Source organism: Rhinatrema bivittatum, chromosome 7 (assembly GCF_901001135.1).
Source record: "Rhinatrema bivittatum chromosome 7, aRhiBiv1.1, whole genome shotgun sequence".
NCBI classification, from domain to species: Eukaryota; Metazoa; Chordata; class Amphibia; order Gymnophiona; family Rhinatrematidae; genus Rhinatrema; species Rhinatrema bivittatum.
In genome coordinates this window covers 93,015,096-93,076,043 of record NC_042621.1, presented here as the reverse complement: position 1 = coordinate 93,076,043, position 60,948 = coordinate 93,015,096, and the positions used below count along the sequence as shown (strand labels likewise).

At 42.8% G+C, this 60,948-nt stretch overlaps 1 protein-coding gene across 1 annotated transcript; it reads right to left on the bottom strand.

Moving 5' to 3' along the window:
• Positions 1-401: 401 nt before the first annotated feature.
• Positions 402-49,571, bottom strand: LOC115096167 (guanine nucleotide-binding protein G(o) subunit alpha-like). The gene is made up of 2 exons (XM_029610679.1): positions 49,400-49,571; positions 402-2,347 (listed from the first exon to the last, which is right to left on the bottom strand). The coding sequence occupies exons 1-2, from the start codon at positions 49,569-49,571 to the stop codon at positions 2,160-2,162; spliced, it is 360 nt and encodes a 119-aa protein (XP_029466539.1). The 3' UTR covers positions 402-2,159.
• Between the last annotated feature and the right edge of the window lie 11,377 nt (positions 49,572-60,948).

Here is a 60,948-nt window from a genome sequence, read left to right as displayed (position 1 = left end):
ATGGTGAGAGACCAGGAAATACCGACAAAACATTCTTTTATTGAGAACGGCACATAAATTTTTCCATTATTCAAGGGAAAGAGACTGGCAGTGTTTATAGATCACACAGATCTCATTGATAGTAACAGAAAGGCTTAGAAAGACCGGCTCTTTCATTTTCTATTATTATTTTATTCATTTTCGTTCACTCTATTTGGTTTTTGTAACAGGTGTGACTGGTCAGCTTCATCTTTTTTTTTTTTTCTTTTGTTTTTTTTTTTCTTTTTAAAGTGAAACAAAGGAGCGGTTCTGAGTTCTAACCAAAGTAGAAATGACAAACGATTGGTCATGAAAACTGTGGCTTTAATGTAAACACTACATTTGATTGAATTTACATATTTTGCTTTTCTTTTTTTTTCTTCTTTTTTTTTTTTTTTTTTTTTGGAGGGGGGTATTTTTTTTTGCAGCACAAACATCCCACATGAGAGGGGGAAAAAAAAACAAACCCACTATTCACTAGAAGGAAGGCGAGGAGGGAGGAAACGAGGCAGCACAAAAAAAAAAAAAAAAGAAAAGAAGCATTCGTTGAAAAATTAAAAAGCAAAAAAGCAATAAAAGGAAGGAACTAAGAAGTCTATATCTGGTATATAATACACAGTATTCATCAGAACTTGAAAGTTTTAAAGGGAAATATTACGCAGCTATTGGCCAGCGAGAGCTGTGCTTGTTCTATACAAACCTGGACAGTGAAAGAGACTAAGGGGAGCAGAGAAAAAACAATGGGTTCTGTACACTTGAGCTGCATTAGGAAACAGCTGTGGTCTCTGCACTGCAATGGTCTTAAGAACTCCAGGCTAGAAAAGACCTTCCTTTATTAGAACCAGGGCGTTAAATCCGAAGAAAAGAAAAAGTAAATCAATTATCAATTTCTCCTCCCACAAATCAACTACAATTTGTATTAAAATAAAATAGGACGCAAGAACAGTAGAATGCCTTTTATAACCACTGGAAAGATATGATAAAAAAAGGAAAGACGTGTTGTTGGGTTTTTTTTCTTTACGCTATGAATCACATGGAAAACCCCTTTTTCAGTTGTATTTTTCTGATAGCTTGTAAGTGTAAAGGTTCAGCTATAACCAGCATTCTACGGAAACCCACAGCCACCGGTTCCATGGTCAGAATATTATACGTTGACCTGTTAAGGAAGGCGGTGTCCTACAAAGGCCAAAAGGTCATGCTACTGGTAGAACGTCAACAGGAGAGTCCATGAAGCAAATGTAGAGAGAAAGAAGGGCCCAGAATGGACATTTATAAAATAAAAGCACTGTACCGTAATGTTGGAAGGATTCCTCACAGTAAGACGTATTACAAGTAGGATTTCTGTCTTTCTTCCTTTCTCTTACCTCCTTCCCCCCACCCCTCATCCCCTGCATAAGTGAGGTTGGCACTGATATGGTTAAATTTCAGATAGTAAACAGACTCACTCCTTTCTCTCTCTGATTTCAGTGTTTTGAGTTGGAGGCAGGACGCAAGACGCCCTGTTTCTCACAAGACCCATGTAAACGCTTCATCGCTCCAGCGCTGTGCTTTAACTTGGAGGAAAGCCGCATTCCACAAGTGAGGAGTTAAATGGTGCAGTCCTGTGCGTCCTTTTTTAAAAAAAAAAAATAAATAAAGTTCCTAAATTTTATCAAAGAGCTGAAGAGAACAGATATAGGCGCTGAAGGCTCAGCCCTTCTTTTCCTCCTGCCAGTGTTAAGCCATGCACACGGTAGTGGTATCAAGATGGCTCCCTTACTTTATACCATACATAGAAATATATAAACAGAAGGGAACAAAAGACCCAAAGGATTAAAAAAATAATCTAACTTCTATTTCTTTTATGAAAGCGACTTCTTGAAAGCCCTGTTGGGGTACCAGGATTCAAAATTTTGGATAGAAAGTTACAAAACTTTACCTCTCTCCTATTTGTTTCACAAAGGGTTAAACTCTTCTCGGGGGGGAACCTGTTCTATTCAAAGCTCTTTGAGTTAAACTAAAAAGATTTTTGTGTGTGTTTTTATATATATATATATATATAATCATATATATATGTTTTTCATTAAGCCTTCTTTTTTTTTATTACCAACTTGCATTTTGTTTGACATAATCATTACCAAGTAAGTTGCTATACAGAACGGTCAGTATAAGCCACAGCCTCGGAGATTGTTGGCAATGATGATGTCAGTGACGGCATCAAATACCACCTGGATGTTATTTGTATCTGTGGCGCATGTCATGTGACAATAGATCTCCTTGTTGGGGGAGCGGTTCTTGCTTTCAAATTGTGCCTGGATATATGCGGCTGCATCTTCATAGGTGTTGGGTCCTGCACAAAAGCAAAGAACTCAGATGAGAATCATTTCTCACAAGAATATAACATGTGCTCAATCAAGGTGATTTGCAAGTACATGCTCCTATTTTTCTGCATTTTTTTTAGTATCTTTTATCATTTTAGTTGTGACCCTGTGAGACCACAGAAGTTTAAGTGAGTGAAACCTGGTGAATACATGGATATGAAACATTCAAGGAATACCGGGTGCTCCAGAAAGTGATATCGGTAGTTCAACAGGGAATTCTCTTCCTGTGTTGTATTAGATAATTAGAGGGTATTTCTGTGGACTCTTGAATGCTATTTTTCAAATTATTTTAAGAGAACAAAGTGTTTCACAGAGTGGAAGAAACTAATAAGAACCTCTTAATAAGTAATTGATAAGAGCCAAGAGTACCTTGATAAGAAACTGTTAGTTCATTCCTGCACTCCACCCTCTGCATCAGCACTGCATCCAGTGCCCAGCAAGGAGCTGGAAGTCACTCTTCCCCTGAATCACCACTGAACTACTGACTCACTGTGGTATTTTATGGACGATCTTCCTTATGATTCAGCATTTGAGCAATACTCCAGCAAGAGGTCAGGGGGCCTTTTTCTCTCTAAGGCCTGGATTTTCTAAGGTTGCAGACCTTAGAAAATCCAGTGGTAACGGGGGCGGGCCTGTGAAAGCTGGCAGCCATCGCACCGCTGCCGGCTTTTGCACCAAATAACTACACCATGGCCTGGATTTATCAAAATGCACTAAATATTGCATGTGATAGGAAAAGGGGTGTGTTTTATGGTAATAGGCAGTTTATGCTACTACCTATGTGAAGCTCTTAGTACAAATTGCAATAAGTGCCAGAATTAATGTGAGAGAGAGAGAGAGAGAGAGAGAGAGAGAGAGACTGAGACTAGCCATAATGCTCTCACACTAGAAAGGTATTTATATCTCTATGGGAGGCCCACCTAGTCACTCGAGGTGAGGTTTAGGTATTAGTGTAGGGGTTAGGGGCCACTTTGACATTCAAAGTGAGACATACAAACAGAACAGTGCTCTCTTGTGAAGATTTGATGACGTTTGGAGTGAGGAAACTCACCCAAAGATGAGATTTGTGCAATGTTCTCAAAAAGTCCATCAAGCTAGGTTGAGAGAACATTGCACAAATCTCATCTTTGAGTGAGTTTCCTCACTCCGAAGGTCATCAAATCTTCACAAGAGAGCACTGTTCTGTTTGTATGTCTCACTTTGAATGTCAAAGTGGCCCCTAACCCCTACACTAATACCTAAACCTCACCTCGAGTGAATGTCAAATTGAATGTCAAATTCAAATTTGAATGTCAAAGTGGCCCCTAACCCCTATACTAATACCTAAACTTCATCATTTCGCATGTGTTAAAGGCATTTTTTGCATGCAAAAACGCCATATAGACTTTGAGGTGTAGTTATTTGGCACGAAACTGGCAGCGATAAGGGTCCTTACCTTTCGCCACCAGCGATGTCTCTGCAGAGTCAGCCCCAGTGCCGCCCAGACACCTCCTCTTCCAGGGCCGACTCCACCCCCATTTAGGGATCACACGCGAAAAGAGACTTTTCGCGTGCAATCGCTTTTGAAAATGACCCCCTAAGCTAGAACTGCAACTTTCTTCCAGAAAGTTACTTAGAGGTGTTCATCCCTATGATGCAACATTTAAAAAATGTCTCAACTTAGCATTAGGGGGCATGAGCCTGCTGAACATATCAGCTCTATGTTGAGTTGTTGAGCTTCTTAAAATGAACTTGCATTTATATAGAGAATATCACACATTTAGAAAAGCTGCTATACAATATGACTCATTCTGGGATCATTGCTTTTTCATTCCTCTTCTTTAAGGATTATTTTTTATTAAGTTAACAGATTTTTAGCAATGCTATGTTGTATAACTATCTTGTATTAATTACAATTCCTCATTTTAGTTTAAAAAAAGACATTTTTGAACTACCCTGCTAAAAAGTATTCATTTTAATTAGAATCTATGGCAATTTCCTGATATGCAGCACATTTTAGGGATACACATTCATTTTAAATAAATGGGTAAAATGTGATAAAAGAGCCAATTTCTGGTTCATTATGAATGAAATGAACCAAAACTTGACTTATTCAGAAAATTTGTAAAATTTCTTGGGTTATTCATTTCCAGCAGCTTGCGCACACAAATTGCAGTTTTTGTCAAAACCAAATAACTTGAAAAATCCGAAGGAATAAAATGAAATAAAATTTGGACACACGATGTAATGAAAACAAAAGAAACTAACTGAACTGAATTTTTTTCCATGCAAGTTAACTCATTTATTCTAAAGGTACAAAAGATCTCAGACATGGAAAGATGAGGAGAATGTTTGGAAAGACTAAGAAAAGCAAGGGAAAAGTAATCGGTATAGTAAAGACAATGTGACAAGACATTTTTAGATATGTTAAAAAAAAAAAAAGAGGAAGTGAAAAGGAAGACTGGTGTGAAGGATGACAAGGAAAAAGAAGAAATACTAAAATTCATTAGTTCAGAATTCACCAATAAAAGGGGTTGGAGAAGGACAACAGAAAAATGGCGAGAATGCACGTGGTCGAGGGGTAGATGCTATTCCATTTACAAAGGAGAGAATTTGAAAGGAACTAGCAAAAGTGAAAATGGACAAGGCAATAAAGCCAGATGGGATTCATTTAATAGAATACTAAAAGCTGTTACGATTTCACCTGCTATGCATCCTTATTGTACCCTGACTATGATGCCTCCCCATCAGCTCCACTCCATGCTATCCACATCAGCTCTTCCCAGCTCTTTCAACTCAGCCTGTGGTGCAGCCTCCTATCCACCAGGAGTCCTTGGCGAACCATATCTCCAGCCTTGCCAAGCTCCTTCTCCATGCCTGCTCCATACCCAAGCCTCAACCATAAATAACTCTGCCTGTTCCCTGCCTCGATGTCTTCACATCAAGTCTGCCTTGGCTCCTTGCCCTGATCCCTTGCATTGCCTTGTGGCCATCTGGCCTTCTTACTCCTTACCTTGCGACCATCTGCCCTTCTTGCTCCTTGCCTTGTCTTGTGGCCATTTGGCCTTAGCATTCCTTGCCTTGCCTTGTGGCCATTTGGCCTTAGCATTCCTTGCCTTGCCTTGTGGCCTATCTAGGCCTTTTCTAGCTCTGTGGGCTATTTAGACCTTCCCTGCTCTATGGCCTATCTAAGCCTCCTTAGCACAGTGTGCCTTTGGGCCTTTATGTTCAGTGTTCCTTGTTCTGTGTGTCCTCTCTTGCTTGCACTCTAGTCTCATTTCCAGCCCTTGACTGCATTCCAGCCTCAGTTTCAGTCCTTGCCTACACGTCAGCCTCAGTTCCAGTCCTTGTCTGCACATAAGCCTCAGTTCCAGTCCTTGTCTGCACTCAAGATCCAGTTCCAGTCCTTGCCTGCACTCAAGATCCAGTTCCAGTCCTTACAGCACTCTGTTCCAGTATCAGCTCCTGCCTTTGACCAGCACTAACGAAGATGTACTGGTGCCTCAGCCAAGCCATACTGGCCCCAGATTCCAAGGGCTCAACCTGCGTGAGAGGTTGCTGGCTAGGGGGAAGACTGGCTCTAGTCCTGATCTGCCATCTTGTGGCACTCCCCGGATAGTGTTTCCTCTGACCAAGCCAGCCAACTGCAACAAAAGCTTACTCAAGAGGCAGCTCTGTTCAATCATACTTTGGAGACAGAGTGTTTCCACAGAATGGAGACAGTCAAATGTTGACCCTCTTCATAAAAGTGAAAACCATGAGGAAGCTGGTAATGACAGCTTGATTAGACTGACTTAAGTGGTTGGGAAGGTAATGGAGTCATTTCTAAAAGCAAAGATAGTGAAGTATTCTGGAGGTGGCAGGAGGTGGCCAGTGAAATTGGAATGTCATCCCCAAGCAATACAGGAAGTGGGAAGAGAAAGTAACAGAATCAATCAATTACAAAAAAAAACAGAAAAGGCAACTAGGAAGAGCAGCTGGAAAGTTATGACCACAAATACTCGTAGTTTGAGTAATAAAATCCCAGACCTGCAGGCCCTAATGGTAGAAGTAGAACTGGATATTGTTGCTGTTACAGAGACATGGTTCACTGAGTCTCATGTTTGGGATGCGGCCATCCCAGGCTACAACTTGTTAAGAAAGGACAAAGAGGACAGAAAAGGGGAGGAGTATCTCTTTATGTGAAAAACAGTATACAAGCAACTGAATTGGTGTGATCTCCAACCCAAACAGATGAACTGGATAGAGACCTGATCAAGGACATCCATAAGGTGGGAAAGAAGGGAGAAGTGTTGCTCGTTGTAGATTTTAATCTTCCGGATGTGGATTGGCGCATCCCTTCTGTGGAATTTACAAAAAGTAGAAAGATAGTGGATGCCCTTCAAGGTCTTCTGCTCAAACAAATGGTAGTAAAACCCATGAGGGTGGGTGTGATCCTTGATCTAGTGCTCACTAATGGGGATGTCTCTGATGTTCGGGTAGGAGCTCACCTGAACACTAGTGATCATCAGACGGTATGATTCGATATCTCAAATAGGATACAGAGAAGTCACATAATTTCCCGAGTTTTGAATTTCACAAATACGGACTTTGTCAAAATGGGGATGTTCCTGGAGGAAGAACTGGAAGACTGGGAGAAAATGAGTGAGGTGGAACAACAGTGGGCCAAATTAAAAGGAGCTATTACAAAGGCAATAAATCCATATGTTAGGAAAGTAAAGAAGAGTAAGAGGAAAAAGCAACCAATCTGGTTCTCTAAGGAGGTGATTAAAAAATGAAGGCAAAAAGAACAGCATTCAAGAAGTGTAAAGGATCCCAAAAAAAGGAACACAAGGAAGAATATCTGTTAAAAGTGAGGGAGACGAAGAAAGAAATCAGGAAAGCAAAACATCAAGTGGAAGAAAGAATTGCCAAAGAGGTAAAGAGAGGAGACAAAACATTTTTCATATATATTAGAGAAAGAAGGAAGACCTGACGTGGCAAAGTGAAATTGAAAGGTGATAAGGAGCACTGTGTGGAGATAGATGAAGAAATGATGGAAATATTAAGCAAATACTTCAGTTCAGTGTTCACTAAAGAAGACCCTGGAGAAAGACCATTGCTGGTTGATACGACCATAAATGGAGATGTGGGTAGATGAAACTCTGTTTAAAGAAGAGAATGTATGGGAAGAGCTAGGAAAATTGAAAGTGGACAAGGCCATGGGACCGGATGAGGTTCATTGCCAGGATACAGAGGGAGCTCAGAGATGTGCTGACGGATCCTCTGCACGACCTGTTCAATAGATTCTTGGAAATGGGAATGGTGCCGATTGATTGGAGAAGAGCGGTGGTGGTCCCGCTTCACAAGAGTGGTAGCAGAGAGGAGGCTGGAAACTACAGGCCAGTTAGTCTCACCTTGGTGGTGGGAAAATTAATGGAGACTCGCTGAAGGAAAGGATAGTGAACTATCTACAGTCAGGAGGATTGCTGGACCCGAGGCAGCATGGATTCCCAGGGGAAGGTCCTGTCAGACAATTGTGATTGATTTTTTTTGATTGGGTGACTAAAGAATTGGATTGAGGAAGAGTACTTGGTGTGATCTACTTGGAAATCAGCAATGCTTTTGATATGGTCCCGTATAGGAGGCTAGTGAATAAAATGAGAAGCTTAGGAGTGAGCTCCAAGGTGGTGGCAAAGTTTGTCTATTTGCGGATGATACTAAGATCTGCAACAGAATGGTTACGTCAGAAGGAGTAGAGAGAATGAGACATGATTTAAGGAAACTTGGTCTGGGATTTAATGCCAAGAAGTGCAGAGTCATGCATCTGGGATGTGGTAATCCAAAAGAGCTGTATGTGATGTGGGATGAAAGGCTGTTGTGCACGGATCAAGAGAGGGGCCTTGAGGTGATGGTGTCTAGCGATCTGAAAACAGTGAAGCAATGTGACAAGGTGTTAGCTAAAGCTGCATAGAGAGAGTAAGAAAAAAAGAACTGATAATCCCATTGTACAGGTCCTTGGTGAGGCCTCATCTGGAGTGTTGTGTTCAGTTCTGGAGACTGTATCTCAAAATGGACAGAGATAGGATGGAGGCGGTCCAGAAAGAGCGAACAAAATGTTATTGACCAGCTCCCCCGAGAGGGAGGAGTTAGCAATCTGTTAATGATCAGCTCCCCTGAGAGGGAGGAGTTAGCAATCTGTTATTGATCACACCGCCAGAGGGGCGGAGTTAACGATCTGTTGTGGATCTCTGTTCGGAGTTAGCAATCTGTTGTATATCTGCTAAGGGGTTAGCAATCGGATATGGATCTCCTCCAGAGGGGAGAAGATAGCAATTTGTTATACTCCGTAAGCGGGGTCGATGATCTGTTGTGGGTTGGCTCCCACGGTGTGGCAGTCTGTATGATACTGCTCTAGTAGTGTAAGGAATAAACACTTAGTGGAAATTGGTGAATCCCTGGGCCGATGGCAGATGACAGCGCCCCCAGGAGGATATCCTGAGAGGGACCACCGGCTAGGCTGGAGTATGGAGACAAATACAGATAGTTCTTTATTAGACAGGAAGTAGAACCACCAGAGGTGGCAGTAGTGAGCTGATGTGCCTGGCAGGGCTGAAGTCCCTCAGATACTGGAACTGCGATCTCTGGGTTGCTGAGCTGTAAAGAGAGACTATAGGTAGTGAGTAGACAGGATATGCTGGATACATAACCAGTAGTAGATGATACACTCACAATTGTGGATATTTGTAATGGCTACTATGCAACAGAGAGTCTTCAGTATATTTAGAAACAGGAGCCGTAGGCGAGTACTGGTTCCTATATGTAGTCTGGAATAAGACCTCACAATATCTGTGTATGAGATGGCTTCTGGAATAGAAGAAAGTCTTTGCAGAGTTGTAGGAACATGGTACCGGTTCCTATCTGTAATCTGTAATAGTAATGTACCAGATATAGGTATGCGATAGCTTCTGAAATAGAAGAGAGTCTATGAAGGGTTTTAGGAACATGGGCCCTCGTGGAGCGAGTACCAGTTCCTAGAGATGTGAATCGGAACTGGAATCGGTTTGGATTCCGGTTCCGATTCACATGTGGGTTTTTTTCCATCGGGCCCGATCGCGGTTTTTTTTATCGGCTGCGCCCGAGCCGATAAACAAAAAACCCACCCCGACCCTTTAAAACTAATGCCTTTGCTTCCCCCACCCTCTCGACCCCCCAAAAACATTTTACAGGTACCTGGTGGTCCAGTGGGGGTCCCGGGAGCGATCTCCCGCTCTCGGGCCATCGGCTGCCACTAATAAAAATGGCGCCGATGGCCTTTGCCCTTACCATTTGACAGGGTATCCGTGCCATTGGCCGGCCCCTGTCACATGGAGGGAGCACTGGATGGCCGGCGCCATCTTTAAAAATGGTGCGGGCCATCCAGTGCTCCTATCATGTGACAGGGGCCGGCCAATGGCATGGATACCCTGTCACATGGTAAGGGCAAAGGGCCATCGGCGCTATTTTGATTAGTGGCAGCCGACGGCCCGGGAGTGGGAGATCGCTCCCGGGACCCCCACTGGACCACCAGGTACCTGTAAAATGTTTTTGTGGGGGGTCGGGAGGGAGGGGGAAGCAAAGGGATTAGTTTTAAAGGGTCAGGGTGGGTTTAGGGGTTATTTTTGTGTGCCGTATTTCCTGCCCTCCCCCAAAACGATAAGAGAACCCTCACGATCAATATCGTGGGGTTTTCCTATCGTTTCGGGGGAGTCCCCGATTTCTAACGATTTTGAAAATATGAACCATATTTTCAATCGTCCGAAGCCCGATTCACATCCCTACCGGTTCCTATCTGCAATCTGCAAGAGTAATGTACCAGATTTAGGTATGCGATAGCTTCTGAAATAGAAGAGAGTCTATGAAGGGTTTTAGGAACATGGGCCCTCGTGGAACGAGTACCGGTTCCTATCTGCTATCTGCAATAGTAACTCACGATCTCCGTACCTGCGATAACGTCTTAGATAGAAAGGAGTCTTCAGAGATTAGGAACATAGGCCCTCGTGGAGCGAGTACTGGATCCTATCTGTAATAGAACTCACAGTGTTCACGTCTGTGATCGCTTCCAGGCAGTAAGGAGTCTTCTGAGCATTCAGAGACGTAGGCCCTCGAGGAGCGAGTACCGGATCCCGTCTTAGCAGTCTGAAATCAAGAAGAGAGAGCGGGGCCCCCGAGGAGCGGGTACCCTTTGGTAAGTTTGTGGTGGCAGAGCAGCAGAGAAGTTTCTTCCTTGCTAACTCGATTCATAGTAGCAAACAAAGATCTTTTAAGTTGAAAGCGGATGACGTCACTACGGGGGACACCCCCGAGGTTTGCGCCCTTGCCCGTACAAACTCTGGAGCGCGCGTGCCTTTACGTCATCAGGAGCATGGCGGATCTGCAGCGTCAGGCCAGCCTGGGGATTCCGGAGAGAAGCGGTGAGGAGAAGTTGTGGCAGCATCTGTCCGTCAGAGCCGAAGGGAGTCACCACAAAGGTAGAGAGGGTGGAGCGAGGGCGAGAATAGGCACGAATGCAATACAAAATGGTGTGTGTGTGTGTGTGTGTGTGTGTGTGTGTGTGAGGAGAGGTTGAATACCCTGGAGTACAGAAGTTGCAGGGCAGATATGATACAGACTTTCAGATACCTGAAAAGTTTTAATGATACACAATCGACAAATCTTTTTCCGTTGGAAAGAAATCAGTAGAACTAGGGGTCATGAAATGAAACTTCAGGGAGGACGACTCAGAACCAATGTCAGGAAATATTTCTTTTCGGAAAGGGTGGTAGATGCCTGGAATGCCCTTCCGGAGGAGATGGTGAAGACAAAACCATGAAAGAATTCAAAGGGGCATGGGATAAACACTGTGGATCCCTAAAGGTTAGATGATGGAAATGAAGAAAGAAGTGCATGGGGGTAACTTGCTGATGCAACTGTTACTATCCTTAACCAATAAGCATGATACTTTTGATGCAACTCCAACATTTTTCTCTGCTTCAACAGCAAGAGATAAAGGGGAATTAGACTCAGACAGCAATAAACAAGGTCCCTGACTTTTACAATCAGAAACTGATAAGTATGGGGGTGACATAAGCTTACTGGGCAGACTGGATGATTCATTTGGTCCTTTTCTGCCATCATTTTCATTTCTATGAATCCAGTGTAGTATAGGATACAAGGCAGTATGATTTTATCAAAGGGAGATCAAATCAAACAAATCTGATTTCTTTGCTGGGCAAGTAATCCAGAAGATTAGCTCATAACAGGGAGTGAGGTACTGATGCACATCAAACAGGAGGAAACTTGGAGTGCTCAGATCTTATATTCGCAAGGTTGCAAAACAGTGTGAGAACGGTTATTTACACTTTCGAATAATAGAAGGACTAGGGGGCATTCCAGGAAGTTAGCAAGTAGCACATTTAAGACTAATCGGAGAAAATTCTTTTTCACTCAACACACAATAAAGCTCTGGAATTTGTTGCCAGAGGATGTGGTTAGTGCAGTTAGTGTAGCTGGGCTCAAAAAAGGTTTGGATAAGTTCTTGGAGGAAAGTCCATTAACAGCTATTAATCAAGTTTACTTAGGGAATAGCCACTGCTATTAATTGCATCAGTAGCATGGGATCTTCTTAGTGTTTGGGTAATTGCCAGGTTCTTGTGGCCTGGTTTGGCCTCTGTTGGAAACAGGATGCTGGGCTTGATGGACCCTTGGTCTGACCCAGCATGGCAAAATCTTATATGCATAATTAAACATTTATATGTGCGAATATGGCACATCTGCATGTAATTTGTATTCTCTAAACATGTAACACATATGATCCTTCCCATGTAAAAGTACGTGTAAAAAAAGAGCATGGTTGAGCATGTAATGAGCTATTTTAAAAGCGACATATTCACGAACATCACCAAAACTATGCAAGTACATTTATTACTGCTCATTTACATACACAACTTAAAACTTTCATGCTGTTTTGCCACTTGGTGTCTGGTGGGCTGGCTTCTCCCAATGAATGGGTGGCAGGCTAAGGGGTGGCAGTGACTGATACTGGGACAGACCAAGCTACATTGGGGGGTGGCAGTGGGAGGTGGAAAATCCATATTCACAATGACTCCAATGGCCTTATGGATACTAATGTCACAACGGCTGAGGAAGGGGAGAAACCATAGGAGAAAGAGAAGTAGGAGGTATCCCTTCAGAGTATATAGGAGTAGAGCACAGTCAGTTCTGTATACTCTGGATCTGTCAGAGGAACAAATCTTGCACAGGTTCAGATTTAACAAGAAAACCATACTGTACCTACCTAAGCAAGCAGTTAGAGCAGGACCTGCACCTTTCTACCTGCAGGGGCCATGCATTGCTCATACACATCAAGGTCACTACTGCCCTTGCATTTTTAGTTACTGACACTTTCCAGATACCTCTAGGGGTCACAGCTGGAATAAGCCAGTCTGCCACCTCCACATGTATCCACAGGTCCTGGCTGCATTGCTCAATAAATCTCACTAATATAAGTCTTTTTCTTGGAGCAGACAGCAACAACAACAAATAGCCAATTTCTACCAAATTGTATACTTCCCTTCTATTTTGAGGGCTATCGATTGCACTCATGTCCCTATAAGGGCACCAGGGGAAGACAAGGCCACCTACTGCAACCACAGAGGCTTCCACACCCTCAATATGCAGATGGTCTCTGATGCCAAAGGCATCATCTACAACTATCTTCTTCTTATGGTCTCTCTCATATCTAGGTGGACTTGCAACATTGGCCCTGGAGGACCACTCCCACCTTGATCAGTGAACCACTTCACTGTCCGTCACTAAATAATATCTAACTCTGTTCTTCTGTGTGTTCTCCCCTATAGGTAATAAAGAATATCCACTCAAAATCTAGCTCATGTTTCCACTAGCTAACTAGGCCACTGCAGAGGCTTGCTATAACATGGCCCACCGGCATATCAGGGCAGTTATTAATGGATCCTTTGGCCTACTCAAAATGCATTTCTACTGCCTGGACAGATCTGGGAGATGCCTTCTCTACAACCCCTCTAGGATCTGTGAGAAGTTTCTAGCCTGCTGCAAGCTTCATAACCTGGCCAAAACCAGAGGTCTGTCTCCTCCAGAGGGATTAGATGATCATCTAGATGAAGAGGAGGAGGAGGAGACACATGACCTGAGCCAGGAAGAATTGCAGAAAATACATTGCCAGACTCAGTAGATTATACAGGAAAGGAACACTCTGATCCAAAGATATTTTAGACATTGAAGGTGCATTTATTTATTATGTGGTACTCAATGTGATACTGAATAAGTTAAAAACAAATTGTGGACTTCTTTGGGCAGCTTCTTTTTGGGGGTGAGGGAAGCTCTGTTGCCTTGGCTTGCCAAGTCTTGTACTCTTCCGCAATGGAGTTCTATTACAGCTTATGCTGTCCTTGGAGAGCCTGGGACCAGGGAGCTGTGGCTCATGAAGGAACTGGAGGGCTCTGAGGCAGCTGGGATGATGGTGGGCCTATTCTCCTTTGACACCTGTGGCTTTGGAGATGGGGGAACATCTCTCACTGCTGGTGGTGGTCAAGTTGGTGGTGGTAGTGATGCTGCTGGCTGCCTCGTGGCAGGTGGTGGTGGCAGAAGTGGTGGGTCAACCACTATGGGTGGTGGTGGTGGAAGAATAGATGGAGTAGCCCAGGCTTGACACTCTGGCTTGTGGAGGCGCCATCCAGGGTGGTGGTGCTGCTACATCAATGGAGGCAACATGTAGTACACGGCTGGTGGGGTTGCAGCTGGCAAAAGGGGCATCCTTTGAAGAATCTCCCTCCACAAAGCTGTCTGGTCTCCATCTATTCGGACTGGGCCTGCCTCTGTTCATAAATGCCTCTCATGACCTTCTGTACACCCTGCATCTCCTGCTGCAGATCTTGCATCTCTTTTTTTTAACCACATCCCGCAGACTCTGCAGGTCATGCCTGAGGCCACAATCTCCTCCACCACTTGAGTATTCACAACCATTACGTGCCTTTCCATTAGAGTGCCTACATCCCTCTCCTTAGCTGATCTGCCCTGCTCCAGCCCTGCTGTAGGCCACTAGAACTCTGGCACGCGTGACTGAGTCAGGGTATGCCGGTTTTCCTCCTCATCCTTCAGGTGTCTACCCAGTGTCACTTGTGGCACGTCTGTTGCTACTTCCTCCTCCTAATTTTTTTCCTCCTGTTGTCTATGCTGTGTTACGTTGCTCTTCTGATGCTCAAAGCTCCTCCTCTTCTGGACTAAAAGGCAGTACCAGAGAGTGCTGCCTTGCCCTTCGGAGGCCACTGGGTCCTGAAGCGTTGGGGTCATCACCTAGCTGGTCCCCTGCAAACGAAGGGTGCACATACTGTAATTATACATGCTAGGTGGCTTTGTTTCTTCACACTCACTGGACATTTTCTTTCTGCCTTATGGAACATATCCATGGGCACTACTCTAGCACCTCCAGCTACTCAACTAACTGAACAGAAAGCATTCGAACGGAAGCAAAATCTACCCTAGATACACTTGTACAATACCAGCAGCCAATGTCAGAGAGATGTCTCAAGATTTCATGTGGCTCTTGATTAGGGTTGACAACTGGCTCATGACTTTCTTCACAGGTAGATTCAGGCCTTCATTTAACCCAACTGCATTCTGGCACATACTGTTCTGACTTTCCTATTGCTGTCCTTTAAAAAAGCTATAATACAGGTTAGTGCATGCTATGTGGTAAATCCTGGACTGGATCAACCTGTTCAGATTTTATGGAGCCACTTGGCTAGCCTACTCTTCAATACTCACTCTGTCTGACTTGTGCACCATGTCGTATTTCTAAGAGTACCATATTTATATCTAAGATGTGTGTGTGTGTGGGGGGGGGGGGAATTTGTGACCCATTATAATGTCCCACCCTTTTACTTACATCCTGTATGTGTCATTAGCAGATCAGAGTGCCCTCAGTATGACAGCAGCATCACTAGACCTATCCTGTCTGATGTCAGCTTAGTGTCAGTAAGCAATGGAGGTGCACCATTTCCCCAGTGAGTGGGGTCTTTTCACAGAATGCCAGCATAGGAATGGTGCCTTCACAGAGAAGGCTCAGAAGAGAATATTTCAAGAAAAGGACATCTTGGAAGTTTAGAAGATGCAAGAAAAAAAGAGATTGCCACTAACTGAGGACTAGTTTACAGAGAGGTGATACAGGCAGGGCTCAAAGCAATTTTCCCTGAAGTCTAATTACTTCCTCATACCCACTAGATACTTCTCCTCCAAAAATGTCTCCAGTTCCTTTTCCAGATTATGGTGTTCTAAACGTTAACAATAAAACGTGCCTTATTTTCTCCATCCTTTGAGCACAAAATCCCTTACATAGAGGGTTGGAAATCTATTTTGCTTTCACTTATGTTTGTTGCTACCTGGGGTAAAATATCTTTCCCCTCTTGAGAGTTAATTGCTAAACCAGCAATGCTATCTATGATATAGTAAACGGAGTAAGGAGCAGTGATCTTCTACTTTGGTTCAGTAATCCTGCCTATTTTAGGGGTGTGCAGTCATTTCATAATGAAATAAAAAACTCAGGGCCGGATTTTCAAAGGATTTACGTGCGCCGGGCCTATTTTATAAAGGCCCGGTAAAGAGCGTAAAGCCCAAGGACGCGTCTAAGTCCCGGGGCTTTACTAAAGGGGCGGTCCGGGGCAGGGCGGGGGAGGGGCCAGAGGCTTCTGGCACAGCGGCCATTTGCCGTTGTGTCAGAGGATGGTGTGCCAGCAGACTGTCGGCAGGCGCAAACGGTATGATAAAAATTTGGGGGGGGGGGAGGTAGAGTAGGGTGAGGGGGGGGGGAAAAGGTTAGGGGAAGGGGTGGGAAGGTTAGGTTAAAGGGAAGGGAAGTTCCCTCCCAGGCCGCTCCGATTTCAGAGTGGCCTGGGAGGGAATGGGGGAAGCCTGCAGGTGTTGGTGTGCGCAAAGTGCACTAGTGTTCTCCCCCTTGCTCGCGCCGACCCCCAATTTTATAACATGTGCGCGTGCAGCAGGAGCAGTTCCAAAAAAGAATTTATGTTGCAGAATTCTGGACCATTTGTACAGCTTTTAATACAGACACCAGTAGTCCAAGATATACAGAATTACAATAGTCGAGTTTTGTCAGGACGAGAGATTGCAAAGTTATCCGAAAATCAGTAAGTCTCAAATATGGCATCAGCCTGCATTGAAGGCGAAGCTTAAAAAAAGACATCTCTTCAAATAGATTTAATCTGGGATCAAAAGAATAGAGCAGAATTGAACATGACTGAGATTTCTGATCTGGGTCACAACAGGAAAAGTATGGCTGTCAAACTGCGGGGCCGCATGTAGTTTGGGTAATGGGAGTCTACTTATTATGATAATTTCTGTTTTAGCAGAATTAGATGCTAACTTATCTGTTAGCCAGCACTTGATCATATTTAAATAGTTTGTTGCAGTAGCAAACATATTTGATACTGTTGGGAAAGATAAATTGAATGTCATCAGCATATATCCTGTAATACAGGCTGAAACCAGCCAAAAGCTTACATAAGAACATAACGTTTGCCATACTGTGTCAGACCAAATGTCCAGCAAACCCACTATCCTGTATCCTCTAGTGGAAAATCCAGATAACCATGTGTCTTATCTCAGGAATAAGCAGTGGAATACCCCAAGTCCACCTTAATAATGGTTTATGGACCTTTCTGGCCAATGAGAAGAGGAAGGACATCAAAGGTTCATAACAATGTCCATAAAGTTCAAGATATTATTGAATTTAGAGGCAAGCAAAAAGTTCAACTTGTCAGCATCAAGCCAAGTCATTCATGTCAGTAATTTCACAGTCCTCTGACATGGGCTGTGTTTCGAAAAGACTGCGTCAGGAGGGAGCCTAACAAAACAGTAAATACTGAAATCTGAAAAACAATTTAAAAAACAAGGACATATATATCCGGGAATATACAAATATATATATATATATATGGTATATATAAACAAGAACCATTGTAAAAGGGAAATATATAATGTCCATTATCAAGCTGTCTATACATGAGCATCCATAAAAAGTGTTTATTTAAAAGGGATAGCTATAATTGTTTCAAAATGTGTTACACAAGGCACCTATAAGTGTAAAGAAATATACAGTAAGATGTTGTACATCATTTGTAATAATGTAAAAATAGACTTAAATGTTCACAAACTTTAGAGCACAAGAACATGCCATACTGGCTCAGACCAAGGGTCCATCAAGCCCAGCATCCTGTCTCCAACAGTGGCCAATCCAGGCCATAAGAACCTGGCAAGTTCCCAAAAACTAAGTCTATCCCATGTTACTGTTGCTAGTAATAGCAGTGGCTATTTTCTAAGTCAACTTAATTAATAGCAGGTAATGGACTTCCACAAATGACAGGGTACTCATCTACAATATGAAAGGTATTGGGATCTGCACATTGAATCTGAAACATCATATGAAATTGTGTGTATTACAATGAAGGAGTGTTGAAGATCAAAAAGACATGAGAAATAGTAAAAAAAAAATAATAAATTAAATTATATAATAGAAATGCAATCAACTTACCCCCCAAACCAAAAGTTAAAAGATCCAGAAAAAATTCTCTCTAAGAAATGCTATTGGATAATGGGTTGAATCTAGAAAAAGAGAGAATCCCAAAAGAGTAATTTTTAAAGTGTATATATACAGATGAGCATATACACTTTTATTGTATTTAGATGCTTGCCTCTAAATACAATAAAATCTTGAACCTTATGGATATTGTTATGAACCTTTGATGTCCTTCCTCTTCTCATTGGCCATTTCTATTTGATAGCTGGACTTTCACCTATTTTCATTTTTGCTTATGGACTTTTCTTCCACAAACTTGTCCAAACCTTTTTTTAAACCAAGTACACTAACCGCTTTTACCACATCCTCCAGCTACGAATTCTAGAATTGAATTATTCATTGAGTGAAAAAATGTTTTCGCCTATTACCTAATAACTTCACTGCATGTCCCCTAGTTTTTGAACATTTTGAGAGTAAACAACTGATTAGGATTTACACATTCACTCCACTCATTATCATATCTCCTCTCAGTTGTCTCTTCTCCAAACTGAAGAGCCCTAACCTCTTTAGCTTTTCCTCATAGGAGAATCATTCTACCCCCTTTATCATTTTGGTTGCCCTTCTCTGTACTTTTTCTAATTCTGCTTTATCTTTTTTGAGATGCGGTGACCAGAATTGCACACAATACTCAAGGTGTGAGCTTACAATGAAGTGCTACAGAGCCATTATGTCACCCTCTGCTTTATTTTCCATTCCTTTCTTAATAATTCCTAGTATTCTATTTGCTTTCTTGTCTACCACTGCACACTAAGCAGAGTATTTCAATATATTATCCACGATGACACTTAGATTCTTCTCTTGCGTGGTGACTTCTAATTTTTAACCTTACATTGTGTAGCTATAATTTGGGTTGCTCTTTCCGACATGCATCACTTTGCACTTGCTGACATTAAATGTCATCTGCTTTTGAATGACCAGTCTGGCAAGGTTCTCTTACAATTTCTCACAATCCTCTTGTGATTTAACAATTTGGAATAATTTTGTATCATCAGCAAATTTTATCACCTCACTCATTGTTCCCATCTCTAGGTCATTTATAAATATGATAAAAAGCAATAGTCCTAGTACAGATTCTTGAGGAACTCCATTATTCATGTTTCTCCATTGAGAAAATTGACCATTTAGCAATACTCTCTGTTTTCTTTCTTTTAACCTATCCCATGACTTTCTAATTTCCTAAGAAGTCTCTCATGAGGGACTTTGTCAAATGCTTTCTGAAAATCCAGATACGCTATATCAACTGACTCATCTTTATCCATATGTTTATTCAAGCCTTCAAAAAAAAATGTAGCAGAACAGTGAGGCAAGACTTCTATGTTGGCTTTTGTCTCATTAAACTATGATTATCTATATATTCAGTAATTTTGTTCTTTATAACAGTTTCAACCATTTTTCCCAGCACTGATGTCATGCTCATTTGTCTGTAGTTTCCTGGGTCACTCCTAAAACCCTTTTAAAAAACTGGGGTTATGTTGGCCACCTTCCAGTCTTCAGGTACTGTAGCTAATTTTAATGACAATTGTCAATTTAAGTTGACAATTTCAATTTTCAGTTCTTTCAGCACTCTGGGATGTACACCATCTGGTCCAGGTGATTTCCTACTCTTTAGTTTGTCAATTTGCCCATTTACATCTTCCAGGTTCACTGAAATTAGTTTCGGTCCCTCTGAATCATCACTTTTAAATATCATTTCTGACATTGGTATCTCCCTTATACCTTTCTCAGTAAAGACAAAATAAATAATTAATTCAGTTTCTTCACTATGATCTAGTGGTCCAACTGACTCCCTCATAGACTTTCTGCTTTAAATGTATCTGAAAAAGTTTTTATTTAAGTTTGTGATTCCACAGCAATCTTCATTTTAAACTCTGCCTTTGCCTTCCTTATCAATGCTTTGTATCTAACTTGCCAGTACTTATGCTGTTTCCTGTTTTCTTCATTGGATCTCTTTTCTATTTTTTTAAGGATGTCCTTTTGACTATCATAGCCTTTCTCATCTCACTTTTTAATCATGCTGACATTCATTTGGCCTTTCTGTCACCTTTTTTAATGTGTGGAATATACCTGAACTGTGCTTCAAAGATTGCATTTTTAAATAATGTCCATGCCTTATATCAACTCTTAACCTTTGCAGTTGCTTCTTTCAGTTTTTCAAAACATTTTTCTCATTTTCTTATAATCTTCCTTTTGAAAGTTTAAAGGTGAGCACAGTAGATTTCTTTAGTGACTTCCCTCCAGTTATTAAGTTAAATTTGATCATGTTATGCTCACTAATGCCAAATGGACTCAACATAGTGGCACGCATGATTTGGCATGAGAAGTAACTAAGGATTAGGTCTAAAATAGCTCCTCCTCTTGTCAATTCTTGTACCAGCTGCTCTATGAAGCAATCATTTATTTAATCTAGAATCTTTACCTATTTAGCATGTCCTGATGTGACATTTATCTAGTCAATACTGGGGTATTTGAAATCACCTATTATTGTGTTGTTAATTTTATTAATTTCCCTAATTTCTGTTAGTATTTCATCATCTGTCTGTTCATTCTTGCCAGGAGATGGTTGTACTCTCCCACTGCTATTCTATTCCCCTTCTCACATAGGGCTAAATTTTTAAACCTATGCGCGAGCATAAATTTGTACGCGCAACCTGGCGCACGCAAATCTATGACCGATTTTATAACATGTGCGCGTAGCCATGCACATGTTATAAAATTTGGGGTCGGCGCACGCAAGGGGGTTCACACTCGTACACCTTGCGCGCGCCGAGCCCTAGGGGAGCCCCGATGACTTTCCCTGTTCCCTCTGTCCCCCCCATCCTCCCCTCCCTTCCCCTACCTAACCTGCCCCACAGCCCTATCTAACCCCCCCCCGACCTTTGTTGGTGAAGTTGCGGATGCCTCTGGGCAGGCGTAGGTTGCGCATGCCAGCCTCGGTCCCATCCCCATCCCCGCCTTGCCCACTCCCCGCCCATTTTTTCAAGCCCCGGGACATACGCGCATCCCGGGGCTTGCGGGTGTCGCCGGGCCTATGCAAAATAGGCTCGGCACGCACAGGAACAGGTTTTCGGGGTTACAGGCGTAATATACGCGATTAACCCTTTGAAAATCTGCCCCATATAATTTCTGTCCATAAAGATTCTACGGTGCATTGTGTTTCCTACAGAACTTTTATTCTGTTTAACTCTATGCCCTCTTTAAGATTTGTAGCACCACCCCTCCACCAATTTGATCCATTCTATCCTTGCAATATAATTTGTACCCTGGTATCATAGTGTCCTCCTTCCACCAGGTCTCTGAGAAGCCAATTATATCTCCCTCTTCATTTAGTGCTCTACATTCTAACTCTCCCGTCTTATTTTTTAGACTTCTAGTATTTGTAAAGAGACATTTCAAAGTATGTATTTCATTTGTATTAACAGCCTGCTTATCAGTTGATTGGGGTAATTTGGAATCTTTCTGTTCTTTACTTAAAGGCATCTGGGTTACTTTGGTATTTATTGCAACTTATCAAGATACCTTCATTTCTCAGTTTTGTACTATCCTTCAAAGAATCATCATTCTGAACCATGCACTTCTGAACGACAGTTGGCCTTCCCCCATCATCTAGTTTAAAAGTTGCTCTATCTCCTTTTTAAAGGTTAGCGCCAGCTGCCTGGCTCCACTCTGGTTAAGGTGGAGCCCATCCTATCGGAATAGGCTCCCTCTTCTCCAGAATGTCTCTTATTTCCTAACTAATCTAAAATCCTCTTTCCTGAACCATTGTCTCATCCATGCAACTATGCATAGAATGGAGAGTATTTCTGAGAATGCAACCCTGGAGGTTCTACATTTCAGTTTCCTAACCAAAAGACTTAATTTAGCCTCCAGAGTCTTCCTCACAACAGTCGGCTTCTCCCCAGCACATTCTAAAATCTTCGCTAGGTGATGTGTGAGGTCCATTAGCTTCGCACCAGTCAGGCAAGTTACCAAGCAATCCTCATGATTTATCTTCTGCCTTTCAGACATTTCAAAGTAAATTACATACAGGTGCAATAGGTATTTCCCTGCCCCAGGCTCACAATCTGTTTGTACCGGAGGCAATGAAGGGTGAAGTGACTTGCTCAAGGTCACAAGGAACGACAGTGGGATTTGAACCCTGGCTTCCCTGGTTCATAGCCTGCAACCCCTCCACTTCTTGACCACCAGCCAGCCAGCTGTTTACATTTCTAATGATCGAATCACCCACTATAACGGCCATCCTACCCTTCCCACCTGGGCACATGGCCCTGGAGACATATCCTTCATTCGAGAGGATAAAATATTACCTGGTGGGTAGGTCTTAGCTATAGGATCATTTCCTGCCACAATAAGGTGATGGTCTCCTCACATGTAACCTTGCTCCTCCAAAGTAGCTCAAGGGCTGCTAGAAAAGAGTTGGGGGTCACTCTACTCTGTCCCTGATGGTCTCATCTATATACCCCTCTTTCTGCCCCAGCTGTTCCAAGTCTCCTGAGGCAGAGAGAGAGGTATATATTGGAGAATGTGGGAAAATATAAAGGGCCAAATGTTTAAAAACGTCATTCCCATCATCCTCAACATCAAAGAAATCCAAAGGGTCAAGTCATGTGCATTCTTATCAATCCAATGAATCATGATAGCTTTCCACCAATAAGCTTAACCAAATCCAAACAAAATAGGGAATCAAATATTGTTTTCAACAAACAAACATACATATAGTAAATGTGGTATTATATAAACAATCAGGCCAATACATTACAGTGCGCTCCAGTGGAGCGCACTGTTAGCCCACGTTTGGACGCGCGTTTTCGACGCGCTAGCTTTACCCCTTATTCAGTAAGGGGTAATAGCGTGTCGAAAACGCGCGTCCAATCCCCCCGAAACTAATAGCGCCCACAACATGCAAATGCATGTTGATGGCCCTATTAGTTATTCCTGCGCGATTCAGAAAGCAAAATGTGCAGCGAAGCCACACATTTTACTTTCAAAAATTAACACCTGCCCAAAGGCTGGCGTTAATTTCTGTTGGCACCGGGGAAGTGTACAGAAAAGCAGAAAAAACTGCTTTTCTGTACACCCTCCAACTTAATACCATAGCGATATTAAGTTGGAGGCCCAAAAATAAAAAAAATTAAAAAATTGAAAATTGGCCGGAGGCCCGTGGGTCAGAAGACGGACGCTCAATTATGCCGGCGTCCTTTTTATGAACCTGTGGCTGTGAGTGGGTTTGAGAACCGATGCCGGCAAAATTGAGCATCGGCTGTCAAACTCGCTGACAGCCGCTGCTCCTGTCTAAAAAGAGGCGCTAGGAATGCGCTAGTGTCCCTAGCACCTCTTTTTACCGCAGGCCCTCATTTGCATACTAAATCGCGCGCACAGGAGAGTGGCCTGTGTGCGCACCGGGAGAGTGGGTACTCGCCCGCTCTACCGTGACTTTTACTGTATCGACCCAAATGCTAGAAAAGTCGCCAATACAGCAACCTAACCTATAAGCACTTTGTTGAAATCATCCATCTACATCCAAAAGTAAATTTTCATAAACAATTTTTAGCTCATAAAGATTCAGGCATAAAAATGCCAAACAAAAATTCAGGCATAAAATGCCTACAAAAACAAACTTATCTGATATACAATGGTACATCCAAAATCTTATGTTTTCTTTTTCAAAAATAATCTCTTTCTAGCAGTCCCTCAGAAGATAGTCCAACATTAACCCAAAGTCCACAGCTGTCCCGACACTAGCATTTTGGCAATTTGTGCTTGTCTATTTTTAGGGGTTTTGGGGGGGGGGGAGGGGGGGTAACCACTGAAATGTGTTGAACCATTCTGTCATACATTTCACCAATAGATAAATCCTGGCATCACGAATGGCTTTGACTTTAAACCAGACTAACCAGGGCCTCCTCCTTCAAAGATTTCTGGGAACAAAACATACGTCTTTGACACTTTAAATCATACATCCTATCTCCTGTTTGGATATAAGCTATATAAAGAAGACCTATTTTTGTCATAAACTGGAATAGGATTTTAAATAACTGTTCATTTGATCTTATGTTCCTTACTGACCATGCAAAAAAAATGTCATAGAACAACCAGGAGGCGTTAAAAGTTAACTATCCTGAAGACTCAAATGATAATAGTTTCCTTCGACTCTCAGTCTGCTTATTTTAAAGATACTTTGAATAATTTTAAAACAAAGATTATTAAGAAGATCAAATTGAATAAATTCCAGTACGATGATCAAGATTATAGAAATGGATCAATATATCCTGGATGATGACTGTTCATTCACAGCCTTGTTTTAAAAAAGTTACATTTGATAGTTCATCAGATGATTCAAATTTGGGCGGGGGATATGAACAGGCCAACTCTGCCCCTTTTTAAGATGGTTGGCATCCTCAGTTATCCAGGTAAGTCAAGTGATCAGGTTATCCTCGAGGAAATCCTCCAGACACAGTCTCACCAATATCGGAATCGCTTATACAACGGAAATTGAGGTGGCTCCCATCTGCTTGTTATGGTTTTGAGGTGTTGAAGTGGATTCTTGGGTACTGCGGTGATGGCCACTCCCACGGGGAGGAGCCCTGTGAGGAACCGCAGTCCTAGGCTAGACTCGAGACAGCAAACACAGAAGATTTGTCTTTATTATACAGCTGAATGATACCACCAGAGGTGGCAGTAGTGAGGTGAACTAGTAGAAGCAGTCCAGGGGCCCTCGGCAGAGGAGACCTGTCTCACAATGGTAGATGTTAGCAGCACACGGTTGTTTAGGGAGTTCCGGATGTGGGTTCCCAGTGCTGAGCTGTTGAGACAGACTGACAAATGTTAGATTACTCACTAATGAATAACCCCGAAGGGCAGAGAGAACTTCCAGCGGCAGCACGGAAGCGGCAGAGTAGCTCAGACCGGAGGCAATCCAATCCAATCTTTGCTAACTCGATTTGTTAGCAAACGAAGGGCAGGCTAAATACCCAGATGGCGTGACATCACTCGAGGGGGACGCCCCCGAGGTTCCTGCCATGATGTGGATAAAGACATGGGTGGCATGCGCATGCACACCCTAGGAGGCCCTCAGGACAAACATGGCGATAGCCTTGCCATAGCTGTTCCGGGGACGCCAGAGAGAGCGGCATGAAGACGCGGCAGTAGCCATCTTCCCAAGGCTAGAGGAGAGAGCAGGAAGAAAGGTGAGGCACAGAGGTCGAAGCCGTCTGAGACCGACGGACACAACACTGGTGTTATGGACTCAGCCTTCTACATTTTATCAACTGATTAAGAAAGATCTAGCCCAGTTAACATTTTGGAAGAAATTTTTAAATTTAGCTTCTTAAGAAAGAAAGGCTGTGCTGACTATACATAATAACATCTCGATTGTCATTAAACCAGTTGATAAGAGTAGTTCTATTGTTGTGATGGATGGATGTTGATGAATATGTCTCTGAAACTATGAGGCAAAGTTATTTGACCTTGTTTTCTACCAGATGTTATTACAGGACCCCACAGTGAGATTAAACATGCTATTGACACTATGATTGAATGAGTTTGGAGTAAAGGTTTTATCACCATGAAAGAACTAAGATTTTAAAGGTAGATTTTCCTGTTACTCCATTTACCTCCTAAAGTACACCAACCAGGATGTCCAATTGTTTCCACTAAAGGTTCTGTTTTGGAACCACTCTGTTTTTGTGGATCTTTTTTAAGGCTGTTTGTTTCTCAAGCTCCATCTTACATTCTTGACTCTTTTGATGTCATTTTCTGAAGATTTAATAGGATGTCTTCTTGTCATGATTGATATTGAGGCTCTCTATGTTAATCCCCCATCATGAAGTAAATAGTGGATCACTACTGGATCTAAAAATACACAATCATATAGATATAGTCCACTTAATTGATATTGGGAGGATACAACATTCTGATGAAAAGGACTATACTTACTACTCATCAAGACACTGATATATAGTAGATTTGATTACTTCCTGTGCTCCCTTAATTTAGCCTATTTAGTAATGAAAAGTGATTGTCTTATCAGTTCTCAGTCTGATCACCACTCAGTGAAAATCTGCTTAGATTTTTGGGCAGTAAGACCATGAAACTTTACCTGGAAGCTTAACATTTCTTTGCTAGGGTATAAGTAATTCCATCATTGCTCAAGGAAGCTACTGCTGATTTCAGTTTCCATAATCCTGCATCAGAGTTTGTGCCTGCTTGAGATGGTACATTTTTAAGGCATATCTTAGAGGCAAAATAAGTTCTTATGCAAGCTTTGTGAACAAGCATAAAAGAAAAGGTGAAATATTATTATATCACAATGGTGAATTGGAAGCCATACAACCATGATATTTTTCAGGGAAGGGGCCCACTATTGTACTATCCCCCCCCCCCCCCCCCCACCACGATAGTGGAAACCCTCCCATGAAACATTATAGTGGCTTAATGCATCTAGGCCTTAGATGATTAAATTCTAGCCGGCTATCTTATTAGCTGGCTAGAATTTAGCTAGATAAGAGCATAAATATTCATTTAATTGGCTAACATCTGAGCCGGCTATATGCTTTTGAATATGGACCTCATATAGAATAACCTACTCCAGATAACTTGGGGCAAGATATTGATGAGGGGGAAGACACAGAAAGGGAATAGGTTAGTTTTTCTCCAAGAGCTAATGAAGAGGTGCCTTACACTCCAGCCAAGAGCTGCATGATTCTCCAAAATGGAGTGTTAGACTTGCTTGTAGGCCTAAGGCAGGACATACACAGCCTCAATGAAGTGTTGCAGGAAGAACCGCAGGATATAAGACAGGGGATGTAAGATATTGCATGCATGCTGCGGGAGGAATTGCAGTCTATGACTTCTATCTAGAGGGAGATGTATCAGTAGATGCTTCTATGCCAGCCGCAGCCAGCAGTCAAAGGGCCCCTGGATGTAGCCTTCCCCTGAATTTGCATCACCACCACCATGGTATGTTCCTCTGCCAGCTATAATTCTGCCAATCCATGGGACACTCCACCTGTGTATCCAACACCACCAATGATACCCCCTCTTCCTCCTATGGCTCTAACACTTCAAAGGATGGCACCTCCACCAACGCTTCCACCACCTCAAAGGAAGGCTTCTCCCTTTAGATGACACAAGTGGGACGCAGAGATGGCCTCCTCATGAACACCAGCAGAAGAGAAGAGGCACACCAATGCTGCCAGGCCTTCATATTCTACCCTCCCCCTCCCCATACACACACACACATCAAACGACAGCTCTCAAGAGTCCCTTTCCCATCTGGAGCCCTCTTGTAGTTATTGCTCCTGGTCACTGCCGTCAGTGTCCATGGCCTATGTAAGCACTGTCAATAGTCCAAGATTCCAGAGCTACTCCACAAAAGGAGAGATGGTGCAGGAAAAAGTAATTTGTTTGCTATGCATATATCACCTTTCTTTTGTAAATAAATGCACTTTCACCTTTGAAAATTTCTTTGTATCAGAGCTTTCCTTTCCAGCCTACTGGTGAATCTGGCAATGTATCTCCTGCAATTTTTCCTCATTCAGGTTCTATGTCTCTTCCTGCTCCTCTTCATCATTAGGCACTGTAAGATGATTATCTTGTCCCTCTGGAGGAGCCTGGTCTCAGCTTTTGGCCAGGTTAGGAAGCAGGCTGCAGACTAGAAAGATGTCACAGACATTTATTGAATTTTAGAGATGACATCCCCCTGATCTGTCTAAGTAGTGGAAACGTATTTTGAGTATGCTAAAGGTTCTCTCAATGACTGCCCTAGTCTACTGATGAGCTCTGTTGTAGTGGACAACTACTGCAATCTGTGGGTATGCTCAAGATCATGAGCCAGGTTGTGAGTGGATATCTTCTATTACCTGTAAGAAAGAAGGCAGAAAAGAGCAGAGTGAGATATTTCAAGCTGGTAGGCAGTGAGGTTATCCCCTGGTAGAGGCTGAAGCAGCCTTCCTGTGGCAAAGGGGTAAGATTACTTACAGACAGAGGGAGAGAAAAGGGCAGAGATTAGTTGCTGTGTTGTTGTTGTGAGAGAACATACCTACCTAGAAGCCAACCACCAGTGATGGAAGCGGTCATTAATTCCTGACTGTGAGAAGACGTAGGCAGTATGGCAGGATCCTGGAAACCTGGGTACTATGTCATGAAGCTATTCTTGGCATTGTAGACCACCTGCATGTTGAGGGAGTGGAAGAGCTTAAGGCTGCAAAAGGTAGCTGCCCTGTATGCAGGTGCCCTTATGGAGACATGAGTGCAAGCAATAGCCCCCTAGCATCAGGCGCGAACAAAAGTACACTGGATTTTATAAGATATGCACGTAGCTGCGCGTATCTTATAAAATCCGGGGTCGGCGCGCGCAAGGGGGTGCACATTTGTGCAACCTGCGCGCGCCGAGCCCGGCGTGCGCTGCCTGTTCCCTCCGAGGCCGCTCCGAAATCGGAGCGGCCTCGGAGGGAACTTTCTTTCCACCCCCCCGCACCTTCCCCTCCCTTCCCCTACCTAACCCACCCCCCCGGCCCTATCTAAACCCCCCCTACCTTTTGTTGGCAGATTTACGCCTGCTGAAAGCAGATGTAAATCTGTGCGCGCCAGCGGGCTGCTGGCGCGCCATCACCCAACCCGGGGGCAGGTCCGGAGGCCTCGACCACGCCCCCAGGCCGGCACCATGCCCCCCGGTCCCGCCCCGAACTGCCCCCTGACCCCGGACACGCCCCCGGACACGCCCCCGGACATGCCCCGGACGCGCCCCCTCCCCGCCCTTTTTACGAAGCCCCGGGACTTGCGCGTGCCAGTGGCCTATGCAAAATAGGTGCGCCAGCGCACGAGGGCCCTGCGCGCGTAAATCCAGCCGGATTTACGCGTGCAGGGCATTTAAAATCCTGCCCAATGTGTTTTCCTGAGAAATGTAGCCAGAAACTGATCAATACACATGGATATGGCTGACTGACTTATTCCAGCCATGACTCCTTGAGATATCTAGAAAGTGCCAATGGCAGAAAAGGCCAGGGCAGTAATAATCTTGAAGTGTACTGGCAAGGTGTGGCCTCTTTGAGTGGAAGGGTGTAGTTTCTGATCTAACTGCGGCATAGATATAGTAGGGTTTCCTTGTTGAATCCTAACCTGCGCAATTCTGCTCCTTAGACAGATCCAAAAACTGTGCCATGGTTCTCTATACTCTCCCTAAGAGTTACATCCTCCTCTGTTCTCTCTCCTTCCTCAAATGTTGTACTCTGAGTATCCATAAGTTTATAATATTCAGGTTGCATGTTCCACTCACACACCCCCTCAGTCAGCCCCTATGATGGCCTCAGCCAGCTCTAGTCAGTCCTGGTGACACCCCCACCCACTAGACATACACACAGAAATGCAGTGCCATTTACTGAAAGAACACTCTAAAGAATAGAAGCAAAGCTAGTAGCAGACAGAAGGACAAATGTGACAAGAAAACAATTACAGACAAACATACTTCTGAGCAAGGACAATGATTTTGCATTCCCCTCTCCCTCTACTCCTAGAAAGCTGCCCTATCCACTTACTGGGAGAAGCCTGCAGGCCAAACACCAGGTTGAAAAAGCAAATACAAATTTGAATTTGGCGTGTTAAATAGCAGGTGTAAAAGTGTTCATGTATTCTTGATGGCGTTCGTGCGCAGGTTCTTTATATAATAGCTATGTATGTGTGAATGTCCAAACCAAGCCCTGACATGCCCACTTCTTTCAAGCATACTTTCTCACATGAACCCCTGGATATTTGCATAATCAGCATTTATCTGAAAATCGCGTGTATGTGCATGTGTGAAATGTACACATAGTGTACATATTAGTGTTTATCTGTTGCTAAAAATAAACAATTTTTTTTCCATTCTAAAAAATTGTGCACATCAGTACCAGGAAGTTTACCACATGTGAGACATATTGGTGAAGCTTGCCATCCTGTCTTGAAATGTTTTTGTTTATCAATGTAGGCTCTATGCAGTATTTTAAATAGCAATTCTTGTATCACAATGTGAACACTGAAACTAAATTTCTGTTTGATTATGTCATATCAATCCTTCTCTTTTAATTCCACAATGAATTTGTTATTCCAATTTGTTATTCTCATCAAGATCTATGTTTTGTTTACCATCTGTAATCTGTTTATACCATATACTGAGTTTATTCCCCCTTTTTTTTCAATCTCAAAATTATTTTCTAGGGATAAGTCAGAGCTCACTGCTTTGTCATGCAGTATATCTGTGATTACATAATGTCTGATTTCTAAAAACATAAATAATGTGTATTAGAGCCATCAATTTTCCCTTGGAATTGTTGGAAAGAAATGACCCATGTTTTATAATCCTACAATTTGCCAGTTCACGTATTTTTTGTTGTCCATACCTGGTGGAAAATTGCCATTTCCTATTAAGGATAAAAACAATAATACTGCAGATTTCCTATTGTGCAAAGCACATAACTTTCTCCCTAGAAGACTTTGCCAAGATATTTCTAGTGATTTCCACAGGTTCATATTTATTCTTAGAAAGCAATATCAAGCTTAGAGAGTATGGCCTCACCACTTGTTCATCCAATTCTCTGTCTATGTATTTATGGGTGCCCATTAGGTAATCATAAGCATGTGTTAACTGTGCTGTTAAATTATACTTAGCAATTTCTGGAAACCCCAAATCACCTTCATTCTTAAGCCTAGTCAATTTCCTCAAACTTACTCTAGCTTTTTTCTCCATCTATATAAATCAAAGAAGATCTTTTAAAAATCTCTCTAAATCCTTCTGCCTTATCCAGAGCCGGGCCTGGATTTCCCAATAGGTACACTAGGCTAGGCCCTAGGGCAGCAACAATCTGGTAGGGGCGAGGGGACAGCAGGCCAGTTGAAGATTTGCTGCCTCCAGCTGTGCTGATTCTCACTCAGCAGAGAACAGCTGCTTCCTACTCCAGCCCCTCCCCTCTCAGTGCAGAGAACAGGAGGGGAGGGGGGAGGCTGGAAAAGACAGAGCAAAGTAAAACTTCTCTAGTCCCTATTCCAGCCCCTCTCCTCCTTTTCTGTCCAGGGAACAAGATGAGGAGGGTGATGCCAGAGCACATAGCAGGGAGCAAAATTGCTCTGCTCCCTAATCCAGCCCCTTTCCTCCTGTTAGGGATATGAGGAGAGGAGATGAGCCTGGAGCAGATATATCAAAGCAAAGGAGGTTGTGCCTTAGACCTTTTATTCTGTTTTCCCTATTTTCTCTGTTGGGGGGGGTGGGGGGGGGGAGATATTGGGAAAGGGGATGGTGATGAGAGCACCAGAAGTGCCTTGGGATGGCAACATTCTTAATCTCTTACTGTCCAGAACAGAAGCATTTGCAATGTGTATACAATTTTTGGCAGTATTATCATCTTAAATAAAACTACCAAACCAAACAGAGACAAAGGCAAATCCTGCCACATTGTTCATTTCTGTATCACTTTATCCATTTGAACTGGGATATTGCATTTATACACAGATTTGAATTAGAAAGGATATATATTCCCAGGTATCTTAATTTTCCTTTTCCCAAGTTAGGGGAAAGGATCCTTGTCACTCCTGTCTTACCTCCTTTGATAATGGCAAAGGTGAGGACTTTTCAAAATGAATCCTGAGACCTGCACATGATCCATATTGCTCAATAACTGGTAAAATAGGCTCCAAAGACTGCTGTGGATTTTTTATGAAAAGAAGCATCATATCAACAAATAATGTCACTTTCAGAGTTCTGGACCCTATTGAGATCTTGAAATTCCTGCAAGTTTCTCAATTTGGTCATCAAAGGTTCCAGTGGCAAGATAAACAACAAGAGTGACAAAGGGCACCTCTGCTGTCTGCCCTTTTGGAAATAAAATTTGTGTGGAAAGATGTCCATTTATCAATATCATTGCAATAGGTTTCATAGATAAAAGCTGAATCTATTGTAACATATTTCCCCCATTTTGTATTTTTTTTTAAGATCCAAAACATGTATTGCCAAGAAACTCTATCAAAAGCCTCCTCTTCATCTAGGTCAACCAAAATGACTTTGTCTCCTCCAAGCTCAATTGCCCTCAATTGCAGACGAGACCAGCCTTACATTTAAATCAGAATCATGTCATTATAGTGCTGACCCTAGCTTTTGCCAATATTTTTAGATCTTAACTGATCAGAAAATTGGCCTAATGTCTCTTATGTATTGCTTGTTTTGCCCTGTGAATGCCTTGACTCTGACTTATAAATAAAGAGTTTAAAAAAAAAACCTGGCCTATAAAATGTTGGGGATCCTGGATCTTTATCTTTCTAGCCATAACTACAATCATTGCCAAATTAACATATTTCAAAATACTACTTTTATCTTTGGATGCATTAAACATTTATTACTTGGATTTATTTCCCATCATTCTGAATATGAGATGCACTCAAAGCGAGTTGCAGCATATTAGGGAACTTGCCTACAAACAAAACATTTGTAGTGTTACATTATAAAGTGTGAGCAGTTTTCAGTAGTAGCAATATCATTTGGTACATTTAAGGTGTACTTTGGATGTAACTTTAAACAGATCAACAATCATGCATAAGCTCTAGCAGTTTTAACTCTATGAATAAATAGTTCTAATTGCAAAAAAAAAAAAACCCTCTAGCTTTTATTTGTAGTAGCATCGCTTAAGGCCATTTGAGGTGAAATGCCAATACGGCTTTGGGATTCATATGGCATTAAAGGCCTAATAGAAAAGCCAGGCTTTATATTTCTGAAGTATAAGAGTAGTCATATATTTGTCGGAAGGAGTTCCAAAGAGCAATTGCTGCTCCCGAGAAGGATCAATTTTGAATAGCTGTTCCATTGAACTCTTTTGTCAATCGGGTAGTTATGGATACTCTGTGTGAGGATCTTAGTGATATGGAAGGCATATATGATGAGAACCTTTCACTCAGGTAGACAGGTCAGCCTCCTCTCAGTCAGGGTTAGAGTTTCTTATTTAGTTCTGTATGTTATTGGCGCTCACTGTATCTTTTGTAATATAGGTGTGATGTGGTCATGTGGTTTTCATCCTTCTATGAGTCGTGCAGTGGAGTTTTGTATTATCTGGAATATGTGTAGGGCCTTATCCATCAGATCTTTGTGCAGTGCATTGCAGTAGTCCAGTCGCATGGTTACCGTGGCATAAGCCACTGTGAGTCGGTCTTACTTCTCAACGAGCGGGCACAGTATTTGTAAATTACGAAGTTGAAAATGGCAGCTTTTTCCTGTTGCTTGGATTTGTAGCAGCATGGTGAGTTCCAAGTTCTTATGTTCTTAAGTCTAATAGGACTCCAAGACTTTTTAGCTGAGTTTCTAGTGGGCATTCATAGGTTCTGAATGGTATCTTCAGGTCAATGATTTGTTTGTGCTTGTTCTGTATCCATATAATCTGTTTTGTTGGGGTTCAGATGGAGTTTGTTGCATTTTGCCCACTCTTGAAACGCCAAAAGACACGAACTTAGTTTCTTTCTGACTGTAGATTGGTCCAGATTTATTGGTAGTACCAGTTGTGCATAGATGGAGGCCTTTATCACAAAGGTTTGAATCAGTCGAGCTCGTGACTTGAGGTAAATGTTGAAAAGAATTAGAGGAAGAATAGAGCCTCGAGGGACCCCACAGTTTAGGATCCATGGTGCAATGTGTTGTTAGAGAAGTGAATTGATTGTTGCCAGACAGGAGATGAACCAGGTCATGAAGTTGCAGCTTAGGCCAGTCTCGGCTAGCCATATTATCATCATGAAATTATCTATGCTATCAAAGGCTGCTGAGAAATTCAGTAACATTAACATTTCATCTGGTTTTTATCGTGGTATTTCAGGAGATTATCCAATAAGGCAACGAAGACTGTCTCTGTTTCTTGACTTTTTCTGAATTCAAATTGATATTGGTCCAGCCAGTTTTTTTTTTCTCTTAGCCATTTAACTGAGCTCTTACTGATTGTTCTACAAGTTTCCCTAAGAAGGGGATACTGTTCAGGCTTGTCTTTTTTATTAGTGGCTGCACTACAGCTTTTGTTAAAATCTGTCGGAAGCACACCCTCAGAGAGAGAGGAGATTACAATTTTGGTTGCCCAGGCTTCAAGCCCCTCACTCACTAGCTTTATTAACTTAGATGGGCCTGGATCAAGGGTGCAGGTTGTATAAGTTGCTTTCTAAGGGGTAGATTTTGAAAGGTGCGCACGGGTGTACATGTCCGCGCGCTACCCGGCGCACACACATCTACGCCTGATTTTATAACTTGCGCGTGCCGGCTAACTGCCGGTGCGCAATACCTTGGCCCCGCTCCCGCTCCCTTTTGCAAGCCTCGGGACTTACACGCGTCCTGGGGCTTTACGTGCGTCGCCAGGCCTCTTTTGAAAATAGGCCCTAAGTATCTTATGTAAAATTCAGATCCATATCCATCAGGTTCCGGGGTCTTTGTAAGGGGCAATTTTGCTATAATTGTATTTTTTTTTGTTTTTTGTATCATGATAGATTGTTTAAAAGCTCCACTTGTTTTTCTGACAATGCTGGAATTTCTACATTATTAAAGTCATGCTGAATCTTGTCTATCTGTTCTCTTTGTATAAAGTTTCATAAAAAATTTTGAAAATCTCTATTTTTCACTTTCAAATGATCTGCAGTTATTAAAAAAAAAACCTCTTGCCATTTGTTGCTCAAATAATCACAGAATTGAGAATCATGATATCAATACGGTTGCAGTCTCCAATTAAAATTCAGTGGGGTATTTTGTGGTATCTGAATCCTGCTTTATATAGGAGCATTATCAGAAATTGATCTCATTCCAGCTTTTGCCTGAGTAATATAATAAAAAGGATTATATGAAATTAATACACAATCTATTCTAGAATGACATTTATGTGATATAGAATAAAAGATGAAATATGTATCATCAATATTTAAACTATGCCAAAACTCCATAAGATCCAACTAAGATGTCATAAAATGAATGCCTTGTAGCCCCTTGGACCTTTCTGCTTTATTGGCAGACAAGCAGTCCTTTGAGGACATTAAAATTACCACTCAAATTATATAATGTGGATCGTATCTAGACAATTCTGCAATTATTTTGGAAACAAATCCATGTTCATATGCATTTGGAGCTTAAACGTTACAGAAGAACCATATCTTGTTGAACATATTAACTTCTAATAAAATAAAATGCCCCAGAAAATCAGATTTCATTGAAATGACATTAACTTCTTATGAAAGGAAATAGCTACTTCTCTTTTACGTCTACAATGTAGGAGGAATACCTGCAGGTCCCAGCCCAATCTCTCACTAATTTGCCTTGTTCTTTATCCTGAAGGAATAACATTTGGGCTTTCAGTTTTTCAAACATGATCAACATTGTCTTTCTTTTGATTGGGGAAAGAATCCCATCTGCATTCACTGAAAACATGTTCAGGTTAATCGTGTTTTAACACAAGATAAAGAATAATATCTCTTTATTGGGGCTTCCCCCTGCCTCTTCAACGGCAGTAGAGGTCTCCCAGCTAAACCTCCACAACCACATACAAAAACAAAACAAGAGATAGCCCTTCAGCTAACTGTCTCAAGAGCGCCTAGATTACCATGCACAATATTCTGTATAGATATTCCTGTGGATATGCCACAAGTAAGCCCAGAAGTAAAGATGTTCTTGTGGATATGCCATAAGTAATCCCAGAAGTATAGATATTCCTGTGGATATGCCACAAAACAGGGCATGCTTAATCCCAGAAGCAAATTTTGTAAGATTCATTTTTTGTCATATATTAATCCCAGCCAACCCCTCCCCCCCCCCCCATCCCCGCACATATACACATACATGCAACCACTATAAAACATTCAAACTTTCAGGAATTTTCCTCTTCAGATCTTCTCAGTTGATTTATCTTCTCTGTTGACCATCTCCAATGCAACCGCAATCACAGAACAGAAAAGCAAAGAAATAATCCAATAACAAGCTCTGGATTTCATAGAATCTGAACTTCAGCCATCAAAATACTGCTCCTGCATACAAATTTAGTTCCCCAAATCAGTCGAGCTTGTTCTTCTGACATACTGGCAACAAAATTCTTGATTTCAGTTATGGTGGACAGCATTTTAGTAACATTAGTTTGTTGGATTTTCAAAATTGCATGGTACAGTAACATAAATTTGATCACCTTTTTATAGAATACAAAGTAATTTGGGTCTGGCTTCTTTCTCTGTGCCACCACACTTGCAGAGAATTCCTCGAACAGAAAGATTTCACCCCCTGTATCTCTAGGGATTTTTCCAAACCATAAGCTGCCATTATTTTAGCTTTGGGTCTGATTTTACATGCATAAAAACTGGGTTTTACTTGAATTAAATGCACTTTGCTCGAGTAACTGGGCTTTTGAAAATTCCTACAAAATATGCCATTGAATTGTCAATAGGATTTGCTTGCATAAGTGCATGTTACACGTGTAAATGGCTTTTGAAAATTGCTACAATAATAATTACTGCTATTAATTGCATCAGTAGCATGGGATCTTCTTGGTGTTTGAGTAATTGCCAGGTTCTTGTGGCCTAGTTTGGCCTCTGTTGGAAACAAGATGCTGGGCTTGATGGACCCTTGGTCTGACCCAGCATGGCAATTTCTTATGTTCTTAATTATATTTATGTGTGTAAATCCTTTTGAAAATTCACCCGATTGTCAGCATAGCACAAGGCTCATGTCATAGTCAGATGTGGTCTCTCAACACTGTTTCTCAGAGTCCAGAACCGATGAACACATTCAAATCTCAGTCTTCCTACGCCAGTTAAATCCAGTGCTTCGTAATGTCCTCAAATGGGTTTCAAAGAGACAGGTCCAGAAAAGTAATTCAAAAGCAGGCTCCTTGTCCTATGCGGGACTGTATGTAGAGATCCCAAATCAGCAAGAAAGTCTTGGTCTTCTTGGTTGTATCTACGTGTTCAACATACTTCCATGATATACGAACATGACCAAAAACAATGGCCCAAGGTACCCTCTACCTGAGTGCACTTAACACACATGGCCGTAGTAGTTAACCAAAACTTCTGCGCTAGTGTCTGGGAGACATAATACCTTGCCAGAAATTTATGTTGTGTTTCTCGCAGATTCATCTGATTAGTGATAGAATGTAGAGATGTGAATCGTGTGATCGATCGTCTTAACGATCGATTTCGGCTGGGAGGGGGAGGGAATCGGATCGTCGCAGTTTGGGTTTTTTAAATATCATGTAAATCGTGTAAATCGAAAACCGGCACACTAAAACATCCCTAAAACCCACCCCGACCCTTTAAAATAAATCCCCCACCCTCCCAAACCCCCCCAAAATGCCTTAAATTACCTGGGGTCCAGTGGGGGGGGGGGGAAGGCTACCTTTGCCTTGTTATATGACAGGTCAAAGGTAGCGCCGGCGCCATTTTGTTTTTTGTACCCCGACGTCAGGAGCGTAGGAGATCGCTCCTGGACCCCCGCTGGACCCCCAGGGACTTTTGGCCAGCTTGGGGGGGCCTCCTGACCCCCACAAGACTTGCCAAAAGTCCAGCGGGGGTCCGGGAACGACTTCCTGCACACGAATCGTTTTTCCGTACGGAAAATGGCGCCGGCCATACAGTGTATGGCCGGCGCCATTTTCCTGATTCTCTAGCTGGTTTCCTCCTCTTAAAAATCTCTTGAAGTTAGTAGGGGGGATCCTAGTGCTTGCGGTACTATGTCTTTCATTATCACTACTGCTGCTTGTGCTGGTCCTAGGTCTCTCAAAAGGAACACCCTTCCCTGTTCCTATCCCATTGCTACAGTGGTTCTTGATGCCAAAAACATGATAAGGTCAATAATCAAAGCTGGCCATTTAAGTAACTTAGGCCTGGATTCACTATTCTCGCAGAGAACCGGGGGGCAAAGTGGGGGGCGGGCCTGCGAAAGCCGGCAGCCATCGCACCACTGCGGTGCGCTGGCTGCCGGCTTTCGCACCGAATAACTACACCATAAAAGGTGTAGTTATTCGACACGAAACTGGCGGCAATAAGGGTCCTTACCTTTCACCGCCAGCGATGTCTCCGCAGCGTCGGCCCCAGTGCCGCCCCGACTCCTCCTCTTCCGGGGCGGACTCCGCCCCGACTCCTCCCCGATCACCCTATCACGTGCGAAAAGTCCCTTTTTGCATGCAAAACCTATTGAAAATGACCCCCTTAGCTGGATATAACTTATCCGACTAAGTTACAATGTATATATAGGGGTGGATTTTCAAACACTACGCGCGTAGCCCCCGGACACGCCCCCTCCCTCCCTGTTTCGAAAGCCCCGGGACTTACGCGCGTCCCGGGGCTTTACGCGCGCCGGCGGCCTATGCAAAATAGGCGCACCGGCGCGCGAGGGCCCTGCGCGCGTAAATCCTGCCGGATTTATGCGTGCAGGGGTTTTAAAATCCGCCCCTTAGTGCCATGGCGAAGTCGCTGAATATACATGTATATGTGCGTGCTTTGCCAGATAAGTCTACCTTGCTAAGCTTAGACCTGCTCTATGGGGCATCTAAACTTAGACGTACACTTATACGCCCAAATCTGAATATCAGTAGTTAGGCATATAAGTTATTCGTCTAACTCGCTCTGCCCCCAATCTGCCTAATGCATGCCCACTTTTTTTGTGCGTACATTTTAGATGTATAAGGGACTTGTACAGTTAAGTGGCAGCTGCTGAATGTACACGCATATTCAGCTGCCACTACTTAGCCACATAAGTCCTGCTTATGTACCTAAATAGCACTGAATGCACTTTGAATATTGACCGTAATGGAATTTATTAAAATAGATCACTAGTCGGTAAGGGAGTTTACTGTTAGAATGCACACCCTGGTGTGGACAAACACAGAGAATGAACAAGACAGTCACTTTTGTTACAGACAGAGCACTGTGAATGTTTGATGCTTCCTATGTATATTAAGTCAGACTTAGTGAAAGAGTCATACACACAAGAATTAGCACATTGTCACAGACTCTTTTACAAAAAGAAAGCAAGCTACAAACCCTGTAGGGATGTGAATTCATTTGAAACAAGCCTACATTGAAATGAATCATAGCATTTTATTTTCGTTTTGTTGAAAACAAAACAAATGGACAGTGCCCCTGAAAACAGTGAAAATTTTCATTTTTATTCATTTTCGGATCCCATTCAGGTCTATGGCACACACAAAAGTGCAGGGTTTTTCCTACTCAAGGCAAGCTAATGAAACCACTGAAACTAGTCTGACCAGAGTTGCAGTGGGAAGAGGCAAGAAAAGGAGTAGAAGCAATCAAGGTTGACCAGCCTATCCCAACTGGCACCCGATTAGATTGACAATGAGTTCCTCATTGTTTTTCAACTCGAAACTGAAGCAATTTTTGAGCAGGCACCATTTTCTCAACTTCTTTCTCTGCTGGATCTCAGACAGAGAAGTTGTGTTTCTGAAGCTCCCTCTGAGCCGAAGAAAAAGTAGAAAAAGATTTATAAAGGAAAGGCAGGAGAACTTAAAACTAAGGTAGGTTATGCTATTTCTTCTTGTCACACAGTGTCATTGTGTGTCAGTTTTCTGACTGTTCAGTGTTAGAGTTAGTGTTGATATGTATCACTGAACATGCAGAAGTAAGAGACAATGCTTCTCTCTCTGTGTGCAGTGAGAGTATGGAGAATCACCAGGGCCTTTAAAAAATTAGAGGAAAATATTTAAAAATCTCCACAAATATGGTGCATAGAAGACTGCAGAGGGAGGGGTTTTTTTTGTTGTTTTTTTTTAACAGCTGCAGTTTCTAACCAGTGACCACTACAATAACCTGACTAAACACCAGCTTGGCTTTTAATTTTTGCTCTCTCTGGCTGTCTTTGATTAGAAAAAAGAAGGTTGACCAGCCTATCCCAACTGGCATCTGATTGGATGGATGGACAAAAGTAAAAAAAGTAAAAAAAAATAAAAATTTTGAATTCTGCCTGTGGCTGTCAGCGGGCTCGAGAACCGACACCGGCAAAATTGAGCGTCGGCTGTCAAACCCGCTGACAGCCGCCACTCCTGTCAAAAAGGAGGCGCTAGGGACGCGCCAGTCTCCCTAGCGCCTCCTTTTACCCGGATCTACCGCGTCACCTAATTTAAATAGAGAATCGCGTGCACTGGCGAAGGGCCGGGAGAGCGGGTGTTCGTCCGCTCTCCTGCGGACTTTACTGTATCGGCCTGTTATTGAGGCATGAGCTTGGAAGGAGAGTCCACGTTATCAGATGTATGAAGTGAAATTCAGAGGTGGGTAAAATATATGGGTATGGTGGGGTTCAGAACAAAGCAAAGACATTGAATAAGCAGGCAGGTTGTGGAAACAAAGTGATAATAGCATTATAATACAAGCTACTGACAGCTGAGGTAAGTGCGAAAAGACAGAATGATCTGAGAACAGTTAAGATCATAGACAGTTGTACTGAGCCATGAAGCCATTGGCTCAGTTCTGATTTAGGGTCATGGTGTTAAGTTTTTTGATGAGTTCCAATTCAGCAGTTTCACGCTGGAGTAATCTCTGAAGTTCCATTTTAGGAGTATGGCAATTTTAAGGAAAAATAGAGAATGTCCTGGGAGGTTGAAATGTTCACCTACTGGTTTCTGAATGTTGCATTTCTATTGTCAGATTTTTGTCCATTTATTCTTTTCCTTAGGGATTGACCTGTTTGTCCTATGTAGACATAGGGTTGCCAACTTTTCCACAGACCACAATTGGACACTTGAGGACTCGGGGGAGGGGGGTGGGGTGGGGAGAGGAAGCACAAGTGGACGTGTTTGTTTGCCCTCATTTGCATAAATGTACATATATTTCAGATCATGCCGCTTGGAACTCATGGCATTGTAACATATATTTTTAGTTGGCTTGGCCCTCAGAAAGCCATGAATAAATTGGATTTCCATTGCAATATGGTAAACTTCCCAGGCCAAAACAGGATGAGCTGCCAGCACTCAAACAGTAACAACTTTACTCATGAAAAGGCAACACTGCAAATATTACACCAGGCCCTAAAACACCAATACATCTCCTATTATGGAAAAAGAACAAACCAAGCTGCAATAGATTCCTACACAGAAGCTACATGCTAGCATGTTAGCTACTTCACCTCAGTCACACATGCAGAGTCAGACACTTGCCAAATACAGAATAAAGAGACCATAGTCAGGCCCAGCACAACCGGATGTGCAAACTCTGGAATTGCAGACAGCAGCACATCTGGGGAAGCGGCGGGCCAGCCGATCGGTGGGTCAGCGGCAGCGGAGTACAAAGAGTGCCGCCGACGGAAGAGGAGCACGCACATACCCTCTTCCAGCGGCAGCAATCTCTCCTTCTTTGGCCCTCGGAAGAGGATATGAGCTCATATCCTCTTCTGGTTGCTGAAGAAACAGAGGGCCGCCTGCCCCGCCGCGGGGGGGGGGGGGGAGGCAGCATCGGGGTGGCAGCGAGCCTTCTATGCACAGAGGTGTGCAGAAGCTAGTGCCAGCCCTAACCATAGTATAAATAAAAACACATGACAAGAACTGAACTGGAAACCACACCACAACTCTACATGCAATGCAATAATGGAAAAACAGAAACATCACAATTTCTCATAAAATATCAACTAATAAATCAAGAAATATAAAACATCAATCATAATAGTAAAAACATATTAATATATAGAGTAAATAATTCAAAACATTTGATGAACAGAACCTCTAATAATTAAAAGCTCATTTAAACTTAAAAACTTTTTATAAAATTTCTCAACCACCAATAAAATATTTAAAAACAGCAAACTAATCAAATAACATCCAATAATTAAGGATTAAAAAAATCCAACTCGCTATACCTGGCAACAGGATGGGAGCTCTGAGACTGAGACAGCCGAGGGACTGTGGTGGGAGGACAAGAGGAAGGCAGGCAGGGTGGCAGCAAGACAACTTTACCTTTAGGCTGCAGTTGGAATGGATAGCTACAGCAGTGGAAAGGGTGTGAGCCAAGGTTGGAGGCTCAGGCAGATAACTGGCAGCAAAGGTATCACAGCATGTGTCCTGAGTCCAGCTCCAGGAGGGATCCCTGGCCACACGTGATGACGTGCTCCACCTATGCAGACAAAACATGAGACAGCCCTGGCAGGTGGGCCTTGTAGATTGCTGGAGTCTTCGTGAACCTTCAAGGAGCAGCATCTGTCTCTCGGTAAGCAAACAAGGCGGAAGGCTGAGACTGCCGAGTTGAGAGAGAAGATGCCGGAAAGAGGCCATGAAATGTTCAAACTAGAGCAAACACTCCGGGTGAGAAGCACGGTTATTCCTGGGGGATTTCTGCACACAAAATTTATAAATTCTGCACAATTCTTCATAATTTATATTGGTCAAAATAACACAATGTACATCACAGTCTTTGAGTAATTTAACTTAACATGTAATACAGAAAAATTATTATTCAAAGATGCAGAGTTTTAAATATTTTGAGCAGAATTCCCCTAGAAGGACACTGTAGGAGTGTCCCTTCCTTCCTCTCCCCCTACTCCCCTGACTAGATCTCTTTCACTCTGCCCTCTCAGTAACTTCTCTGCTCTCCACTATCTCTCCCCTCCCCCTCCAGACTCAACCCCTTCCACTATCTCCACCCTGCTGCCCTCCACTCCTAGAATTTAACCACTCTTCTCATACAGCCTGTCCCACTCTCACACATATCCTCACACAGGATCCTTCCCTCTTTCACAAACACACATCCTCGCACAGGTTCCCTCTCTCGCACATTCATACACTCCTGCTCATAGGCTCTCTCACTCTCACACACACACATACTGAAACAGGTTCCCTCGGTACCTCACACACATAACTCTTCTTATAGGTTCCCTCTCTTGCACACCCCCCCCCCCACAGGTTCCCTCTGTCCTCTCAAACACACACCTTCACACAGGCTTCCTCTCTTTCACACACATACCCACAGACCCCCTCACACAAGCTCCCTCTCTCTTGCGCACACACATGCACCCTCACATAGACTCCCTCTCTCTATTGCACACACCCCTCCCCCTCAGACAGGCTCCATCTCTCTCTCTGGCAAACACACTCTCACACAGGCTCCTTCTCTCTTTGGCATACTCATACACCTCTGCACATAGGCTCGCTCTCTCACTCATACACATCCCTTCATATGGGTTCCCTCTCACACATGAACAGACACCCTCACAAAATCCCTCACTCACACAAACCTTCACTCAGGAACAAAGGCTCCAAATCACACACACACTCCTGTGCCTGTCATTCTGCACACACACACACACACACACCCTCACTGCTCCTCAGCTGTGGCCCACCGGCACCTTCCTCGCGTCATCCATGAAAGGGATGGGCTCCGTTCGCGGCCCACTGGGGCCTCCAACCATTTCACGGCATCCCGCTTGCAGCCCACCAGAGCCTCCCTCGTCTTCAGCCACTAATGGGATAGGCTGTGCTCGTTGCCCGCCAGACAGCTTAAAATCCCATCTTCCAAAGGAGTATGCTTCTCTCCTCTCTCTTTTGTGGCTGCACCAGCTGCCAAAAACAAATAAGCAGGCAGCTGATTGATGCTATGCAGCCACTGCTGATTGGTAAGTAGTCAGAGAAAGGCCACCTTTTACTTGACCGGGTTTTACAGTGTTTAGTTACCATTGTAACTGGCATATATTACATTGGAAGATTAGGTGAATGAGTCCCAGATGTTGTAGCTATGTTGTTGGGACCTATGATAGTGTTGCCTGTCCACATATTAACCCAGGAAACACAATCACGGAACCCAACAACATCAACTACAACACCTTGGATCAAGCGGGTGGCTACTAAAATGGTCAGTGGTCTTTGTCTAAAGCACATTCTAAACATGTACAGTCTAGAGGAAAGGCAAGATAGGGAAGATATGCTGGAGAACATTTAAATATCTCAATAATTTCCATGCGCAGGAGGTGAGCCTCATTTAACAGGAAAGAGGCTCTAGAACAAGGGGTTATGGGATGAGGGTGAAAGGGGGTAGGATCTAGAACAAGGGGGTCATGGGATGAGGGTGAAAGGGGGTAGACTCAGGTGTAACTTTCGGAAATATTTCTTTACAGAGAGGATGGTGGATGCACGAAACAATCTCCCAGTGGAGGTGGTGGATACAAAAATATCATCTCAAATCAAGAAAGCATGGGATAAATACAGGGGGATCTCTAAGGAAGTGATGTAAATTCTAACATTAAATTATTTGTGTGGATGAACAGACTAGATGGACCATACGGTCTTTTACTGCCATCATGTTTCTTAGCTAAACTTAAATATAAAGCAATGGAACCCAAGGATTTTAAGGGAACTTACAGAGGTTCTGTCAACTATGCTGGCCGACTTTTTCAATGCTTCTTCAGAGTTATGAGTAGTTTCAGAGGTCTGGAGACAGGCAGATGTGATTCCTATTCACAAAAGTAGAAGTAAGGAGGTAAGGACCAGTTAGTCTGACCTCTGTGATGAGCAAATTAATGGAATCACTGCTAAAGCAGAGGATAGAGTAGCTCCTGGATTCCAATGGACTACAAGGTCCAAGGCACCATAGCTGTACCAGAGGTAAGTCATGTCAGATGAATCTGATCAATCTCTTTGGTTGGAATATCAGCGAGTTGGATTAGGGGAGAGTGTTAATTTAGTGTACTTGGGTTTCAGTAAGGCCGTTGACATGGTTCTGCAAGGAAGACCTATAAATCAACTGAGAGCCGTTGGTATGGGCCCTAAAGTAGTGACTGGGTTAGAAACTGGTTGAGTGGGAGATGTCACAGGCAGTGAGAAATGGAGCTCACTCTGAGGAGAGGGACGTTACTAGCAGTGAGCTGCAGGGATCAGTCCTTGGACTGGTTCTTTACAGCATTCTTGTAAATGATGTTGCAGAAGGAGTTTTGGGAAAGGTTTGTCTTTTTGCTGATGATAAAATCTGCAACAGTAGAGACAGCAGGAAAGTGTGGCTAAAAAGAAAAAGGATCTAGCATAGCTTGAGGAATGGTCTAGGGTCTGGCAGCTAAGACTTAATGCTATAAAATGCAGAAATATGCATTTAGGATGCAAAACCACAAAGGAGAGACGTACAGTATAGGAGGTGAGGTTCTACCAAGCATGAAAGAAGAGCGGAGTCTGGAGATAATCATATCTGATGATCTTGAGGTGGGCAAATAGGTGGCTTAAGGCATGGCCAGAAAGATGCTTTGGTGCATAGGGAGAGGAATGGTCAGAAGCAAAAAGGAAGTGAGATTGCCCCTGAATAAGTTCCTGGTGAGACCTCATTTGAAACACTGTATACGGTTCTGGAGACCGCATCTTCTAAAGGCTTTAAATCCGTTGGAGTCAGTCCAGAGGGCAGCTACTAAAACCATCAGTGGTCTTTAAGTCTGTCCCATAAGAAGCATATGGGGACTGACTTTCAAATCTACCCCTAGAATAGGGGTAGATTTGAAAGAGACATTTAAATACCACCAAGGTTTACCATGCAGAGGAAGTGAGCCTCTTTTAAAGGAAAAGAGGCTCTAGAACGAGGAGTCATGGTATGAGGGTGAAAGGAGATAGACTCAGGGGTTATCTAAGGAAATATTTCTTTACAGAGAGGGTAGTGGTCTCCACCACTTCCCAATGGAAGACCAGGACACTATCTAAATTCAAGAAAGCATAGGATAAACACAGAGAATCTCTGAGGGCGTGGTAGAGTTTGTAAAGATAAATAATGGGTGTGGATGGGCAGACTAGATACTTAGATAGGCTGTAATGGTCTTTTTCTGGTCATGTTTCTATGTTCTTGTTTCATCAAATATAATAGTCCAGGAAGTCTCCCATTTAAAATAATCACATACAGAGAAGATGGTACTCTGCCCTTAGAGCCCTCTCTATAAGCTTACTTGAATAGAATAACCCCTAGCAAGGGCAGGTAGTGGAGGACATGAGAGATGCTCCTAGCTTTTGGTACTCCGTTCGCCTTCACTCCTAGCCCCAGAAGCAGCAATGCCCAAGTATCCAGAGAGAGAGAGAGGGTATATCCCGTAAGACATCCAAGGTATGAAGGCATTTTGGAATTAGGGAGAACCTGAATTTTGTAGAATGTATTCACTGTGGTAAGGCCATCAGTAGAGGAAAGATAGCATGCAGCACCATTTAAAAAAAGAATACCTGTTTGGCACTGGTTTCAAGGGAGGCAGCCAGTATTAGAGGACCCCGTCTACCACGCAAAGCAGCAGCAGCAGCAGCAGCAGCAGCAGCAAAGCCACAGAAAATGGGAAATCAGTCACCCAAATTGAGAGGTAACAGATAAGCAATTTCTACATCCATGCCAATGGCAAGATGCCATGGAGTAGATAGGGATGTAGTAGGAGGCTGGCATCATTAAAGGTGGCGACACAGTGCATAGGGAAAATAATCGACCTGGATGACCAAGTTTTGCAGATTGTAGACAACGGGGATTTAAGGGGCTGCTGCATATTTTAGCTCCTAAGTACAAAATGCCCTCTCAGTCCACATTCGGTAGGTAGATTATCTCCACCCTGTATATCCATTTTACAGGTGTAGCTGGTTAAAGAGGAGACGGATAGCACACATTTTACCAGCAACATCTGGACCAGCCAGAACGCTCCACACATCTACCCTTTCCTGATAGTACACTGGTGGCAGCTGGCTGAAACAGGGGCAGGTAGCAGCTTTTAAGGATACAGATCATCAGGGTACAAGTGAACTGTGTTGCATTCCCAAGTGATGGATATCAGCCATACTTCGTTAGCATCTTAAGAGCAATAAGGAAGATGGTGGAGGCACTGGTTGTTATAAACTGTGATGCAAACCTGAAGAAGGCAGAAAAAGAGAGAAGAAATCAGAGTTCCACTAGAACTCCACTCTCTTTCACTCGGGAGAGTTGGGTCTTTACCTAGTGCTTGCTGCCCTAAAGGACACTGATTCAGCTAATAAATCTGAGAAAAGAGGTACGAGTGGACTGTTTATTTTTTTTTGTGTAAAGTTAAATTAGAGAATTTTTTTGTTATGAATTGGGACTTCAAATATTTCAGGTTGTGGTAAATTTTTGTTGAACGCCCCAGCGTTTTCATTCACAGTCAGAGGTGCCCAAAAGCAAGGACATCCAAATAGTGAGTACAGCAGAGAGAGCAACCGAAGAGAGACTGAAAGACTGTGCGTTGTTACTCACGCCCACGAGCCTATCCTCTTCCCCCGCCAGAACAAACCCCAGCACCCTGGGGCAAGAGGACTATGCTCGTGTGAGAAGAGGGAGACCTGTGAGTAAGAGTTGCCCCTGCAATCCGGGATGTCTCTAAAGAGGGGGGTTACATAGACCGAAGAAAGACACTGGGCACTCGGGTCAACAAAAATCTACTGCAGCCAAATTCACCTGAAGTCCAATTCACAACAAAAATTCTCCAGATAAACTTCTCACAAAATAAAACAGTCCAAAGTGCCTCTTATCTCACTTCTATTAGCTGAGTCAGTGTCTCTTTGGATGGCAAACACCCAACACTTCTGAGTGGTAGAGAGTAGGGCTGGGACCTCCTGTCTCTTTCTCTGATGGTAACATCTGGACGTCTGGTGCCAGAAAGTCCCAAAAAGGGTTCATAATCCAAAGTCTCTCCTCCTCTTCCTCCTCTGCGGGCAGGAACTGTTGGCAAAAGAGCTCTTCCCAAGAAACACAACTCTCTGCAAAACTTCTCTCTCTCTTCTTCTCTGTCGGGTCACTGCTGACCCTCCTTAGCTGGGCGGGAGGAATCCCAGCACCTTATCCTGACCTCCCAAGACAGGAGCGACAATCCTCCAGCAGGAGTTGCATCCCCAAAATGTAAAACTCTTAAGAAAACAGACAGCTCTCCTCTTCCACTCCTCCTAGACAAATCCCTTCCAGAGCGTGGGGTACTGGCCAGGGCAGTGTCTCTTCCCTTGGATCAGGCTGTGAAGCCTATAAAAAGGGGGGAAAAACCCCATACCCAGTCCTCCAACTAAAAAAACTACAAAATGCTACTTCTCCTATACCAGGCTGCGGGGCCCAAAATGGGGAGCACTCAGAAGCACTCCAGCTTTCTGGAACTCTTAAAAAAAAAATAAATCCAAAAGCCAACTCTGAATGCCAAACCAAAAACCACACTGCTCCTTGAGCAAACCTGCCTTTATAGTGCACTGCAGTGCTGACCAATCCAGGCAAGCCTCTGGGGAGGTGCCGCAGGGATGGTCTGCATACTGTCGTCTCCCTACAAAAGTCCTAACCTAAGGAGAATTAGCTAGTAAAGACAAAGGGGTCTCAAACATTCAGATACTTTTCTTCAACTCTGAGTTTTGAAGGAAGGCACTTCAGAACCTCTGCCTTTTCTCTGTGATCCAACAATGGAATGAATGAAAAGTAGTGACTGCTCAGTTTCACTTTTACCTAAAAAAAAAAATATTAAAAAAAAAGATAGCTATAACATGCAGCTTTCAGCTGGGATAGGCTGCTTGAAAAAGAGCTTCAACATGATTGGTCCTGCTCCTTCCTTGTCCCATCCCAAACTGATTCTGCTCCAATCTGGCATGAAGCAATAAAATAGCGTTGCTTTGCTTCTCCCAAGGACTATAATGGCACCAAACAAAAAATAATTTGCTTTTTTATTTTGGGTGCCTCATTATTTCAGTTTAGATGGCAATGAACAAACTAAAAAATCAACTGATTGGTTACATTTTCCCATTTGGATGCAAATGAATGCACATGCCAAATATATGTATATATATGAGCCCAATATTTGGTGTCGCAGGGAATGGACACGTTATCTGGCTAAAGTTAACCATATAACTTGTCCGGGATATTCAGTGGAGCGCTGCTGATAAGGAATGCTGCTGTACCTGTTAGCTGCATAAACTTATCCAGGTAATTTTAGAAATGCTCTCCAGCAAGAGTTACTTAGCAAACTGAATATTGGAGTTAGCAGGATAACTTATCCAGTTAACTTAAATTTGGCTCATAATGCCTCTGTAGTCACCTTCAAGTTATCTGGATATGTTTTCTCTAGTTAACTATTTAACCAGATAACTTGGAGGCTATCAGAGCACGGTTTGGCTAAATCCCGAACTTATCCAAACAAGCTGTTTGAATATTGACCCTATATTTTATTTTATTTTTATTTTTTTTACAGTAGAAGAAAACCTTAAGTGCCTGTGGCCTCATTTCTATTGCTAAGTAGACTAATAGTATTAGTATAGTAATTTCTGTCTGGAAAAAGCAACCGTGCTCTCCCAGCCTTTTGAGCCCTTCTCTGCATTCCTGGATCACCTAAGCTAAGCACATTCATTCATAAAACGGATCTTATGTTATGAGTACCTTAAGTTGTTGTGCATGGTTTTTGTTAAAATATATTTTTTTATGTTTTTATTCTGTACATTATTTTTTTGGTTTGAAAATTAGGTGGCTGATAAATTTAAATAAATACCTGTGTATTCAGGGAAGCAGATGGTCAGAGGCGATTTCTTGATCTTCTCTGCAAACAGATCTTTCTTGTTGAGGAAGAGAATTATGGAGGTATCAATGAAGAATTTGTTGTTACAGATGGAGTCGAAGAGCATGAGAGACTCGTGCATGCGGTTCTGTAGCAGGGAGCGCATCAGCGAAGCACGGTAATAGAGGCCGGCAGACAGGAAGAAAAAGACAGAGAAAATGGGAAATTAGATTTAGGAGAGAGGAACTGTTACTAAAGAACCCCCCCCTCCCCCAAGGAAATAATCAGGAAATACTAGTTGTTTAAAAAGGCAGTAATAGCATAAGAAAATGGCTTTTTTCTCCCTTGAAAATAATCCACTTGGCTATAGCTACATTAAAGTCAGCAGAAAAGAATTCAAGTATGAAATAGCTGAAGAGAAAATTCCAAAATTAGTATTTATACCACATCCTGCTAGAATAAGTACAGTTTGCTGGAATCTAGAGTCTGAAATTCAGAAACAAATGTCCCCGTTACTAGATCAGAACGTAATTGCAATACCATTGTATACCTCTTTTAGGTTGCAAGCTACTACGCAGCGTGATTTCTCACTAGCTGCTCCAAAATTATGGAATACATTATCTTTATATGCGAGAAAGAAAGTGATTAATTAAAGATTCAGGAAAACGGTAAAGGCTTTCCTGTTTAAAAAGTCATATGCAGATCTCCTAGGATGAAATTGAATGGCAACTACCGAAACTGTGTGCTGCTATTATTTTATTGTATGGTATAATGTGTATCTGTTTTATGTATTTTAAATTGTTTTATTATATTTTATTTGTGCACGTAAAGTTATAATCCGCATTGAATCTGAAGAAATAGCAGACAATAAGATGGAATACAGTTTAAAAATAAAGGGTGAAAAAATCATTTTGGAAACAATCTGCCCCTGAACTCAGTTATCCACCTCTCATGACAAAGGAGCACTTCCAGGAGTTGCTCACATGATGCAAGCAATGGATTCCCTTAGGGTCCTCTAACAAGGGGGAAGTGATGCTTTAGGGCTATTTGGGCTGTTGTGACCTGTTTATAGTCCAGAAATAACCACTATCCACACAGCAAATGGTGTTCTAAACAAAATTAATCTACTGGTGTTAAATAGTGATAATCTGGTTGCATCCACAGATAGCACTTAACCAAAACTGAACAGCTGAGACATGCAGGGGCCTCTCTTGACCTTAGGATTCCCTCCAGGCTACTACAAGGGTTTGTCCTTGAACAGCCTTGGACACGCCAGAGTGCGGCAATCAGCACCTGATTTCTGATAGCTCAGGACTAGTGGCAGAGTTTCCTCAGGTGCTTCCGTGGGTGACTGCAGCAGGGCAAACGTGACAAAACCCAGATATATATATATTTTTTTACATTGGTGAAATTTTGCATTCATGAATTATTTTGCCGTTTAATGGGAATTTTCCTAGATGAAATACAAAAAATAGTTCAAAGTTTGTCATTTTGCTGCACTCAGCCCCTTCCTTTTTTTTGTTTTCTTCTGTAAAGGACTGTCAAAAACGGCTGCAGAACAGGTGCTTCTTGCCATTTGCCAGCTTTTGTGTGAAAATGCTCTATTCTTGTGCCGCTCCTGTGCCAAGGTGCCCCGTAAGCATGAGGTGAAGTACAACTGGTGTCCGGTATTGTAAGTATATGCCATAGGGTGCCTCACTAATAAGTTCAAGGTCAGCAGGTGTCATTCAGCATTTCTGATCTCAAACTCCAGCAGTTTCCGAGGTCTGCAGTTACAGTGTTGCTCAAACTTTTAACCATTCACTACATGTAAATTTACCATTACGATGGCAGATTTTGTAAAGTCACTTTTCAGCCTATTTCTCCAAATGTCAGCTAGGTTAAAATTAAACTGCATAAGTGTACAGCCTTGACACGCTTTATTGATATTGCGGTTAATGAAAACCAATTTGTGTAATGTAATTTAATTTCCTGTTTGAGTCATACCTTTCTGCTGGTAAACCGGTACCCAACACGTTACAATACATAATCAAAAAACAAACAATACATCAATGTATATTGACATAATCATAAATAATGTAATACATACCAATGCAATATGTAATTAAATTAACATTAAAAATGCATTGCAATAAAAATAGGGAGGGTAGCTTTCAAACAATTCTGCATGGTCGCATATACACACGTATATGGTCACATAGAGATCTACAGTAGTATTTTATAACCCATGCATATGAGATCTGTGCATATTTTAAAATATACATATGCCTAATATGCATGCATGCTTAAGCACAAAACGCACATTTTCCTATCAATTTAAAAAGTATACATGCCTATATTTTACATGCGGATAAAAGTACTTCTCACTCATGTAAAACCTTATTTATACACGGAAGTTGGTATATTTTAAAAACATAAGTGGTAATTGAAATTGCCACTTTTCCGATTCTTCCACCTTTTTGCCCAGTCCTTCTCCAGGTCATCAAGACCCTCCTGGTTCTCAGCATAAATTAAATAGGTCACAGCCCATCTACATGCTTCTCCCACCTGCCTTGCTGGTCAACTCTGGAACTCATCTTCTCCCATCCAGCATTCCTCAAACAGCTGACCAGGTGCTGAGGAGGTTACAGGCCTCTCTATTTCCTATGGCTCCACTACATTTTCTCTTCTTGATGCTAATCCTCACCAATCCTAGTCCCTGCCGTTAACCATGATTAACACCAAGCCTATCTTCCCCATTCCCTACATTCTTTACCTCACCTGCCATTCTGTCATCTGCACTGTTCTCTGCTCTTGCATGTTATTTTCTTCCTTTCTCCCTAACAACATATCATCCTTGTTGCTGTTGTCTCACCTCTACCTCTCTTCTATATATTCTCTTGCTTCTACTCCTATTCTCAGACAGAGACATCAATCCCAATCCTGGCCCTCCAAGGCAGCTTTCACCCTATCAGTGCATATCAAACCGTTAAACCTCCAATCTTATCACTATTCCTCTTCTCCCTCCCTCTTCTCTTCCTTTCTCATGCTCCCTATGAAATGTCCACGCTTATTTCCAAGAAACTTTTCTGTATTGATGACTTCTTTATCTCTCATTCTCTTCATCTCCTTGGCTTGGCTGAGATCTGGCTTTTCCCTGAGGACTCTGCTTCAGTTGCTGCTCTCTGTCATGGAGGTTATCTTTCCTCCCATACACCTCACACAATAGGCCACGGTGGTGGTGTTAGACTGCTTGCTCTCCCCTCAAGTAGGTTTTCAACCTCTTCTTCCACTTCAATCCCACTCTTTCTCTTCCATGTCATCCACTTATTCAGGCCATTATATCTCTGGGTAGCTGCCATTTATCGATCCCTTGATAAATCCTCCTCATTTCTCACCGACTTGATTTCTGGTTTTCCTTCTTCCATAATCCATCTTACACTTCAATTATTCTTGGCAACTTTAACCTCCATGTTGATGACCTCTCTGACTCTTAACGCCTCAAAAATCTTTTCTTTAACCTCCTCATTTGATCTCCAGCTCTGCTATAACCACCCCTACTCACAAGCATGGCCACTGCTTTGACCTAGTCTTTTTCCTCTAGCTACTGTCACTCAGACTTCTCCACCTCAGTTCTTCCTCTCTCAAACCATCATCTGATAACTTTCACACTAAGTTTACCCTTCCCCACGGCCCTGAGCAGTCACCACTAACACCTTCAGTAATATCCAGCTGTCGACCTTTGTCTTCTCTCCACTACTGTTTCGTCTCTCCTTTCCTCCACTATATTATCTGAGTCAGTTGACAAAGCAGTTTTTCTTACAACACTATACTCTCTGCTTTAGACATTCTTGCCCCTCCCCTTACCTAGCCTGTAAGGCACATCAAACCCCAGCCTTGGCGTATCCCTAGAATTCACTTGTTATTTCCTATGCCCAAGTCTGCAGAATGTATCTGACTAAAATTCAGGTGTTCAATACAGACTTCATACATTTCAAATTCATGCTGATCGCCTTCCAGTATGCTATTGCACTTGCCAAGCTAGACTACTATGTCCAACTGACAAACTCTTTTGCATCCAACCGTTGCCATTCCTTGCTACACTCAGTTCCCTTCTCAAACCTCCCTCACTTAACTCCCTCTCTTCAGTCTCTGCCCAGACTACGTCTGACTACGTCCATGATAAGATTCACAAAGTTAATCTTGACTTTTTAGCAAGGGCTCCTCTATCTCCTACCTCCCCACTGCTTTCTTCTATCTTTTCCTGGCCTCCGTCACTTTCTCCTCTTTTACTAAAGTCACAGTGGAGGAAACTGTCCATCTTCTCTCCTTCCAAACTCACCACTTGTTCCTCTTACTCTATTCCTACCCAGTTCCTCAGGTCTAGCTCCACTGCAGTCATTTCTGCCATCTGTCACATCTTCAATCTATCACTTTCCACTGCTACTGCTCCTGCTGCCTTCACACCACTCCTCAAAAAACCTCACTACATCCTATCTGTCCTGTCAGCTATTGTCCATCTCCCTCCTCCCATTTGCTTCCAAACTACTTGAATGTGCTATTCACTTGCCACTGTTAACTCTCTTTCATCTCAAGCCATTCTCGATCCACTCCCGTTTGGTTTTCTTCCCTCTGCATTCCACAGAAACAGTCCTTGCCAAAGTCTCCAATGACTTGTTTATGGCTAACACCAAAGGCCTTTACTCAGTCCTTATCCTCCTTGACCCTTAACCAATTAGCCTTGATGATTTGACACAATTGCAACATTGCTGTCTGCTTTACTGGTGGGGAGGGGATAAAAGAGTATTGGATTCTGAAGACAGCCAATGCTGGGCCCCGACTTTTACGATCTGGGGTACTGATACACTGCCATTGGGGATAAAGCTACTATGGCCAAGTCCAAAAGCAAAGAATGTTCAAGCAGCATTGTCTGAATTATCAGGATGGCTGCTCACCAAATAAAAATGTTGCAGTAAATTGTTATGGGTTAATAGTTGCTTTGTTTTGCTTGTGAGTATTACTATCCTTAACATAAGGCATGGAGGTAACCTGTATGGAGTGGCAGTTACTACCCTTAACAGACACATAAGGGTAACCTGCACGGAGAGAAAAATTACTGCCCTTGGTGGACACTTCGGGGTAACCTGCATGGAGCAGCAGATGTTGCCACGAGAAGCTTGCTAGGCAGAGTGGATGGACCATTTGGTCTTGTTCTGCTGACAAAACTATGTTACTATGTTACCATCTGCTGCTTTTGACACTGTTTATCACTATCCTTGGATTTCAGGACTATCTTCTTATCTCTCCCATTGCACTTTTAGTGTTTCCTCTAGTGGATCCTCCTCTACTGCCATCCCAGTATCAATTGGTATGCCTCAGGGCAGGGCCAGCATGTCCATTAGGCGATCTTAGGCAGTCGCCTATGACACTGACCCTTAGGGGGTGCCGAAGGGCAAGCCAGGTGGTGGCACGAGCGGAGCCTATCCTGCTCGCGGCAAAGAGGAGTAGAGATTCGTCGAGCTGCAAGCAGCGTGCGCTACTCATGGCACTAAGAAGCATACAGTCAACGGCGCCCAAGATCAGCGGGGATGGTGTGAAAGGGGGTGAGGCTTAGTACAACTTGGGGGGGGGGGGAGGGGGGTGCAGGCGCAAGGCAGAAGTCGCTTAGGGTACTTTCTACCCTTGCATCGGCCCTGCCTTTGGGTTCTGTACTGGGCCCTCTTCTCTTCTATCTATATACTAATTCCTTGAATGCTCTGTTCACCTCTCATGAATTTCAGTACCATCTTAGGGTAAGGATTCCAGATGAATCTCCCTTCACCAGAAATCTCATCAGGATCCAGTCCCCATTCTCAGTCTGCTTGTCTGACATTGCTGCCTGGATATCCCACTAACACCTTAAACTCAACATGGCCAAAGACAGAGCTTCTTAACTTTCCCCAAAAGCCTAATTGCCCTCTTTCTACTGTCTCTCTTTCTGTGGATAACACTCTCATCCGTCCAGTCCCGTCCTGTCATCTTCGACTCCTCTCTCTCATTCTCTACACGTATTTAAAAAAACACTGCTAAAATGTGTGATTTCTTTTTCTATATCATCAAAATCCATCCCTTCCTTTCTGAATATACTACCACCACAGCCATTTGCTGCTGTGCCGGGGATCGTACGCCAGCAGTTGGCCGGCGCACGCAACTTACTTCAGCCCTAGGGCTGAAGTAAGTTTGTAAATAAAAAAAAAGTTTGTAAATAAAAAAAAAAAGAAGAGAAAGGTAGGGGGGAAAGGACGGGGGAGGTAGGGGAAGGGAAGGGAAGGTGGGGTGGGGGGTAGGGAAAGTCCCTCCGAGGCCGCTCTGATTTCGGAACAGCCTGGAAGGGAACGGGGGAAGACAGCACGGCTTGGTGCGGGCTCGGCGCATGAAAGGTGCAGAGTTGTGTACCCTCTTGCGCATGCTGACCCCTGATTTTATAACTTGAGTGCGCAAGTAATAAAATTTGGGCATACATGTGTGCGTGCCAGGTAGCGTGCGCACATGTACGCCGCGTGCGCATGTTATAAAAGCTACCCTAATTACTAATAGTATGTCTGCAATTTCATTTTCAGACCTTTCAACACTCTAGGACAGGGGTGGGCAATTCCAGTCCTCGAGGGCCACAAACCTGTCGAGTTTTAGGATATCTTAATGAATATGCATGACATAGATTTGCATACAACTGAGGCAGAGTGCATGCAAATCTCTCTCATGCATATTCATTAGGGATATCCTGAAAACCAGACGGTTTGTGGTCCTCGAGGACCGGAACTGCCCACCCCTGCTCTAGGATGTATATTATCGGGTCCAGGTAATTTGGCTATCTTTAGTTTTGTCAATTTGTTACCTTATATCTTCCAGGTTCACTGAGATTGTTTCAATTCCTCTTTATCATCACTTTTAAATAGAATTTCTAGCATAGGTATCTCTCTTAAGCAAAGAATGTATTTAATGTTTCTGCTATGGCCTTATTTCCCTAAGTGACCCTTTTACTCCTTAACCATCTAGTGGTTTAACTGACTCCCATGAATGCTTTGTGCTTCAAATGTACCTGAAAATTTTTTTATTATGAGGTATTGCTTACATGGCAACTTATTTTCAAATTCTCTCTTTGCTTTTCTTATCAGTGTTTGCATTTAACTTTGCCAGTGATTATGCTGTTTCATGTTTCTTCATTTGGATCTCTTTTTCATTTTTTGAAAGATGTTCTTTTAGCTATAATAGCCTCTCTCACCTCACCTTTTAACCATGCCAATAGTCATTTTGTCTTCTTTCCAACTTTAGTAATGTGTAGAATACATCTGGTCTGGCTTCCAATACAGTATTTTTAAATATGGCCCATGTCTGCTGTAAATTCTTAACCGTAGCAGGTGCTCCTTCATTTTTTCCCTATTTTTATTATTTTAACACTGACTCCTTTTTGAAAATTAAATGCTACCATAGTAGATATTTTTAGTGTCCTCCCTCTAGTTAAGTCAAATTTGATCGTTTTATCATCACTATTGCCAAGAGGCCCCAAAACCATTACCTCTCGTATCAAATCCTGTGTTCCACTAAGGATCAGCTCTAAAAAGGCTTCCCCTCTCTATGGTGCTTTTACAAGCTGTTCCATGAAGCAGTCATTTATTTCATCTAGGAACTTCATTTCCTTAGCATGTCCTGATGTGACATTTACTGGGGTTATTGAAATCACCCATTATCACTGTGCTGCTAATTTTGTTAGTTTACTTAAATTCTGTTAGCATTTCATTGCCTGTCTGTTCATTCTGGCCAGGTGGACTTAAATATACATAATAATAGGGGAAACTAGAGGTTGTAATACAGATATGGTCCAGGTGCTGTTATGTAACGAGCAGAGTTGAAATAGTCCAAATTACCCCTGTCAACTGCTAAGCAAGTTGTTAATTCAAACAAAACACATACTTTGAAATGTCTGCATTCAAATGCTAGAAGTCTAAAAAAATAAGATGGGTAAGTTAGAGTGTATAGCACTGAATGAAAAAGTGGATATAATTGACATCTCAGAGACCTGGTAGAAGGAGGATAAACCAGTGGGACACTGTGATACAGGGATACACATTTTATCATAAAGTTTAAAACATTCAGGTTGATTAAGCTTCTTCCACTTGCTTGGGGCCTTTTAGGGTGCTATGCAGGGAAGCTGTGTTTCCTGATAAATCCAGTGGCGCATTGGTAATGATGGAAGATAAAGGGGGTCAGCATTCATCTAGTTGCTAGCAAATGGTATGTTAGGCAAAAATATACCTGAAGAGGCTGGATGAAGGTTTAGCCAAAGCTGGTAAAATCAGACCAATTTTGGGAAGTGTTTCAACATGCAGCTGTAAAACTGGAGCAGACTTATGATCAGAAACCCAGGAGAGAAGTGTGGAGCAAGAACACCAGATTCAGGACTGCAGCAAGGAACAGTGGGGGTAGGATTGCAAAACTGTATATAGCACTGGAACAAGACCAGACAAGCAGAAATTCCAGATGGTATATCCTAGAAGTCTGTTTTTACCAGCAAAGGTGTGCATCTGTTGCTCTTCCTTAGTATACTATTTATCTATTTATTTATTTATTTATTTGAATGGTTTTTTTTTATACCGAAGTTTGGTGTCAGCCTTCACTTCGGTTTACATTTATAACAACAATTTACATAAAACATCAGAGAAACAACAGAGAAACAATTAACATAAGTAACATTGGTAGATGCTTGATAACATTGCTAATATAAGAACATTGAGTAGCATTATAGGTTGATTGATAGGTTTGGTAGTATTTTATGGGTAATTAGCTAAATGCATTAGAAATAAAGGGGTTTTCCAGGTCAGGTTTAGGAGCATGATGGGGGTGATATACGGGAGGTAGGTTACTGGTTTACAATGATGATGGAATGTTATAATGATAAGTTGAAAATTAGGGAGAGGTATTAGGTGAATGGTTGACTGGCAGAGCTTATTGTCCTTTAGAAGGGTATTGTCATCTTGATAGGTTTATTCTATCCCATCCTTGTAGGCTTGTTTGAAAACCCAGGTTTTGAGTAGCTTCTTGAACATTTTGGTGTTGCTTTGTAGTCTTAGACTGTCTGGCAGGGTGTTCCAGAGATGTGGTCCAGCTATTGAGAATCCTCTTTTTCCTACAGTGTAAGTTTGGCTGTTGTGACTGATGGGATCTCTAGTCGTGCTTTGTTTGTTGATCTGGTGTTGCGTTGAGTGTAGTGTTTTTGGATTAGGGTGTTAAGGCAGTCAATAATCATTGTGGTGAATTGAGTTGTGAATTATTGATAGTATTTTGAATTCTATTCTTTTTTCTACGGGAGCCAGTGTAGTTCTTTTAAGACAGGAGGGATATGGTCTGTTTTTTTATGTCCATTGAGGATTCTAGCAGTGGCGTTCTGTAGTATTTGTAGGGGGCGTAGGGTTGATTTGGGAAGACCTATCAATATCGAGTTGCAGTAGTCGATGCTTGAGATATCAGGGATTGCAGAATGGTTCTGAATTCTGGTAAGTTTAGTAATGGTTTGAGGTGTTTGAGAATTGATAGCTTGTGGAACCCTTCTTTTATTTTCATTGTAATGTGGTTTTTAAGGTTGAGTTCTGGGTCAATCCAAATTCCAAGGTCTTTCACATTTTCTTTCAGCTTGATGGAGTTGTTGTCTATGATAATGGAATGGTTCTGGTGTTCTCCAGAGTTGTTTCTTTCAATTAGTATACATTCAGTTTTGTCTGTATTAAGGCATAATTTCATTTGATTTAATAGGTTTTTTATTTCATTAATGAGCGTGGCTGCGAGTTTCAATGTGTTTCTCTATGGTGTTTGTTATTAGAACGATTAGCTGTATGTCAGCGGCGTACAGGAAGCAAGTGACGCTGAGACTTGAAAGAAGTTGACATAGTGTAATAAGTATATGTTGAAAAGGATTGCCGATAGCGCGGATCCTTGAGGGACTTCCGGTTTCTAGTGGGATGGCTTTGGAGGTTTGGTTGTTGATGTTTACTTTGTATGTTTTGTTTTGGAGGAAGGAGGTGAACCAATCTAGTGTTTTCCCGGTTAGGCTGATTTTAGATAATCTGGATATTAGGCTTTTGTGTTCAACCGTGTCAACCGTGTCAACCGTGTTCAACCGTGTCAACCGTGTTTTTTTTTTTTTTTTTTTTTCTCTCGGCTCTGCAAGCCAGGATCCAGGGCTTGGATTGAGCTGTTTCCTGCACCAGCCCTCCATTGGACCCTCTCCTCCTCCTCCACCTCGTGGCTGTTGACCCCTCCCCCAGCTGGAAGACTGCCCTGCTTCTAACGACTCCGGCTTTTAAATCTCTGTGCTGGATGCTAAGACCCATATTGATGACATCACTTTGAGCGACACAAAAAAGAGTCATCTATAAAAATCTAACCTGGTCAAGCGTCACGCGCCTAGCGTCACGCGCCGAAGGAGCGCGACAAAGGGGCCTGCCCCTTTGAGCGCCCCTTCGGGCAGCCCCTTCGGACTGCCCTGAAGGACCCTGGAAGACCCTAAAGTACTACATACACGGACCTCCTTCTCACCCAGCAGTCCCTTTTGACCCTGAGTATCGCCGCTCACTTGCCAGCCTCTCAGCCAAGACCCATCCAGCTCCAGGACCTCCGAGTGAGTGGGCACCTCCTCAAAGTGCCTATCCCACCTCTCACAGGTGCTCATGAGCCTGCCTCCCAGCCACTGGACTACTCCCCCTAACACCTTAAATTGCTCTATTCTGTTATTTGTGCATGTTATCTAAGCTGTATAACCTGCATTGTCTGACCTGCATTGTATAACCTGCATGTACACTATTTACACCTCTTACCCTACCTAATCAGCTTTGTGCCCTTTCCTCAGTGCCCTTCTCTCAGTTTAACTCCTTGATACCTTAATCCCCGCCTTGTACTACCCTATATCCTCTCAGTTTCCTTTTTACCTACCCCCTCTCCCTCCCTCCTCCTTTGCCTACTCACCCACTATGACCACACAACACATCAACCGCATCCACCTCCCCCACAACAGACTCCCCCATTCCCATCCCCCCCCGTCCCACCCCCCTACAAATCCCTCCTCCCTATCCTCACTACCCCCCCCTCAACCCATTCCTTGGACTCACTACCCTCTCCATCATTCTGTTCAACGCCCAATCACTCTCCAAAAAAACCCCCATCCTAAATGACCTCCTCACTGACACCAAGCCAGACATCTGTGCCATCACGGAAACCTGGCTCAAAGAAACAGACATTGTCCTCCTGAACCAGCTACCTACACAATCCTACGAATTCCTATCCATTCCAAGACCCAAGAAAAGAGGAGGTGGCATCCTCCTAGCCTTCAAGAAACACCTTAATCTCAAACTCTCCCACACCACATCACCCTCCAAGCTAGAAATTGGCCCTCTTCAAAGCCCCCCTCACTGCAAAATCTGTCTCATTTATGCCCCTCCTGGATCCATCGAACGGAACCCCCTCCCCCTTAATTGAATTCTTATCTGCCAACATAAACATTGAAATCCCTTCCATCATACGTAGGAGACTTCAAC

Coding starts and splice junctions, on each gene's coding strand:
- LOC115096167 (XM_029610679.1), bottom strand. CDS start 49,571: ATGCGCTCCCTGCTACAGAACCGCATGCACGAGTCTCTCATGCTCTTC. Junction 2,348..49,399: donor CTGCTTCCCTGAATACACAG/GTATTTATTTAA, acceptor GCTTTTGTGCAG/GACCCAACACCTATGAAGAT.